Raw genomic sequence first — 62,935 nt, 5'->3', positions numbered from 1 at the left:
CTCCCAGCTTTTGAAAGCATCTCATCTCCTCATTGGTCATTTTGGTCAGGTGCCAGCGAGGTTACCTTTAGCTTCTTAACCCTTTACAGGTGAGAGGATTTTTCCTCTGGACAGGAGGGATTATAAAGGGGTTTACACTTCCCTTTATATTTATGACAACAGGTGAAAGTGTTTTGCCACTGGCCATGAGGGATTTTAGAGCTTCAGGGACAGAAAGGTGGTTCCCCTTCCCTTTATATTTATGACAAGTCCGTTCTTATGTTATTTTAAAAATATATAAAAGTGTCACGGCCACACTGTGACTGACAAATAGCTGCCTTTCTCATTTCCACTGTGTAATTATAAGATAACTCCACTGGGATATAAATATTGTTCTTACAGTTCAGTGGATAGTACATAGAGCTGCACAAACAAGTCATTGTGTCAGGAAATTTTAGCTCGTACTGACTTCACTAGTGCTTTTTATCTGGCCTGTAGTAAAATGAGGCAAACATCAAGATAAGCTGATGTATCACCGTGGAAGACCTGTGTGTACCCCTGGGGTACACGGACCCCTGGCTGAGAACCACTGGTCTCCACGAATACACAAGGAAATTGGCTTCAAGACACATTGGCATCACCTGATCAGCCAGTGTCACATGCAGGGTTGTGAAATCTCCCATCTCCGGTCCCACCAGGATGTCACGGGGCAGCCCCAGCCCATCCCTTAGGGGTAGGTATTTGCCAACCTTTCCGCAGAGAAGGACCTGGGGATTACAGTGGATGAGAAGCTGGCAATGAGTCAGCAGGGTGGCCTTGTTGCCAAGAAGGCCAACGGCATTTTGAGCTGCATCAGTAGGAGCGTTGCCAGCAGATGGAGGGAAGAGATTGTTCCCCTCTATTCGGCACTGGTGAGGCCACATCTGGAGTACTGGGTCCAGTTTTGGGCCCCCCACTACAGAAGGGATGTGGACAAATTGGAGAGAGTCCAGCGGAGGACAACGAAAATGATTAGGGGGCTGGAGCACGTGACTTAGGAGGGGAGGCTGAGGGAACTGGGCTTCTTTCGTCTGCAGAAGAGAAGAGTGAGGGGGAATTTGATAGCAGCCTTCAACTACCTGAGGGGGGTTCCAAAGAGGATGGAGCTCGGCAGTTCTCAGTGGTGGCAGATGACAGAACGAGGAGCAATGGTCTCCAGTTGCAGTTGGGGAGGTCTAGGTTGGAGGTCGAGGGGAGGGACGGCATCCACAGGACAGCAACCGGGACCCCAGGGCAGGTCACAGCGGTGAGAGCTCAGCTGCCCGGCCCTGGGGAGCAGCTGGCCGCACGCTGCATGGTGGACGTCTCTTTTTCTTCCATCGGTGGTGGTTGCTACTTCAGGCTGATGGTGGCCAGTGAGGAGCTGGGAAGGCTGGGCTGTGCAGGCCCTGGGGCCTGCCCGCCCCTTCTGTCTGCAGTCCCACCCCTGTTCTGCTCCTTCCCCAGTGGCCCTGCCCCGGTTCCCCCCACAGTCCTGTCCCAGTCCACCCACCCCCTTGCAGCCCCCCCGCTCACGGCCCCAAGACCAGGAAAGATCTGTCCCGCCGCCAACTGGGGGTGAGAGCTCTTCCAGTCCCCGGGCCACAGCCGCAGCTGGGATCCGGGCGCTGGGGCTTCCCCCGCCACCTGGCACTTCTGCCAGGCACCGGGCTTGGGGTGCAGGGGTGCCCATTTTCCAGGGGGCCCCCAATGGGCTGAGGCTGCTGGGCACAGGCCCTGACGGCCCATTGGCTAATCTGCCACCGCTGCACTGCGGGTAGGGGTGCAGGCTCCCCTGGCTGAGCTGCCCTGGCAGGGCAGGGCAGGTGGGGGCAGGGGGCAGGGGGCTCTGTGTGTGGACGGAGCGGGGTTTGGGTTTAAACACGGGTCAGAGCCATGTCCACAGGGAGAGGGGGAAGCCGGCTGGCTTTGAAACAGGGGAGCGTGGCTCCGAACTCGCTTGCAAAGCCACAGGGTGTGACAAGAGGCTCTGGCCCCATAGGGAGCCTGGGGCTGAGCTTTGCCTAGAGCTGGGCCAAGGGCATAGCCAGGTAAAGCGGGAACTGCCGGGAGGCTGCGGGGGCCTGGCCCACTGGAAATCCCGGCCCGGGTCTCCCTTTGTCCTAGTGCCTATGGGCCCTGAGAGCCAGGGCTGGAAAGAATCCGGGACAGGCGCTCACCTTCCCAGATCTGCCCGCTGATGGAAATGCACTGGCTGGCACGGCCCTCGCACTGCAGGGTCTCCGTGCTGGAAGAACTGCTCCGACCAGGGGCAATGCAGATCGGGCACCGGCCTCCCGTCTAGACGGTGTTGATGATCGGCCCTGCAAGACCCCCAAAGAGAGGGTCGGTGGGGGTTGACGGGCAGGGCTGAGGACAGGTGCCTTCTCTACTTTGTTACCACTTATTTCTAGCACTGCAATAACTGAGATCAGGGACCTCCTTGTGCCAAGAGCTGCACAGACTCCCCAGAGCAGGGGCCCTGATTGCACTGGGCACTGCATAGATCCCCCCCAGCCTGCTACTGGGGGCCCCCATTGTGCCAGGCACTGCACGCCTCCCTCCCCTGAGATCAGGGTCCCTCCTATGGCACCAGGTGCTACACGGGACCCCACCCTTCTCCAGAAAAGAACCTTTTCCAAACCAGTTTGACACTCAGTCGGAGCCTGGGCCACTGGGAAGAAGCAGGGAGGGATGCAGAGACGTACAGACAGGAGAGAACCGGGTATTGCAGCTGTTCGTACAGCAGGTCCGGGATTGAATCTTCACAAAGACCCCGTTCCCGAAGAAGAGGGAGATATTCCTGGGCGTGGCGGAGGATACACAGGAGAAGGAATAGCCTGCATTTTCCTTCGCTTCTGGTTAGAAGCAAAACAGTCACAAAAATTATTTACAGATGAAACCAGTGCCCGAGGGCTGGTGATTCCTGGGAGCCACCTCGCCCCTTTTCCTGGCGTCCCAAGCCAGAAGGGCCCATTCCCAGCATCTACTCTGACCTGCCGCACAGCCCAGGCTGGAGAAGTCCTCCCTACATTGTGCCCGATCACGTGTATTTGATGAAAGCATCTTCCAGGAGGGCAGCCAGCCTGGCCTGGGGGATGCCGATGGATGCTGCATCCACCACATCCCTAAGGAGCTTGTTAACCACCCTCCCCAGCATGTCTCGCTAAATACTTGTCTGGCACGCATCATCATGGTATCTGAACCCTGCGTCATCTTTAATGTATTATCCTCACAGCCACCTTGTGGGATGGGGCAGGGCAGTCACCCGCATTGAACAGATGGGGGAAAGTGAGGCACAGATCCTCAGCAGGACCTAACTCTTTGAAGCTCTGGGCCTAAGTGGTGTGTCCCAGGTCACACAGGGCGGCTGGCAGAGGGGGACCTGGAGCCCAGGTGTGCTAAGCCCTTGGCGCGCGTGTCCCGCCCACAGCCAGCAAACGGTCGGTGCGGAGAACGATGGTGGAAAGTCAGCGCCACCCACCCTTGACCAGTGCGTTTGCCTCCTAGACACCGAGGCAGGTGCTGTGACCAGCGGGGCAGGGCTGGGGCTGAGCACGACAGTTACTCACAGAATTTCTCCTACACTGGTAACAGGATCTGGTGAGGAGGGAAATAAAGCAGGATTTCCATTTTAATTTCTGGTGCCAGCGTCCCCCTTTTCTCGTCCGGTCCCCGAAGGCCTCGGGTTCGTGGAGGTGGCCTTGGCTGGGTTGATCTCACTCCCCCTGTTAAAGCCAGTGCCTGGGATCGGTGCTGGCAGGGGCAGGGTGCACCGGCTGGTGTCTGCAGCAGTTTGGGGCACAGAGGGATGCGACAAAGTGGGAATTGAGCTCCTATTTCTACGATGCCATGGAGTGCCTCAGTTTCCCTCTGTGCTTTGCAAGGCTGTGCAGGGCCGCCCCTCCATCCATCCCCGACACACCTGTGAGGAAGTGGAAGCGTTCTTAATGTTTCCTCTGAATAGTGTGGGGGTGCCTCAGTTTCCCCTAGGCAGTTCTTAAGTATCTAGGTGGGATAAGGATGTATGATCCTTGCAGAGCCCGAGAGGGCAGGTGTGTGCAGGGGTCTGGACACAGAGAATGGCCGACACCCTGTTTCCTGGCCACTGATGGCCTGGGCCCTTCCCCCCTGCAAGGTGAGAGCTAAAGGGTTGGAGAACAAAGGAATCAGGTGACCTCTTGGCCCGGGAAAGGGGAAAGCCCAGAGGAGGTGGGGCTGGAGGGAGTTTCAGTTTGGGGCTGGCTGGGGAGTGGAGTGAAGTGCAGATGGGGTTGTCTGGCTCACTGCCCCCCAAAATGGACCCGGCTGAGGGGTCCTGTTCTCTGCACCCACAAGCTCTGTTTTAGACCATGTTCCTGTTGTCTAATAAACCTCTGTTTTACTGGCTGGCTGAGAGTCCCGTCTGACTGTGGAGTTGGGGGACAGGACCCTCTGGCTTCCCCAGGACCCCGCCTGGGCAGACTCACTGTGAGAAGCGCATGGAATGGCAGAGGAGGCTGAATGCTCCGAGGTCAGACCCAGGAAGGTGGAAGCCGGGCGAGCTGTGTGTCCTGCAGACAGGCTGCTCCCAGAGAGGAGACTTCCCCAGAGTCCTGCCTGGCTTCGTAGGGAGCAGGTCCAGAGCATCGCCCGGGGACTCCCTGACAACACCCATCCTTCCGTCCGTCCATCCTCCTACACGTCCACCCTTCCCCCCACACACCCATCCATCCATTCCCCTACGAGGCTGTCTGTCCATCCATCCATCTGCCTTCACGCCTGTCCATCCGTTCCCCTACACACCTGTCAAGGTTCCTTCCCCACTCTGAACTCTAGGGTACCGATGTGGGGACCTGCATGAAAACCTCCTAAGCTTACTTTCATCAGCTTAGGTTAAAACTTCCCCAAGGTACAAATTAATTTCGTCCTTTGCCCCTAGATTTCTACTGCTACAACCAAACTTTAACTGGGTTTACTGGGAAACGTAGTTTGGACACGTCTTTCCCTCCCAAACCTCCCAACCCTTGCACGCGACTTCCTGGGGAAGGTTTGGTAAAAATCCTCACCAATTTGCATAGGTGACCACAGACCCAAACCCTTGCATCTTAGAACAATGAAAAAGCATTGAGTATCCTTAAAAAGAAGACTTTTAATAGAAGTAGAAAAGAATCACCTCTGTAAAATCAGGATGGCAAATACCTTACAGGGGAATTAGATTCAAAACAGAGAGAATCCCTCTAGGCAAAACCTTAAGTTACAAAAAGACACACAGACAGGAATATCCATTCTGTTCAGCACAGCTATTTTCTCAGCCATTTAAAGAAATCATAATCAAACACATAACTAGCTAGATTACTCACTAAATTCTAAGAGTCCATTCCTGTTCTGTCCCCGGCAAAAGCATCACACAGACAGACACAGACCCTTTGTTTTTCTCCCTCCTCCCAGCTTTTGAAAGCATCTTATCTCCTCATTGGTCATTTTGGTCAGGTGCCAGCGAGGTTACCTTTAGCTTCTTAACCCTTTACAGGTGAGAGGATTTTTCCTCTGGAGAGGAGGGATTATAAAGGAGTTTACCCTTCCCTTTCTATTTATGACAACAGGTGAAAGTGTTTTGCCACTGGCCATGGGGGATTTTATAGCACCGGGGACAGAAAAGTGGTTCCCCTTCCCTTTATATTTATGACACGTCCTTTCTTATGTTATTACCTAAGTGTTACGGCCACATTGTGACTGACAAATAGCTTCCTTTCTCAGTTTCCCCGGGTAATGATAAGATAACTCCACTGGGATATAAATATTGTTCTTACAGTTCAGTGGATAGTACACAGAGCTGCACAAACAAGTCATTGTGTCAGGAAATTTTAGCTCGTACTGACTTCACTAGTGCTTTATATCTGGCCTGTTGTAAAACGAGGCAAACATCAAGATAAGCTGATGTACCCCCTGAAGACCTGTGTGTACCCTGGAGTACACGGACCCCTGGCTGAGAACCACTGATCTCCACTAACGCACAAGGGAATTGGCCTCAAGACACATTGCATCACCTGATCAGCCAAAGTCACATGCAGGGTTGTGAAATCTCCCATCTCCGGGTCCACCAGGATGTCATGGGGCAGCCCCAGCCGATCCCCCAGGGGGCAGGTATTTGCCAACCTGCCGGATAAAACCACAGCCAGATGCTTCCTTGCTGTTCTGCTCACTGCAGCTAACATCCAGGCACCATGTGGGTGGCTCTGCCCCTCTGCCTGCTGTCCGCTCTCCTGGCCACAGGTGAGTCCCGTCCGTCCCCGGGCACAGGGAGCCGGGTGGTGGGGTCGGGAATTCACTTGGGGAACGTGCCGCTGTGGATGGCGGATTCTGGGGTCAGGATGGAATTTGTGGGTAAAACCAGCAAGAGGAAAACCCGGTGCCACGTCCCCCGGCTGACTCGGGGAGAGCAGGGATTGGAGCCTGGGATGCCCACAGCCCACGCTAGGGCCTGGCCAGCGGGTCTGAGTCCGTCTGTCCTTCCTTCTTCTCGTTCCTCCTCCATCTCTCGCCCGAGCTTGGGGTCATCCCGATGAGGAGCAGCACCCCCGTTCACATGTCGTCCTGCCTAGAAATGTTCCCCTGCCTGTCAGTGCTGAGATTCCTGCCAGGACTCCTGGCTTCATTCCCTGGGTTTGAAAGGGGAATGGGGGTGCAAAGGGGGGGGGCTGGGAGCCAGGACTTCTGGGCTCATTCCCCAGCTGTCGAAGCGGGCTGGGGTGTAGTGAGTTTGAGCAGAGATGGCTACAAATCAGGACTCCCGGGCTCTGTCCGTGGCTCTGAAAGAGGAGTGGGATCTCGTGGGTTAGAGTGGGCTGGGAGTCAGGAGTGAGGACTTCTCAGCTGTCTTCTTGGTTTTAACCCTGAATTGAACACATCTTTTTTCTACCTCAGTTTCCATATTTCTTTGATAGGGATAATATAACTTTGCAACCATCTAGGGGCATAGAAGGGGCGGGGAAGGTGTTCTGAGGTTTAATTGATGTTTCCACATGAAAGCTCTAAAAAAACCAAAGTGGGAAAATCTTCCTTTCTTTCTTTCTTAAAACTACCTTATGCTCACGTAATGAATTTAAAGGCCCCCATGCTCTGGAGAGGAAAGAGTTCATGCTCCTGGGATCGCTGGCTGGAGACGAACAGCCATCAATCCAAAGGCTTAACAAGCGTGAATTGTATTCTGAAGAAGAGAATTGGCAGGATCAGCGATGAAAAGTGGGCTGAAGTCGAGTGTGGCTGAGCTGATGTAACTCTGAGAGGCAGAGGCCTGGAGCAGAGAGTGACGGCGGGGTGTGTGTGTGTGTGAGAAAGGTTCACCACAAAGCCAGGCAGAAACCCCTCTTCAGAACAGCCGAATTCTTGTTTTTCTGTCTACACAGACGTGTGGGGTTTGTTCGCAGGCACAAGCTGCACCCCAGATAGCCACGTCAGCAGGTGAAAATGTATTCTAGCCACAGACACTCAGGCAGCAAACAGACTTGTCTGTGGTTTTGAGTAAGATACAAATGACCAGCTAGCAAGATGCCTTTCCCCATCCGGAGCGTTAAATGGAACTGGGTAGAACTGCTGAAAAAGCAGGTGGCATTTCTCCAAGATCTGCCTGCCCACACGTTCAGTGAGGAGGCATTGGTGGTAACAACTCCCACAGCGCCACCTCTTGGTTGCTGGTGGTATTTCGTCCACAGGCACTGCCTGGGGAGGAGTGGGGAGCTGGGGTTTGTACTGAGAAGGGATTTTTCCAACCTCCAGGGAGCGCTCTGCAATGCGAGGTGTGTGCGTCCAGAGAGCAATTGTGCTCCGGCCCCCTGCAGCCCTGCGCCCTCTCGGAAGCGACCTGCGTCACTGTCGTGGCAGAGATGAGGCTGGGTGAGTGAAAGAAGATTCCTACTAAGTGTAGACACCATTGTCCTCCTGAAGCCAGGGGTCGAACCCAGGAATCCTGGCTCCCAGCCCCTGCCCCTACTCTAACCAATAGTCTCCGCTCCTCTCCAGGAGCAGGGACTGCTCCGTCTGGAATGATAATGTCATAGACGGGGGATGGGATGAGATGGGAATTGCAGTGGGTGACTGTGGGGCCTGGATCAGAAGGAGAGAGGATTTTATCGGCGGTCGGAGGGGAGATGAGATTAGTTGGGGGTGGGGTGGATGGAACAAAATGGGAGGATGAAGAAGCTGGGGGTCCACTGGGGAGCTGAGAGGTGATGCTCTGTTTCCCTTCCACAGAGGGATCCTCCTTCTCCTACACGGGTAAATCGTGCCTGGAGCCCAAGAACTGTGAGCCCGGCCCCTTCTCGCTGACCTACCCACACAATGTCACCGTGCGGGCGAACATCGCCTGCTGTGACACCGACGGCTGCAACGCCGGGGCCATCCCAGGTGTGTGTCTGCTGCAAACCTAGAGCCCTGCTCCGGCCATACCTGCCTGGAGAGAACCCAGGAGTCCTGGCTCCCAGCCCAAAGCCCCCATTCCTAACCACTAGACCCCACTCCCTTCCCCGAGCTGGGATTGAGCCCAATGTGTGGTGACTCCCCACCCTTGGCTGACTGTGTGTGTCTGACTGTTCTCAGTGCCAACTGTGAGCTCCGTCCCCAACGGCCAGCAGTGCCAGTCATTCCTCAGAGTGGGGCCATATAACTGGAACGAGAAGGATGTCTTGGCCTGCACCGGCGCCGAGGACCATTGTGTTGTGGAATCTGGGAAATTAAGACTGGGTAAGTCCTCCAGATGCGGGCGGGGTCTGAACACAGAGTACGAGGTGGAGCCCAGGTGTCCTGGCTCAGTCCCAGCCCCCCTTGCTCTGACCCACTAGACTCCAGTCCCCTGGCAGAGTTGCAGAGAGAACCCAGGAGTCCTACTTGCCGAGATGCCAAAGGAGCACCCAAGGAGGATAAGGCCACTGCGGAGAAAGTAAATGAATTCTCTGCATCAGTCTTCACGGCTGAGGCTGGGAGGGAGATTCCCAAACCGGAGCCATTCTGCTTTGGTGACAAATCTGAGGAACTGTCCCAGATTGAGGAGTCATTACAGGAGTTTTTGCAAGAAATTGATAAATTAAACAGTAATAAGTCACCAGGACCAGATGGGTTTCACCCAAGAGTTCGGAAGGAACTCAAACGTCAAATTACAGAACTACTAACTGTGGTTTGTAACCTACCATTTAAATCAGCTTCTGTCTCAACTGGCTGGAGGATGGCTAATGACACACCTGTTTCGAAAAAGGGCTCCAGAGGTGATCCCGGCAACTACAGGCCAATAAGTTTGACTTCAGTACAGGGCAAAGTCATTGAAACTAGAGGAAAGAAGAGAACTGTCAGCCACATAGATGAACATAATTTGTTGTGGAAGGATCAACATGGTTTCGGTAAAGGGAAATCACGCCTCACCAGTGTACGAGAATTCTCTGAGGGGGTCAACAAGAGTGTGGACAAGGGGGATCCCATGGATATAGTGTACTTAGATTTTCAGAAAGCGTCCCTCACCAAAGGCTCTTAAGCAAAGTGAGCTGTCATGGGATAAAATCCTCTCATGGCTCAGTAACTGGTTAAAAGATAGGGAAAAAAGGGTAGAAAGAAATGGTCAGTTTTCAGAATGGAGAGAGGTAAATAGTGGGAGTCCCTCAGGGATCTGCACTGGGCCCAGTGCTTTTCACCATATTCCGAAATGTTCTGGAAAAAGGGGTAAATAGTGAGGTGGCAAAATTTGCAGAAGATACAAAGCTACTCAAGATAGTGAAGTCCAAAGCAGACTGTGAAGAGGTACTAAAGGGTCTCTCAGAACTGGGTGACTGGGCAACAAAATGGCAGAGGAAATTCAGTGTTGATAAATGCAAAGTAATGCACATGGGCAAACGTAATCCCAAGTAGACATACACAATAATGGGTCAAATTTACCACTCAAGAAAGATCTTGGAGTCACTGTGGAGAGTTCTCTGAAATCATCCACTCCATGTGCAGTGGCCGTCAAAAAAGCAAACAGAATGCTGGGAGTCATTCATAAAGGGACAGAGAATAGGACAGAGATCTAACCCCAAAGATCGTGTTGCCTCAATATAAATCCATGGGACGCCCACAGCTTGAACACTGCGGACGGATGTGGTCGCCCTGTCTCAAAAAAGATCTATTGGAATTGGAAAGGCTTCAGAAAATGCCAACCAAAATGATGAGGGGGATGGATTGGCTGCCATATGAGGAGAGATTAATAAGAGTGGTACTATTGAGCCTGGAAAAGAGACGGCTAAGGGGGGATATGATCGAGGTCTAAAGAAGGTTGAAGGGTGTGGAGGAAGGAAATAAGGAAGTGTTATTTACTCCTCCTAAAATAAGAACGAGGGGTCACCACAGGCAGCAGGTATAAAATAAACCAAAGGAAGTACTGCTTCACACAATGCACTAGAAACCTGTGGAACTTATTGCCGGGGAAAGTTGTGAAGGCGCAGACTATAACAGGGTTCAAACAGGAACTAGAGAAGTTGTTGGAGGACAGGTCCATCTGCGGCTATTAGCCAGGATGGGCAGGGAAGGTGGCCCTAGCCTCTGTTTGCCAGAAGCTGGGAATGGGCGACAGGGTATGGATCACTGGATGATTCCCTGTTCTGTTCATTCCCTCTGGGGCACCTGGCATTGGCCAGAGGATACTGGGCTAGATGGACCTTTGGGGTGACCCAGGAGGGCCATTCCTCTTCTGTTCTCATGTTGTTCCAGGCTCCCTGCTCTGAGCACTAGACCCCAGTCTGCCTGCAGAGCCGGGTGCAGTCCTGCTGGGAGGGGAGTGTGTGAGAGACCTCATGAGGGTCGCGGGGGTGGGGGGAATTGGGAACCCCCGATCACGTCTCTCCCCCTGTCCAGGTCACATCAAACTGAGGATGATTGCGGGTGGATGTGGCTCCCCTGGCGCCTGCGTGAAGAGAGCGTTGGTGAAGAAATACGCCCAGGGCGTGCCGGAGATCCTGAGCCAGGCCAAGTGCTACGCAGCTCCCAGGGCCGGTGGAGGCATCAGGGAGCCCTGAGCCCCGGCCTGGCATCCTCCCCTTCTGCTGCGTGCCGGGCTGCAGTGCACCTCCCTTCAGCAGCCTCCGGCTGGTGGTTCTCTTTGGGGGGATTGCGGGTTCCTTTTGTGCATTGGCTGAATAAAGCGAGTTCTGGGGAAAGCACCCCCCTTGCTCCTTGTCCCCTGACCGCCCCCTACCGGGCGCCTCCCGCCCCTATCTGTGCACGAGTGATGCTGGCAGGAAGAGAACCCGGGAGTCCTGACTCCCAGTACCACACCCTGTAACCCACCAGACCCCACTCCCTTCTGAAAGGCAGGGATAGAGCCCAGGAGTCCTGGCTCCCAAGCCCCCTGCTCTAACCATTGGACCCCTCTCCCCTTGCAGGGCCAGGGAATGGAACCCAGGAGTCCTGTCTGGACCCCCTCCCGGAAGGCAAGGCCCATTGCCGGGGAAAGGCACCGGCTGGCTGAGCTCCCCAGGGGAAGGAGGGCTGTGGGAAGGAGAGGCCGTGGCTCACCCAGCTGTCCAGGCGGGCGGGAACGCCCTGGAGGGGAGAAATGTCCTTCTAGGTTGATTTTGCAGGGCTCAGTTCGTCCCGCTCTCTGGAGCGGCTCCACTGGGAGTGCCGGGCTCAGAGAAGGTGTCAGGAAACAGGGCAGATCCCCCCAACCGGTGGTGCTCTGTGAGCAGATTTCACCCAGTGTGAACTCCTGGATTGCTGCCCCCGTCTGACCCCGGAGTCACAGCCAGTCCCCTCAGAGACTCTCAGACAAGCCGGACTTTGTGAGGAAAGGTCACGTACACCCCAAACCAGCCCACCCAGGTTGTTCCCAGCCCCAGGAGACCGGTCACTTACCCCAGAGCCACGGGACCCCAGATCCTCCACCAAAGGCAACGCTGGCAGCCAGGTCTGTAGGAAACTCGCTAAAGGGTCGTGAGCTAAGGAAAGGGAATGAGGGTCACAAGGGGTTAAAGCAGGTAAAATTCATGCCCGGGTGAGTCGCAGTCTGTAATTCCAAACGGTGGCAGTGATGGAAGAACCTGCCATTCTCCCAAGTCTTTTCAGGTGCCCCCAATCCGTCTCCAGGGATCCCCGCTTTGCATCCGGTTCCGGTCCCTGTAAGAGTCCAGCCAGCCCAGCGAGGCAGGATCCTTCCCTGAATCCATCCTTACAGCTTCTTCTCCCAGAGAACAAGCTGGCAGGGCCCCCACCCACGTGGGCTTTGCCTTCGATGCGGGGAGGGAGGAACGCGTTGGTCAGCACACACGATGGCCCCTGCCTTTGGACTCAGCACTTTCCTGGTGCTAAAGTTCCTGATTAGCATCCCTCCACCGTCTCTGCTGGGTCAGTGAGTCCCAGGGCTGTGCTCAGGGTGAATGGTTGTTACTCCGCTAAAACAGCAGACGGGGAAGGGAAAACCATACCACGGCCCACTGGTTTTCATGAAATCGAAACTCCAAACACACTGGTCTACCTTCGCCATGCCTTTGATCTAGGCCAGGGGCTCTCGACCTTTCCAGACCGCTGTACCCCTTGTGGCAGTCTGATGTGTCTTGCATAGCCCAAGTTTCCCCTCACTTAAAGCTACTTGCTTCCAAAACCAGACATGGAGTCTAAATTAGCTGTTCCCAGTCAAGAAAGAGATCTTGGAGTCACAGTGGATAGTTCACAGTACGCAGTGCATGTCAAAAAAGAGAACAGAATGTTGGGAATCATTAAGAAAGGGAGAGATAATGAGACAATAAATGTCATATTGCCCCTATATAAATCCATGCTACTCCCATTCTTGAAAACTGTGTGGAGATGTGGTCACCCCAGCGTATAAAAGAGATATCAGAATTGGAAAAGATTCAGGAAAGGGTCATAAAATTATTAGGGGGATGGAACAGCTTCCGTGAGGAGAGATTCATAAGAGTGGGACTTTTCAGCTTGGAAAAGAGACGGACAAGGGGGGATAGGAGAGAGGTCTAGAAAATCATGAGTGGTGTGGAGAAAGTAGATAAGGAAGTGTTATTTACTCCTTCTCATAACATAAGAACTAGGGGCCAGCAAATGAAATTAAGAGGCGGTAGGTTTAAAAAAACAAAGGGAAGTGTTTTTTCACATAATGCACCATCAACCTGTGGAACTCCTTGCCAGAGGAATGTGCGAAGTCCAAAAGTAAACTGGGTTCAAAAAAGAGCTAGATAAATTCATGGAGGATAGGGCGATCAATGGCTATTAGCCAGGCTGGGTAGGGATGGTGTCCTTAGCCTCTGTTTGCCAGAAGCTGGGAATGGATGACAGGGGATGGAACACTTGATGTTTGATTACCTGTTCTGTTCATTCCCTCTGGGCAGCTGGCATTGGCCACTGTCGGAAGACAGGATACTGGGTTAGATGGACCTTTGGTCTGACCCAGTGTGGCCCTGTCAGGGTTCCTTCCCCACTCTGAACTCGAGGGTACAGATGTGGGGACCCGCAGGAAAGACCCCCTCAGCTTATTCTTACCAGCTTAGGTTAAAAACTTCCCCAAGGTACAAACTTTGCCTTGTCCTTGAACCGTACGCTGCCACCACCAAGCGTCTTACACAAAGACCAGGGAAAGAGCCCACTTGGAGACGTCTTCCCCCAAAATATCACCCCAAGTCCTACACCCCCTTTCCTGGGGAAGGCTTGATAAGAATCCTCCCCAATTTGTACAAGTGAACACAGACCCAAACCCTTGGATCTTCAGAACAATGAAAAAGCAAACAGGTTCTTAAAAGAAGAATTTGAATGAAAGAAAAGGTGAAAGAATCACCCCTGTAAAATCAGGATGGTAAATACCTTCCAGGGTAATCAAATTCAAAACATAGAGAATCCTCTTGGCAAAACCTTAAGTTACAAAAAGACACCAAACCAGGAATATTCATTCCCTCCAGCACAGCTTATTTTACCAGCCATTGAACAAAAGGAAATCTAACGCATTTCTAGCTAGATTACTTACTAACTAACAGAAGTTCTGAGACTCCATTCCTGAGCTGTTCCAAGCAAAAGATCACAGAGACAAGCAGTCCCTTTGTTTCCCTCACTCCCGATTTGAAAGTATCTTGTCTCCTCATTGGTCATTTTGGGTCAGGTGCCAGCAAGGTTGCCTTAGCTTCTTAACCCTTTACAGGTGAAAGTGTTTTGCCTCTGGCCACGAGGGATTTTACAGCACCGGGGACAGAAAGGTGGTTCCCCTTCCCTTTATATTTATGACAGGTCCTTTCTTATGTTATTCTAAAAATACATAAGTGTCACGGCCACATCGTGACTGACAAATAGCTTCCTTTCTCAGTTCCACTGTGTAATTATAAAATAACTCCACTGGGATATAAATATTGCACTTACATTTCAGTGGACAGTACATAGAGCTGCACAAACAAGTCATTGTGTCAGGAAATTTTAGCTCGCGTTGACTTCACTAGTGCTTTATATCTGGCCTGTTGTAAAATGAGGCAAACATCAAGATAAGCTGATGTACCCCCCGGAAGACCTGTGTGTACCCCTGGAGTACACGGACCCCTGGCTGAGAACCACTGATCTCCACTAATGCACAAGGGAATTGGCATCAGTACACATTGGCATCACCTGATCAGCCAGTGTCACATGCAAGGCTGTGAAATCTCCCATCTCCGGGTCCACCAGGATGTCATGGGGCAGCCCCAGCCGATCGCCCAGGGGGCAGGTATTTGCCATCCTGCCGGATAAAACCACAGCCAGATCCTTCCTCGCTGTTCTGCTCACTGCAGCAAACACCCGGGCACCATGTGGGTGGCTCTGCCCCTCTGCCTGCTGTCCGCTCTCCTGGCCACAGGTGAGTCCCGTCCGTCCCCGGGCACAGGGAGCCGGGTGGGGGGGTCGGGAATTTACTTGGGGAACGTACCGCTGTCGATAGCGGATTCTGGGGTCAGGATGGAATTTGTGGGTAAAAGCAGTGAGAGGAAAACCCGGGGCCACGTCCCCCGGCTGACTCGGGGAGAGCAGGGATTGGAGCTTGGGACTCCCACAGCCAACGCTAGGGGTCTGGCCAGCGGGTCTGAGTCCGTCTGTCCTTCCTTCTTCTCATTCCTCCTCCAGCTCTCGCCCAGGCTTGGGGTCATCCTGATGAGGAGCACCACCCCCGTCCACTTGTAATCCTGCTTGGAAATGTTCCCCTGCCCACCAGCACTGAGATTCCTGCCAGGACTCCTGGGTTCATTCCCCAGCTGTGGAAGAGGGCTGGGGTGTAGTGAGTTTGAGCAGAGATGGCTGCAAATCAGGACTCCCAGGTTCTGTCCGTGGCTCGGAAAGAGGAGTGGGGTCTCGTGGGTTAGAGTGGGCTGGGTGTCAGGAGTGAGGACTTCTCGGCTGTTATCTTTCTTCTAACCCTGAATTGAACACATCTTTTTTCTACCTGAGTTTCCCTATTTCTTAGATGGGGATAAGATCACTTTGCTACCATCTAGGGACATAGAAGGGGCAGGGGAAGGCGTTCTGAGGTTTAATTGATGCTTCCACATGAAAACTCGAAAAAAACCAAAGTGGGAAAATTTTTCTCTCTCTCTCTCTTTCTCTCTTTCTCTCTTTCTCTCTTTCTTTCTTTCTCTCTTTCTCTCTTTCTTTCTTTCTTTCTTTCTTTCTTTCTTTCTTTCTTTCTTTCTTTCTTTCTTAAAAAGCCTTATGCTCACATTATGAATTCTAAGGCCCCCACTCTCTGGAGAGGAAAGAGTTGATGCTCCTGGGATCACTTGCTGGAGGCACACAGCCATCTATCCAGAGTCTTAACAAGCGTCAATCATATTCTGAAGAAGAGAATTGGCAGGATTAGCGATGAAAAGTGGGCTGAAGTCGAGTGTGGCTGAGCTGACGTAACTCTGAGAGGCAGAGGCCTGGAGCAGAGAGTGACGGCGGGGTGTGTGTGTGTGAAAAGTTCACCGCAAAGCCAGGCAGAAACCCCTCTTCAGAGCAGCTGAATTCTTGTTTTTCTGCCTACACAGACGTGTGGGGTTTGTTCGCAGGCACAAGCTGCACCCCAGATAGCCACGTCAGAAGATGAAAATGAATTCTAGCCACAGACACTCAGGCAGCAAACAGACTTGTCTGCAGTGTTGAGTAAGATACAAATGACCAGCTAGCAAGATGCCTTTCCCCATCCGGAGCGTTAAATGGAACTGGGCAGAACTGCTGAAAAAGCAGGTGGCATTTCTCCAAGATCTGCCTGCCCACACGTTCAGTGAGGAGGCATTGGTGGTAACAACTCCCACAGCGCCACCTCTTGGTTCTTGGTGGTATTTCGCCCACGGGCACTGCCTGGGGAGGGGTGGGGAGCCGGGGTTTGTACTGAGAAGGGATTTTCCCAACCTCCAGGGTGCGCTCTGCAATGCGAGGTGTGTGCGTCCAGAGAGCAATCGTGCTCCGGCCCCCTGCAGCCCTGCGCCCCCTCGGAAGGGACCTGCATCACTGTCATGGCAGAGATCAGGCTGGGTGAGTGAAAGAAGATTCCTACTAAGTGTAGACACCATTGTCCTCCTGAAGCCAGGGGTGGAACCCAGGAGTCCTGGCTCCCAGCCCCTCCCCCTACTCTAACCAATAGACTCTGCTCCTCTCCAGGAGCAGGGACTGCCCAGTCTGGAAAGGTAATGTCATAGACGGGGGATGGGATGAGATGGGGAATTGCAGTGGGTGGCTGTGGGGCCTGGATCAGACAGAAGAGAGGATTTTATCGGGGGTCGGAGGGAAGATGAGATTAGTTGGGGGTGGGGTGGATGGAACAAAAGGGGAGGATGGAGTAGCTGGGGGTCCATTGGGGAGCTCAGAGGTGATGCTCTGTTTCCCTTCCACAGAGGGAAACTCCTTCTCTTACACGGGTAAGTCGTGCCTGGAGCCCAAGAACTGTGAGCCCGGCCCCTTCTCGCTGACCTACCCGCACAATGTCACTGTGCGGGCGAACATCGCCTGCTGTGACACCGACGGCTGCAACGCCGGGGCCATCCCAGGTGTGTGTCTGCTGCAAGCCTAGAGCCCTGCTCTGGCCACACCTGCCTGGAGAGAACCCAGGAGTCCTGGGTGCCAGCCCAAAGCCCCCATCCCTAACCACTAGACCCCACTCGCTTCCCTGAGCTGGGATTGAGCCCAGGGTGTGGTGACTCCCCACCCCTGGCTGACTGTGTGTGTCTGACTGTTCTCAGTGCCAACTGTGAGCTCCGTCCCCAACGGCCGGCAGTGCCTGTCATTCTTCAAATCGGGGGCAGATCACTGGCAGAAGAAGAAGGAGCTCTTGGCCTGCACCGGCGCCGAGGACCATTGTGTTGAGGATTATGGGGTGTTAACACTGGGTAAGTCCTCCAGATGGGGGCGGGGTCTGAACACAGAGTACGAGGTGGAGCCCAGGTGTCCTGGCTCAGTCCCAGCCCCCCTTGCTCTGACCCACTAGACTCCACTCCCCTGGCAGAGTTGCAGAGAGAACCCTGGAGTCCTACTTGCTGAGATGCCAAAGGAGCACCCAAGGAGGATAAGGCCACTGCGGAGAAAGTAAATGAATTCTCTGCATCAGTCTTCACGGCTGAGGCTGGGAGGGAGATTCCCAAACCGGAGCCATTCTGTTTTGGTGACAAATCTGAGGAACTGTCCCAGATTGAGGAGTCATTACAGGAGTTTTTGCAAGAAATTGATAAATTAAACAGTAATAAGTCACCAGGACCAGATGGGATTTGCCCAAGAGTTCGGAAGGAACTCAAACGTCAAATTACAGAACTACTAACTGTGGTTTGTAACCTACCATTTAAATCAGCTTCTGTTCCAACTGGCTGGAGGATGGCTAATGAGACGCCAATTTCTAAAATGGGCTCCAGAGGTGATCCCAGCTACAACAGGCCAATAAGTCTGACTTCGGTACTGGGCAAACTCATTGAAACTATAGGAAAGAAGAGAACTGACAGCCACATAGATGAACATAATTTGCTGGGGAAGGGTCAACATGGTTTCGGTAAAGGGAAATCACGCCTCACCAATGTACTAGAATTCTCTGCGGGGGTCAACAAGCGTGTGGACAAGGGGGATCCCGTGGATATAGTGTACTTAGATTTTCAGAAAGCGTCCCTCACCAAAGGCTCTTAAGCAAAGTGAGCTGTCATGGGATAAAATCCTCTCATGGCTCAGTAACTGGTTAAAAGATAGGGAAAAAAGGGTAGGAAGAAATGGTCAGTTTTCAGAAGGGAGAGAGGTAAATAGTGGGAGTCCCCCAGGGATCTGCACTGGGCCCAGTCCTATTCACCATATTCCGAAATGTTCTGGAAAAAAGGGTAAATAGTGAGGTGGGAAAATTTGCAGAAGATACAAAGCTACTCAAGATAGTGAAGTCCAAAGCAGACTATGAAGAGGTACGAAAGGGTCTCTCATAACTGGGTTACTGGGCAACAAAATGGCAGATGAAATTCAATGTTGATAAATGCAAAGTAATGCACATGGGCAAACGTTATCCCAAGTAGACATATACAATGATGGGTCAAATTTTACCACTCAAGAAAGATCTTGCAGTCATTGTGGAGAGTTCTCTGAAATCATCCACTCCATTTGTAGCAGCCGTGAAAGAAGTGAACAGAATGCTGGGAATCATTCATAAAGGGACAGAGAATAGGACAGAAAAGAGCGTGTTGCCTCAATATAAATCCATGGGATGCCCACAAGTAGAACACTGAATGCGGATGTGGTCGCCCCCTCTCAGAAGAGAGATAAGGGAATTGGAAAAGCTTCAGAAAAGCCCAACGAAAATGATGAGGGGGATGGAACGGCTGCCATATGAGGAGAGATTAATAAGAGTGGTACTATTGAGCCTGGAAAAGAGACGGCTAAGGGGGATATGATCGAGGTCTAGAGAAGGTTGAAGGGTGTGGAGGAAGGAAATAAGGAAGTGTTATTTACTCCTCCTAACATAAGAACGAGGGGTCACCACAGGCAGCACGTTTTTAACAAACAAAAGGAAGTACTGCTTCACACAACGCACAGTCAACCTGTGGAACTCATTGCCGGGGGATGTTGTGAAGGCGAAGACTATAACAGGGTTCAAACAGGAACGAGAGAAGTTCCTGGAGGACAGGTCCATCTGTGGCTATAGGGCAGGGATGGTGGCCCTAGCCTCTGTTTGCCAGAAGCTGGGAATGGGCGACAGGGGATGGATCACTGTGCTGGATTTGTGCTGGAAATGGCCCAACTTGATGATCACTTTAGATAAGCTATTACCAGCAGGACAGTGGGGTGGGAGGAGGTGTTGTTTCATGATCTCTGTGTGTATATAATATCTGCTGCAGTTTCCACAGTATGCATCCGATGAAGTGAGCTGTAGCTCACGAAAGCTTATGCTCAAATAAATTGGTTAGTCTCTAAGGTGCCACAAATCCTCCTTTTCTTTTTGCGAATACAGACTAACACGGCTGTTACTCTGAAACCTGTTACTAAGTTCTAAGAGTCCATTCCTGTTCTGTCCCCAGCAAAAGCATCACACAGACAGACACAGACCCTTTGTTTTTCTCCCTCCTCCCAGCTTTTGAAAGTATCTTATCTCCTCATTGGTCATTTTGGTCAGGTGCCAGTGAGGTTAGTAGTATAATGGCCCTACAGTCAATCAAACCCTAACTCCGCCCCTTGACCACTTAGCCCTTGACCTCTGGCTCCCACCGGAAGTCCCACCCCAATGGGGTATTGCTTCCGGGGTCAAGGCTGCCACAAGACCGGAAGCAAGGTATGTCATGTGACCCCTCTAACAAGTTCTCCCACTGCCCTCTACCAACCAGGAGAGGTTTCGCCCCAGTAGGACTTCCCCCAATAGGAGATTTGACCAATCAGGGCGAGTTTCAGGGCAGTATGTCCTCCCCGGAAGTGGGTCTTGTGACCCCTCTAACAACTCCTCCTCCCACCCTCTACCAATCAGGAGGGGTTTTGTCCCTATAGGACCAAGAGGAGATCTGACCAATCAGGATGAGTTCCGGGGGCAGGGTGACCCATCTGGAAATGATTAGTGTGACCCCTCTAACAACTCCTCCTCCCACCAACGGCTGCCAATCAGGCCGCCCCGAGAGCAGATTTGACCAAAATAGGGCAGGTTCTGGGATGGGGTGAACCGCCCAGAAGAGGGGCATATGACCCCCTCTGCCAATCAGAACGCAGCACCATCACCCCATAAGTCCCAGCGTCGGGCAGAAGAGGCTGTCTTTTACCAAGAGCACGTGTTTTAGAAATCGTGGAAACATGGACTCCTTCACCACCCCTGTGGGAACTTTGGACTTTGTTTTAGCCCCAAGGGCCTTCGACAAACCGCAGAGAAAGCGTTACATCAGCAAGAGTTCCAAGGAGGAGACGGGGGCAACTGAGGGGAGCCCTTTGGCCCAACCGTTGATGCACACACGGGACCCCGAAACCCGGCTGCTTGTGAGGCACCGTGATGAGCGTGATGGCCTCTTGTTGTCCACCCCCCGAGAGGTGGAAGGTGATCATGGCTTGGGGGAGTTACGGGCAGACAAGGTGACTGCAAAGGATGTGGCTCAGGTAAATGAATGTTTAAGAGGTGACGGTCGGGGTGGGGGTGTGTAATGGGGGGCTAGGAACCAGGGATTGTGTAAATCAAAAACCAAGCAGTGGGGTGCTTACGCTGTTCCTTTTTTGAAAAAAATCTCTCGACAGCTCGATGATGCCGTTCTAGAGGACCCGGAGACCCTGGACAGCGTTGCACCAAGCGGCAAGGATGAACTGGGCCCCCCTTGTTTTTGCTCAACGCCGATACAAAATGTTGAAGAGGACTCCGAGGATGACGGCTAGGAGGAGTTTAGGAGGAGGCTTGGCATGGAACTGACTGAGCCAGTGTCACGTCGTGAGCGTAAAAAAGTCATGCGGACTATTGTACGCGTTGCTGTTTATGCTGTTCTTAATCACTGTCTCAGGGAAAAGCTTTTTGAAGATTTTGAGGGCTGTGTCATAGACGTGCCAGGCCAGCGGCACCATGACTGTGTGACTTGGACTTCAGTGGATATAAACTGCCAGCTCCGGGGCCTGTGTGCTGAGCTGGGTTTGGAAAGCTTATTAACCACTGTGGTTGCCATAGGTTATGCTACGCACTGTCTGTGTCTAACCCAAGAACATTTAGCGCAAGGGGTGACCTTGATAAATGCTGTGCAATTCAGTGGAGACCCTGGCTGTGTTTTAAAGAAAATGGCCAAACCGGAAGATGCCTGCTTAGAGAGTTATATTGACCAGCTGGTCCGCACAAAAAGTTACAGAACCCTGCTTAAGAAAATGGCTATTTGTAAGAAATCTATAAGGATTAAGTTAGAAAATGGCGAGGGGCCAAACATGCGATATAAAACTTGGTAGCTGTAAATTCAAAAAAAAAATCTATTGAAAAGGGCTTTGTGACTCTCTGTATTTCTGTTAAAACGGCTCTGGCCCTTAAGGGAGTTTAAAGGTTTTCTTTCTTTCTTTCTTTCTTTTTTTTTTTAATGGAGTATTGTGGTTTGTTTTAAAGGAGCTGTATGTCTTTTAAATAAAAAATTGTTTGTGAGCACCTCGTTCTTGTGTCTTTTGTGTAAGAGAAAGACCCACTGACAGCAAAAAAAAAAAAAAAAAAAAAAAGCTGAAATGTATGTTGTGGAAGGGGAAAAAATATCCTAAAAACGTGTTTACAATAAAACAAACAGGGATTGTTCAGACATGTGGTTGAGGACAATAGAGCTGACTTATCCTGTTGAACTGAATGGGTTTAACCACCCCCCTCACTGAATAGCCAGAGTGACTGTGATTACTCACCCTTGTGGCCATAGGGTTAATTTTGATGCGGGGGGGGGGGGTGCACCCATCGTCAGGGAGATGGGTGGGTGAGGATGGTGAGTTCTGATTAATATGAAATGAAATAAAACCTCAGGAGTTCGCAGATGCTATTGGACAGTTTAAATATAACCCCTGGAGTTGGCAGAACGCTATAGGCCAGTTTAAATATGACCCAGGAGTGGGGTGAAGGCCATGGGGCACTTTTTCTAGAAAGCACCCCACCCCACCCAACTTTAAGCATGAAAGACACATGTTTAAAAAAAACAACAACAACAAAAAACACAAGCCCCAAGACATTCATTGATATCTGCAAAGGGTCTCTCACTTGAAACGGTTATTGTAAGAAGGCCCTACAGGGGTGGGGGAAAAATATGTATTTGAACTTAAAAAAGAAAAGCAGGCCAATTGTGCAGAAAACTTATTCCCCCCAGATCACAAAAGGGAATGCTAGGGAGGGGTGATCCAATCAACCTGCTAACTATTTTGAAACAAAAGAGTTAGGATGGTCTAAAAACCTCAGATAGCTTGGAGACTTTCTCTTTCAACAGAAACTCTCTTGAATTGCTGCTGGACTGCAAGAGGAGGTATGTTCCCTGTTTTTAACTCTGAAAAAAATATATATTTATTAGATAATGCCATGCTTTGGCCATGCTGTCTTAGTAAATAATGGTGCCTATCTTTATTGCAGTGTGATCTGTTTAGCATGGAGCCAGTAACTTTAAGTTGCAGTTCATCACCAGGCCAAGGTAAAAAAAGAACATTTTAACTGTAGTTTTGCTTAATAACTTCAGGTATTACATAGGATGAATAGGGATTTGGGGGCTAATACTAACTAACATTTTGGCTTGTTTTTTAACCCAAAGGCTCCAAGCACACATGGCTGGGGCGGGGGACAGAACAACCAGGGGTCTCTTTAAAAGCATGTGGTTTTATTGAAAAGTATTTTGTTGCAAACAGGGTTTTAAACTGCTCTGTGTGTGTGTGTGTATGTGTAAAACATAGGTGGTTTTTAAAAAGTATATGTCTACAAAGTGATGGTGATGGTGTGTTTCCAATTAACAGGGTTTTTACTTTGCAAAATGAGATGTATTTTAAAATGTATTATATATATATATATATTTGTGGGGGTTGTTTTTAAAGTGGTAGAAATAAACTCAAAACCTGTGTTGCTTGTACACCCTGAAATGGATTATTTTGTTTTAAAGCTATGACTTTTTTAAATAGAAAAAACACCCTAATGAATATTTTTTGATTTTAAAGTTTACTAGATAGTTTCATGTGTCTTATTAGAATGTTGTTTGCTTTACAGTACGGTCAAAACGTGAGGGGGTAAACAACCTCAAAAGAAAAAGGAAAGAGACAACTGAAAAGAAAAATTCATCAGTATCAGTGACGGATGGATGGATGAAGCTGGGTAAATATATTTTGCTTATTAGTCTGTGTCATAAATATAAAGGGAAGGGTAAACCCCTTTGAAATCCCTCCTGGCCAGGGGAAAGCTCCTCTCACCTGTAAAGGGTTAAGAAGCTAAAGGTAACCTCGCTGGCACCTGACCAAAATGACCAATGAGGAGACAAGATACTTTCAAAAGCTGGGAGGAGGGAGAGAAACACAGGGTCTGTGTCTGTCTGTATGCTGGTTTCTGCCAGGGATAGACCAGGAATGGAGCCTTAGAACTTTTAGTAAGTAATCTAGCTAGGTATGTGTTAGATTATGATTTCTTTAAATGGCTGAGAAAAGAATTGTGCTGAATAGAATAACTATTTCTGTCTGTGTATCTTTTTTGTAACTTAAGGTTTTGCCTAGAGGGGTTCTCTATGTTTTTGAATCTAATTACCCTGTAAGATATCTACCATCCTGATTTTACAGGGGGGATTTCTTTATTTCTATTTACTTCTATTTTTTATTAAAAGTCTTCTTGTAAAAAACTGAATGCTTTTTCATTGTTCTCAGATCCAAGGGTTTGGGTCTGTGGTCACCTATGCAAATTGGTGAGGCTTTTTATCCAACATTTCCCAGGAAAGGGGGGGTGCAAGTGTTGGGAGGATTGTTCATTGTTCTTAAGATCCAAGGGTCTGGGTCTGTAGTCACCTAGGCAAATTGGTGAGGCTTTTTACCAAACCTTGTCCAGGAAGTGGGGTGCAGGGTTTTGGGAAGTATTTTGGGGGGAAGGACGCGTCCAAACAGCTCTTCCCCAGTAACCAGTATTAGTTTGGTGGTGGTAGCGGCCAGTCCAAGGACAACGGGTGGAATATTTTGTACCTTGGGGAAGTTTTGACCTAAGCTGGTAAGGATAAGCTTAGGAGGTTTTTCATGCAGGTCCCCACATCTGTACCCTAGAGTTCAGAGTGGGGGAGGAACCTTGACAGTCTGGTTAATTTATGAGGTTTTGTATTTTAAGTAAATACATAGGTGTGGGTGAGAAAGCTGGCAAAGTTACGTTTTTGTACAAAATGCATTTTTCCCCCCGTCCCAATCAGTCAGGTGCAGCCCTTCTGACAAGGCTGTAGTGGGAGCTACCAGGACACAACCCCGAGAACCACCAAAGAACCAGGAATCTGCTTTGAGACCTTTAACAAGGCAAAACAGCACAAGAGAGCAGACGAAGCATCAGGCCAGTCCAAACCTCATTTACGTCAAAGCCAAGGACAAAACACTCTGGTAAAAAACACCCATGCAAACACAACTCCAGTTCCTCAGCGGCCACCGCCACACCGAGCCCTGAGAAAACTGTGAGCGAAAACGCCCACGTTCACAAACCCAGAGCGCGCACGCTAGGGGCTCTGAATGTGCCCAGAAACACACACATTCCAAACCCGGAGCAGGCGCTCTCGGGGTTGTGAACAAAAAACCAAGGATTGATAAGCCATTCTCCCAAAACCATAAGCTTGTCACAGATCCCCCATATTCTCGTATTTTGGAAGAGTTTGATGCTTCATTCAGAAAACTGATGGACGCTGTATCCTCGGGGGGTCTAAAACAACAGCATTCTCAAAAGATTTGGAAAAAATACGATGCTTTGTTCAGAAAACTGATGGATGCTGAATCCTCAGGGGGCCTAAAAGAAAGGGGGTCTGGAAAGGGTGGCTCTGATCAGGCATGACTAGGTGTGGAAAGGGGTACCCTGAAGGGTGCACGTCAGCTCATGTGTAAACAAAAGGGCGGACAGCGCTTGGGGGATAAACAGATGGCTGCCAAAAAGATCCAGGCCAGGGTCGCTGTAAAAATTTTAAGAAGGGCTAAAGAGGTAATGAGGAAAAAAACCCAAAAAGATGAGAGCCTCCGGTAGGGGGCATCAACTGGCATGTCTGAAAATGGGGAGGCGAAATCAGACTCTGGTTTAGAAAATTCCCCAGAGGGCTCTCTAGACGGGGGCCCCATCTACTCCCAATGACCCTCACAGAGGCGTCTCAGAGTCTGACTCTCAATTAGTATGGGATGTAGAAGATGCCACTGATGGTTCTGTAGAGAAACCCCCAAGTAACCCTGAAAATGCAGAGATCTATATGGAGAGAGTGAGAAGTTGGCAACGTGAATTACCTAGATTTGGGGGGTCAGTGTATTGTGAGGAGTTTTGTTTTGTCAATCTTGAGGAAATAAATTCAGCTGAAGCTGAAGAGGTTGTTGAAGCCATACACAGAGGGATACAGCTAGTTCTCGATGACATTAATGGTAGGGTAGGCCCTGATGATTATGTACAGTTATGTTTAGAGAGCTGTCATTGAACTGACCCTTTGTTTTCAGTCAGAAGAAATAGGGATGAGCTGTCCGCTGAGGATTTCTTAAACCAGACCTCAAAGCTGCTACAGAGCGATAGAGAATTGCATGTCGATGGGACATTGCGCCTCATTGTGACAGTTGTAAAAAATAGGGGTGGGGGCGCTCGAAGAGTTTTAAATTCTATCCTTAGTAGTCAAATTATTCCAAAAAAGAGACAATGTTTAGTAGAGCTGACTTACACTGGTACCAATTTCTATGTTTTGCGGGTGGGCTCTTGTCCGTCATGGCCGGTCATAAACCTACGGATGCGGAATTGTTAGCAGAGGCTAGAAAGTTGCATGAGAAACTGGGGTGGTCAGATCCAGAGAAGGTTCTGCTCAGTGACGTAGCAAAGTTTGAACAGCATTTAGGAGGTGGTGCTGTATGCAGTGAAAGGTGGCTGGGGTTTTACCCTAAGACTTATTTCATCCTGTTGCATGATGAACATTACTATGGGGTTCTGGCGTGGGGGTGCTCCTGAGGTGTCCTAGCTGTAGACTGTTTTGTCGGCCCAAAGAGTGTTTAGACAGACGTGTCAACTGTGCATCAAAAAAAACCAGTTGAATGCCTGTCTAAAACTTTGTGTGATCAGTGTCCGTCGTACGTGGACAAGCGGCACCGGTGTAAAGGGAGGCGCTGTAAGCAGGGTCAGGGTTTGGTCGTTGGAGATATAGACAGTCACCTCTGTTTTATGGACAGCCTTAGGAAGCCCGAATCCTCAGAAAAGTATATTTTTTATGATTTTCAATGTACGCAGGAGACTGGGTTGCATGTGCCCAATTACATTTTTGCGATGTCCCTAAAGCCAGAAAAATCCTGGGAATTTAAGGGTGACGAATGTCTTTCAATATTTGTTAAGACCTTTATTGGCAAAGAGTTCCGGGACTACACGTTCCTAGCGCACAGTTCCAAAGGTGATGATGCGTATGTAACCCTTCTGCCAGGCCAAGTTGATAGCAGCAAGGGCCGGGTTCAGTACACAGTGGTTCCCTCTCATCAAAGCAAATGGAAAACTGGCTCGAGCCCCCACACAGTGACCTGGGAAAATCTTACACACCCCCTGGACACCTCAAAGAGGCGATACTTCCCCTCTTGCAAGCACAGAGTCTCGGTGTAGCAGAGAATCTTTAATAACATGAGGTAAACGACATCAGCATTAAATTGGGAAAACACCACAACTAGTGTTCATTAACCAAACCATGAGCAAAGACCCACCCCAGCAAATTGGGCCACATCCTTTCCCTCGGGTTCTTGAGTCCCAGAACCCAAACGTCTTGAGTCCAGCAATCCACAAATCACCCAAAGTCCAAAAAGTCCAGCCCCAGAGTTCAAAAGTTCATCTGCAGAGTGTTACTCCCCAGTCTGGCTAAAAATGTGCCTGTGTGTGGGGGAAGAGGTAAGGGGCACCTTACGTGACCTGAAGTTGACTGCCCCACAGGGCTCCGCTCCACTCCACCATCTCACGAACGGCTCCGCTCCGCCACGATCGGCTCTGCTCTGCACAGCTCGCCGTCTCACGAACAGCTCCGCTCCGCACAGCTCGCCTCGCTGTCTCACAAACGGCTCCGCCAGCCTGTCCACGATCAGCACCGCTGCACTCTAGATCTTCCGGCTCCCCACTACTTGACACAGCGCTCAGTGATTCCAGCTCAAAGTAGTGGGAGCCTTAGTGCTGGTGCACCATAAGGCCAAAGTGAATTCAGCACAGTACCTGTAGCAAGACTCTTAATAGACCCAAAATTAGCTCTGACATTCCACAGTGGAGAGAGACAGACAGAGGTGCAACTGGTGTTTCAGGCCCTCACAAAGGGGCCCACACCACCAGGTACTAATACCTGTCTCAAGCCTCTCTCCAGTCACAGAGTTTTGGCACCCATGTCCCTTCCCTAGCGACTGCTACTTTGTTGATGGTGAGTCCCTCCATCATAACAAATGGCCAAGTACAGTTCCAAGCACAGTTCCCATAATCAGGGTAATAGCAAGTTATTCTTCCTGCCCCAATAACAGAGACACTGGGGATCCCACAACAGCCAAAGTGACCATTTGGGCAGCTATGGCCTCATTCTAGGCGGGGTGGATGTGCCTATGCAAATGAGATCGGCCCCTGAAGTTCTTTTCCACAACTTGCCACACCTCACCACCAGATGTCAGGGTGGAGCTCATCCTGGCTCTGCTTACATCCTCCCCCCAGCCGAGAATTTGTCGTCCCGACAAATCACACTCCCTTTATACCAACTCATTGGTTTCCTCCAAAGGGCCTCAGGAAGCCCACTTGAGCTTCCACAATCCTGTGTGCTAAATGTATTGGCTCCTCACTAGTCACCCCAGGTGCATCATAAGTTAACCATTTTACTGGTCTTATCACCTTGTCTCGTCTATTGAGAATCTCTGTTGCCGAGGTAGGGGGAACATCCTCTTGAGTGATGGATGGAGAGGCTTCCTTTGAGGGTCCCTTGGCTACTGGCATAGGCCCCTGCACTCCTAGTTCTAACGCTGGAGGGTCCAAGGTGCCCAGGACATCCTCTACCTGTGTGTCCACTGTCCAATAACCTGTGTGTGTCATCAGCAGCACAGGGGTGTCGGAAATGGGCCTAAATAATTCCGCTATGGGGTTTAGGGCGGAAGAGGGAGAACTTTCATTTCGTTCAGCTGATCGAGACTGAAATCTTGTCTCCATCCCAGGATACACCAGGGTTGTGTCTTCCTCCTCAGACTCACTCTCAGATGTGCAGAATAGGGGTAAGTTAGCTGCCCGGGTCCCGCTGTCTGTGTTGGATGGCAGCTTTGGTCTAGCTCTTCTGTTCTGGCCGACTGCCCTGTCATGGCCCATCTCATAAGGGGTGCTTACCAATTCCCCCACAGGGAGCAAAAGGTTTCTATGCACTGTCTTTATTTGCCCTGGACCGTCTTCAGGTTTGATCTTGTAGACTGGCAGATCTCCCAGCTTTTCCATCACCAGGTAAGGTATTGCCTTTCATCCGTCAGCTATCTTGTGTTTGCCGGCAATACCCAAATTTCGCAGCAGGACTCTGTCCCCCGGCTGGAGTTCCTGGGAACGCACTCTAGCATCATATCGATGTTTGTTGCGGTCTGCGTTCTTCTGAGTCGTTTCTGAGGGGGTGGAATCTCCATCCTTTGAAGTGTTTAAGGCCCAGCTTGACACAGCTCTGGCTGGGATGAATTAGTTGGGGTTGGTCCTGCTTTGAGCAGGGTTTGGACTAGATGACCTCCTGAGCTCTCTTCCAACCCTGATCTTCTATGGTTCTCTGATTCTCTGAACCTGCCTGCCTGCCTGCTCTGGTCACTGCAGAAAATGCCCGGCCACCATGTGGGCGCCCCAACCCCTCTGCCTGCTGTCTGCTCAGCTGGTCACAGGGGAGTCCCATCCGCCCCTAGGCACATGGAGCCGGGCACCGATGAGGAGCAGGAAACGTTTGGAAATCACAGACAATTCTCAGGAGCCAGGAAAACCGTCCCCCACCCTTGTCATCCTGCTTGGAAATGTTCCCCTGCCCCCTGCACTGAGATTCCTGCCAGGACTCCTGGGATCATTCCCAGGCTCTGGGAGGGAGTGGGGGGGTCTCTTCTGGGGTGTATGTACCCCACGCTGGCCCAAGGAGTGCAGGGAGAAAAGGGCTGAGCAGCAGAGAGGGTTTTGCAGATTCCTGGGCACAGGGACTAGCGTGAGGGCCGCGCTGAGCTGGGTGAGCCGGGACCGCGCCCTGCTTGGCCAGGAGGGGACACTGTTGCACCATCGCACTGACTCACATGGTCTGATTTCTGGGAGCCAGGACTCCTGGGTTCTATCCCCAGGTCAGGGAGGGGGTGGGTCTAGAATAGGCTGGAAGCCAGCAGCAATTAGGACTCCTTGCTTAAAAGAACAGGAGTACTTGTGGTAACTTAGAGACTAACAAAGTCATATAAATTGGTTCGTCTCTAAGGTGCCACAAGTACTCCCGTCCTTTCTGGGGATACAGACTAACACGGCTGCTACTCTGAAATCTGACTCCTTGGCTGTATTCGTGGCTCTGAGTCTGACACCGCCTCTTTCTGCCTCAGTTTCCCTGTTTATAAGATTGGGGATAATGTTCCCTTCCTCCCACCTGGGACCCTGGCAAAAGCGGGGGAAGGCATTTGGAGGTTGAAGTGATGTTTCCAGAGGAAAGCTCTGGAAAAAACCAAAGTGCATGAATTGGTTTTCTTTCTCTCCTCCTTCAATTAAAAACTTATGTTCACTGACTGAACTGTAACTCTCCCAAGCTCTAGACAGGAAAGAGTTAACGATCATGGGATCTCTTCAGCCAGTCCAGAGTTTTTGCATGCATGATGGAGGTGTGAAGGCATCAGTGGCAAGGGTGAACTTGGCCAATCAAATTCGGAAGAAGAGAGTTGACAGGACAGGATGGTCCCCGGCTTTGGAGTGGACACTTTTCTGGTGCTAAAGTTCTTCATTAGCATCGCCGGGCGTCTTTGCTGGGTCAGTGAGTCCCAGGGCTGTGCTCAGGGTGAATGGTTGTTATTCCATTAAACAGGAGACAGGGAAAGGAAATCCATACGATGGTCCATTGGTTTTCATGAAATCGAAACTCCAAACACAGTGTTCTACCTTTGCCATGCCTTTGATCTAGGCCAGTGACACTCGACCTTTCCAGACAGCTGTACCCCTTGCAGCAGTCTGATGTGTCTTGGGTACCCCAAGTTTCCCCTCACCTAAAAACGACTTGCTCACAAAACCATCCATAAAAATGGACAATGTCACGGCCACACTGCTGCTGACAAATTGCTTCCTTTCTCATTTCCACCATTACAAAATAACTCGGCTGGAATGCAGTATGTCAAGTTTCCTTCCCCTCTCTGAACTCTAGGGTACAGATGTGGGGACATGCATGAAAACCTCCTAAGCTTACTTTCACCAGCTTAGGTTAAAACTTCCCCAAGGTACAAATTAATTTTATCCTTTGCCCCTGGATTTCCACTGCCACCACCAAACTTTAACTGGGTTTACTGGGAAACGTAGTTTGGACATGTCTTTCCCCCCAAAATCCTCCCAACCTTTGCACCCCACTTCCTGGGGAAGGTTTGGTAAAAATCCTCACCAATTGCATAGGTGACCACAGACCCACACCCTTGGATCTTAGAACGATGAAAAAGCATTCAGTTTCCTTACAAGAAGACCTTTAATAGAAGTAAAGGAATCACCTCTGGAAAATCAGGATGGTAGATACTTTACAGGGTAATTAGAATAATAGAATCATAGAATATCAGGGTTGGAAGGGACCTCAGGAGGTCATCTAGTCCAACCCCCTGCTCAAAGCAGGACCAATCCCCAATTAAATCATCCCAGCCAGGGCTTTCTCAAGCCTGACCTTAAAAACTTCTGAGGAAGGAGATTCTACCACCTCCCTAGATAACACATTCCAGTGTTTCACCACCCTCCTAGTGAAAAAGTTTTTCCTAATATCCAACCTAAACCTCCCCCACTGCAACTTGAGACCATTACTCCTTGTCCTGTCCTCTTCCACCACTGAGAATAGTCTAGAACCATCCACTCTGGAACCACCTCTCAGGAAGTTGAAAGCAGCTATCAAATCCCCCTTAATTCTTCTCTTCTGCAGACTAAACAATCCCAGGCAGAGGCCTGGAGCAGAGAGTGACAGCGGGGTGTGTGTGTGTGAATGTGTGTGTGTGTGAAAGGTTCACCGCAAAGGTTCACAGGCAGAAACCTCTTCAGAGCAGCCAAATTCTTTTTTTTCTGTTTGCACAGACGTGTGGGGTTTGTTCGCAGGCACAACCTGCACCCCAGATAGCCACGTCAGCAGCTGAAAATGTATTCTAGCCACAGACACTCAGGCAGGAAACAGACTTGTCTGTGGTTTTGAGTAAGATACAAATGACCAGCTAGCAAGATGCCTTTCCCCATCCGGAGAGTTAAATGGAACTGGGCAGAACTGCTGCAAAAGCAGGTGGCATTTCTCCAAGATCTGCCTGCCCACACGTTCAGTGAGGAGGCATTGATGGTAACAACTTCCACAGTTGGTTGGTGGTGGTATTTCGCCCACGGGCACTGCCTGGGGAGGGGTGGGGAGCCATGGTTTGTACTGAGAAGGGATTTTTCCAACCTCCAGGGAGCACCCTGCAATGCGAGGTGTGTGCGTCCGAAGAGCAATCATGCTCCGGCCCCCTGCAGCCCTGCGCCCCCTCGGAAGGGACCTGCGTCACTGTCGTGGCTGAGTTCAGGCTGGGTGAGTGAAAGAAGATTCCTACTAAGTGTAGACACCATTGTCCTCCTGAAGCCAGGAGTCGAACCCAGGAGTCCTGGCTCCCAGCCCCTCCCCCTACTCTAAACAATAGACTGTGCTCCTCTCCAGGAGCAGGGACTGCTCCGTCTGGAAAGGTAATGTCATAGACAGGGGATGGGATGAGAAGGGAATTGCAGTGGGTGACTGTGGGCCCAGGATCAGACAGAAGAGAGGATTTTATCGGGGATGGGGGGGGAAGATGAGATTAGTTGGGGGTGGGGTGGATGGAACAAAAGGGGAGGATGGAGCAGCTGGGGGTCCATTGGGGAGCTCAGAGGTGATGCTCTGTTTCCCTTCCACAGAGAGAAACTCCTTCTCCTACACGGGTAAATCGTGCCTGGAGCCCAAGAACTGTGAGCCCGGCCCCTTCTCGCTGACCTACGCACACAATGTCACCGTGCGGGTGAACATCGCCTGCTGTGACACCGACGGCTGCAACGCCGGGGCCATCCCAGGTGTGTGTCTGCTGCAAACCTAGAGCCGTGCTCTGGCCATACCTGCCTGGAGAGTACCCAGGAGTCCTGGCTCCCAGCCCCCCTGCTCTAACTACTAGACCCCACTCCCTTCCCGTAGCTGGGATCGAGCCCAGCGTGTGGTGACTCCCCACCCCTGGCTGACTGTGTGTGTCTGACTGTTGTCAGTGCCAAGTGTGAGCTCTGTCCCCAACGGCCGGCAGTGCCCGTCATTCTTCAAAATGGGGGCAGATGGCTGGCAGGAGAAGGAGAAGGAGCTCTTGGTCTGCACCGGCGCCGAGGACCATTATGTTGAGGAATCTGGGATATTAACACTGGATAAGTTCTCCAGATGGGGGCGGGGTCTGAACACAGGGTACAAGGTGGAGCCCAAGTGTCCTGGCTCAGTCCCAGCCCCCCTTGCTCTGACCCACTAGACTCGACTCCCCTGGCAGAGTTGCAGAGAGAACCCTGGAGTCCTACTTGCTGAGATGCCAAAGGAGCACCCAAGGAGGATAAGGCCACTGCAGAGAAAGTAAATGTATTCTGTGCATCGGTCTTCACGGCTGAGGCTGGGAGGGAGATTCCCATACCTGAGCCATTCCGTTTTGGTGACAAATCTGAGGAACTGTCCCAGATTGAGGAGTCATTACAGGAGTTTTTGCAACAAATTGATAAATTAAACAGTAATAAGTCACCAGGACCAGATGGGATTCGCCCAAGAGTTCGGAAGGAACTCAAACGTCAAATTACAGAACAACGAACTGTGGTTTGTAACCTACCATTTAAATCAGCTTCTGTCTCAACTGGCTGGAGGATGGCTAATGACACTCCAATTTTCTAAAAAGGGCTCCAGAGGTGATCCCGGCAACTTCAGGCCAATAAGTCTGACTTCGGTACTGGGCAAACTCATTGAAACTATAGGAAAAAAGAGAACTGTCAGCCACATAGATGAACATAATTTGTTGGGGAAGGGTCAACATGGTTTTGGTAAAGGGAAATCACGCTTCACCAATGTACAAGAATTCTCTGAGGGGGTCAACAAGCGTGTGGACAAGGGGCATCCCGTGGATATAGTGTACTTAGATTTTCAGAAAGCATGCCTCACCAAAGGCTCTTAAACAAAGTGAGCTGTCATGCGATAAAATCCTCTCATGTCTCAGTAACTTCACCTTGAAATGAAACGGCTAAGGGGGCATACGATCGAGGTTGAAGCGTGTGGAGGAAGTAGAGAAGGAGTGTTATTTACTCCTCCTAACATAAGAACGAGGGGTCACCACAGGCAGCAGGTATAAAACAAACCAAAGGAAGTACTGCTTCACACAACGCACAAGAAACCTGTGGAACTCATTGCCGGGGGAAGTTGTGAAGGTGCAGACTATAACAGGGTTCAAACAGGAACTAGAGAAGTTCCTGGAGGACAGGTCCATCTGTGGCTATTAGCCAGGATGGGCAGGGAAGGTGGCCCTAGCCTCTGTTTGCCAGGAGCTGGGAATGGGCGACAGGGGATGGATCACTGGATGATTCCCTGCTCTGTTCATTCCCTCTGGGGCACCTGGCATTGGCCAGAGGATACTGGGCTAGATGGATCTTTGGGGTGGCCCAGGAGGGCCGTTCCTCTGTTATGTTCTCACGTTGTTCCAGGCTCCCTGCTCTGAGCACTAGACCCCAGTCTGCCTGCAGAGCCGGGTGCAGTCCTGCTGGGAGGGGAGTGTGTGAGAGACCTCATGAGGGTCGGGGGGGAGAATTGGGAGCCCCCGATCACGTCTCTCCCCTGTCCAGGTGACATCAAACTGAGGATGACTGCGGCTGGATGTGGCTCCCCTGGCGCCTGCGTGAAGAGGGCGTTGGTGAAGAAATACGCCCAGGGCGTGCCGGAGATCCTGAGCCAGGCCAAGTGCTACCCAGTTCCCAGGGCCGGTGGAGGCATCGGGGAGCCCTGAGCCCCGGCCTGGCATCCTCCCCTTCTGCTCCGTGCCGGGCTGCAGTGCACCTCCCTTCAGCAGCCACGGGCTGCTGCTTCTCTTTGGGGGAGATTGCGGATTCCTTTTGTGCATTGGCTGAATAAAGCGAGTTGTGGGGAAAGTACCCCCCTAGCTCCTTATCCCCTGACCGTCCTGTACCGCCCCCCCACCCCTATCTGTGCACAAGTGATGCTGGCAGGAAGAGAACCCGGGAGTCCTGACTCCCAGTACCCCTCCCTGTAACCCACCAGACCCCACTCCCTTCTGAAAGCCAGGGATAGAGCCCAGGAGTCCTGGCTCCCAAGCCCCCTGCTCTAACCACTGGACCCCTCTCCCCTTGCAGGGCCAGGGAATGGAACCCAGGAGTCCTACCTAGACCCCCTCCCCAAAGGCAAGGCCCGTGGCCTGTGGAAAGGCACCGGCTGGCTGAGCTCCCCTGGGGAAGGAGGGCTGTGGGAAGGAGAGGCCGTGGCTCACCCAGCTGTCCAGGCGGGTGGGAACGCCCTGGAGGGGAGAAATGTCCTTCTAGGTTGATTTTGCAGGGCTCAGTTCGTCCCGCTCTCTCTGGAGCGGCTCCACTGGGTGTGCCGGGCTCAGGGAAGGTGTCAGGAAACAGGGCAGATCCCCCCAACCGGTGGTGCTCTCATAGAATCATAGAATATCAGGGTTGGAAGGGACCCCAGAAGGTCATCTAGTCCAACCCCCTGCTCAAAGCAGGACCAATTCCCAGTTAAATCATCCCAGCCAGGGCTTTGTCAAGCCTGACCTTAAAAACCTCTAAGGAAGGAGATTCTACCACCTCCCTAGGTAACGCATTCCAGTGTTTCACCACCCTCTTAGTGAAAAAGTTTTTCCTAATATCCAATCTAAACCTCTGTGAACTCCTGGATCGCTGCCCCCGTCTTTTCAGGTGTCCCCAGACGGTCCCCAGGGATCCCAGCTTTGCATTCGGTTCCGGTCCGTGTAACGGTCTAGCCAGCCCAGAGAGGCAGGGTTTCCTCAATCCATCCATACAGCTTCTTCTCCCAGAGAACAAGGTGGCAGGGCCCCCACCCACGTGGGCTGTGCCTTCGATTGGGGGAGGGAGGAACGCGGCGGTCAGCACACGCGATGGCCCCTGCCTTTGGGGTCAGCACTTTTCTGGTGCTAAAGTTCTTCGTTAGCATCCCTACGCCATTCTCAAGGTTCCTTCTCCACTCTGAACTCTAGGGTACAGATGTGGGGACCTGCATGAAAACCTCCTAAGCTTACCTTCACCAGCTTAGGTTAAAACTTCCCCAAGGTACAAATTAATTTTACCCTTTCCCTTGGATTTCTACTGCCACCACCAAACTTTATCTGTGTTTACTGGGAAACGTAGTTTGGTCACATCTTTCCCCAAAAACCTCCCAACCCTTGCACCCCACTTCCTGGGGAAGGTTTGGTAAAAATCCTCACCAGTTTGCATAGGTGACCACAGACCCAAACCCTTGGATCTTAGAAAGATGAAAAAGCATTAAGTTTTCTTACAAGAAGACTTTTAATAGAAGTAAAGGAATCACCTCTGTAAAATCAGGATGGTAGATACCTTACAGAGTAATTACATTCAAAACATAGAGATTCCCTCTAGGCAAAACCTTAAGTTACAAAAAAGACACACAGACGGGAATAGTCATTCTATTCATCACAGTTCTTTTGTCAGCCAATTAAAGAAATCATAATCTAACATATACCTAGCTAGATTACTTACTAAAAGTACGAAGACTCCATTCCTTTTCTATCCCCGGCAAAAGCAGCATACAGACAGAGCCAGACCCTTTGTTTTTCTCCCTCCTCCTAGCTTTTGAAAGTATCTTGTCTCCTCATTGGTCGTTTTGGTCAGATGCCAGCGAGGTTACCGTTAGCTTCTTAACCCTTTACAGGTGAGAGGATTTTTCCTCTGGCCAGGAGGGGTTTTAAAGGGGTTTACCCTTCCCTTTATATTTATGACACGTCCCCCAAATCTCAGCTAGGGTGAAATGGTGGCTAGGATTTCTTCCTGGAGCTCTAGGAAAAACAGAGTTAATAAGACACATGCACCTCTAAATATACTACCAAGTACATAAAGACTAACAATCTTTTCCACATCTCAAGGACGGTTTTAACCAGTTGATTGTGGGAAACTTTCACGGGAGAGTGCATCAGCCACTTTGTGAGAAGCTCCTGAGATGTGTTGGATGTCGAAATCAAAATCTTGGAGAGCTAAACTCCACCGAAGAAGTGTTTTGTTATTTCCCGTAGCAGTATGAAGCCACTGTAGTGCAGCATGGTCGGTTTGCAGGTGGAAACGCCGTCCCCAAACGTATGGGCGTAGCTTTTCCAGGACGTAGACAATGGCGAAACATTCTTTTTCACTGACTGACCAGTTGTTTTCCCTCTCAGACAGTTTTTTGCTGAGAAACACTACAGGGTGGAATTCTTGATCCGGTCCTTTCTGTATTAAAACTGCTCCCACACCACGCTCGGACGCATCTGTGGTTACGAGGAACGGTTTGTCAAAGTCTGGGGCCCTTAGTACAGGGTCAGACATGAGTGTCGCTTTAAGCTGGTGAAAGGTCTCCTGACACTTTTTGGTCCACTGAACAGCATTTGGCGGTTTCTTTTTGGTTAGGTCTCTCAGTGGGGCGGCGATTTGGTACAAATCGTCTGTAATAACCAGCCAAGCCTAAGAAGGATTGAACCTGTTTCTTTGACTTTGGGACAGGCCACTTTTGGATCGCATCCACTTTGGCTTGTAGGGCGCTGACAGTTCCTTGACCCACCTGGTGTCCAAGGTAAGTCACTCTGTTTAGGCCTATTTGACACTTCTTGACCTTAACAGTTAGTCCTGCCTCCCTTATGCGCTCAAGGACTTTTTGTAGATGTTCCAGGTGTTCTGCCCAGGAATCTGAAAATATGGCCACATCGTCAAGGTAGGCGACTGCATATTCTCCTAATCCCGCTAGGAGACCATCTACAAGTCTTTGGAAGGTGGCGGGTGCATTCCGCAGCCCGAAAGGGAGGACATTAAATTCATACAGCCCGAGATGTGCGATGAAGGCTGACCTTTCCTTGGTGGATTCATCTAGCGGTACCTGCCAGTACCCCTTGGTTAAGTCCAAGGTAGAGATGAATTGGGCCCGCCCCAGTTCATCTGTGCGTGGCATTGGATAGTTTTCTGGGTGAGTTACAGCATTCAGTTTATGGTAGTCCACACAAAAACGTATCTTCCCATCTGGTTTGGGAACTAGAACCACTGGAGATGCCCATGCACTCTGTAACATATCCTGGATCTCCCGGTCTTTAGCAGTTTTAGCTTGAGGAGACACCCGGTAAGGTTGGACTTTAATTGGGTGAGCATTACCTGTGTCAATGGAGTGGTATGCCCGTTCAGTCAGTCCTGGGGTGGATGAGATCGTCGGCGCATAGCTTGTGCACAGCTCCTTGGTCTGCTGTCACTGCATACGCCCAAGGGTCATGGAGAGGTTCACCTCTTCCACACAACCAACAGTTTTCCCTTTGTAATAGACACCTTCAGGCCACTCAGCGTCGTCTCCTCCCTGGGCTGGAAACTGACAAACCTTTAATTCTCTGGAAAAAAGGGCTTTAAAGAATTAATATGGTACACCTTAGGCTTTTGGTTGGAGGTGGGGAATGCTATGAGGTAATTAACAGCTCCCAGGAGCTCCTGGACCATGAATGGCCCTTCCCACGATGCTTCCATTTTATGGGCCTGGAGCGCCTTTAAGACCATGAGCTGGTCCCCTACTTTGAAGGAACGCTCTCTGGCATGTTTATCATACCAGGCTTTTTGCTCTTTTTGAGCATCCTGTAACTTTTCTTAAGCAAGGGCTAAAGAGGTTCGGAGGGTGTTTTGTAGGTTGGTTACAAAGTCCAGAATGTTAGTTCCTGGAGAAGGTGTAAATCCCTCCCATTGCTGCTTCACCGACTGTAATGGCCCCTTAACCTCACAGCCATATACAAGTTCAAATGGGGAAAACCCTAAACTGGGATGTGGTACAGCTCTGTAGGCAAACAGCAACTGCTGCAACACTAGGTCCCGATCGTTGGAGTGCTCATTTACGAATTTACGTATCATGGCCCCCAAAGACCCATTAAACTTCTCCACCATGCCGTTTGTTTGATGGTGGTAAGGAGTGGCAACCAAATGATTTACCCCATGAGCTTCCAAGAGGTTTTCCATAGTTCCTGCCAGGAAATTAGTCCCTGCACCTGTGAGGATGTCGGAGGGCCAACCTACCGTGGCAAAAATGTCTGCTAGTGCCTGGCACACACTTTTAGCCCTGGGGTTGCTTAGAGCTCCTGCTTCCGGCCATCGGGTGGCAAAATCCATGAAAGTCAGTCAGTACTGCTTCCCTCTGGATCTCAGAAAAGGACCCAGAATATCCACAGCTACTCACTGAAATGGAACTTCAATGATGGGGAGTGGTTGGAGAGGGGCTTTGACCTGGTCTTGGGGTTTTCCCACTCTTTGGCATCCTTCACAAGACCGGACATAGGTAGAAACATCCTTGCCCATTCCCTCCCAGTGGAATGGCCCCCCAAAAACGGTCTTTGGTCCTGTTCAGCCCAGCATGGCCACTAGGGTGATCGTGGGCTAAGCTGAAGAGCTTGGCCCGGTATTTAGTTGGAACTACCAACTGTCTCTGAGGATGCCAGTCTTCCTGGTGTCCACCAGAAGAGTTTCTTGGTATAAAAGTCCTCTTTCTACAACAAACCTGGATCGATTAGAAGAGCTGAGAGGCGATGCGTTGCTCCGTGCCACTGTCCAAGCTCTCTGGAGGCTTTCATCCGCTTCCTGTTCGGTCTTGAACTGTTCCCTTGATGCTGGAGACATCAGTTCCTCATTGGATTGTGGACCTATGCTTGGTCCCTCTGGAAGCAATGTAGGGGATGGGGCTGTTTCCGTTGACTGTGAACCGCTCTCCGCTGGGACACTATGTTGGGGTTCAGGCTCTGGCTGAGCCTCTTGTGTAGCGTTATGGGCTGCTGCTGGTTCAGGTTCGGTGGGGCCCTCTGGTGTTGAGGTTGCAAGTACTGGATTCAGTGCTGGCAATGGGTCTGGTGCTGGTTGTTCCTCTGGTTCTGGTTCTGGGACTGGTTCCGTCTGGGTCTCTGGGACTGGATCCACTAGTGCTGTTGCAGACATTGGCCTGGGGTCCAGGTCCATCACCTCTGACCGGCTCCTGATAGAAGTTTCCTGAACAGAGCTATGCCTCACGGCTCGTTTAGCCTGGCTGCGGGTGACCATTCCCACCCTCTTGGCCCACTTCAGATGATTGGCCAAGTCTTCCCCCAACAGCATGGGGATGGGATATTCATCATAGACTGCAAATGTCCACATTCCTGACCAGCCCTGGTACTAGACAGGCAATTTGGCTGTAGGCAAATTGAAAGAGTGGGACTTGAAAGGTTGAATTGTCACTTGGATCTCTGGGTTGATTAAATTGGGGTCCACCAATTAAGCATGGATAGCTGACACTTGTGCTCTGGTGTCCCTCCACTCGGCGACCTTCTTTCCGCCCACATTCACAGTTTTCCTCCACTCCAAGGGTATCTGGGCCTGTGGATCTTTGGTTTGATTCCGGTGCAATGAACTGTAATCTGTTGGGGTTCTTGGGGCAGTTGGCCTTTACATGCCCCAGCTCGTTACATTTAAAACATCGTCCAGCTGACGGGTCACTGGGGTGAGGTGGGTTGCGGGAGAACGGGGTGGTGGGATGATAAGGTGTCTGGAGGGTTCTTTGGGAGGCAGTTGGGGCCTTGGGCGGCCCCTGGCAATAGGGTGTGGTCTGGGGTTGTCCCTTCTGGTCTCCGCTCCAACTGCGACCAGTTTTCTTCTTCTCTGCCACCTCTACCCATCTGTTTCTAATCTCTCCTGCCTCGATTACAGTTTTGGGCTTCCCATCTAGGATGTATCTTTCTACTTCCTCAGGAACACCCTCTAAGAATTGTTCCATTTGCATTAGGAAGGGCAAATTTACTGGAGATTCAACACTTGCTCCTGATATCCAGGCATCCCAGTGTTTCACAATGTGGTAGGCATGTCGGGTAAATGACACGTCTGGTTATCACCTTAGGGCTCTGAACCTCCGACGAGAATGCTTGGGTGTTATCCCCATTCTGACTATCGCCTTGGATTTAAACAGTTCATACTCGTTCATGTGTTCTTTAGGCATTTCAGCCGCCACCTCAGCTAATTGTCCACTGAGCTGCGGCCTCAGCTCTACCATGTATTGGTCTGTAGGGATGCTGTACCCAAGGCAGGCCCTTTTGAAGTTTTCTAAGAAGGCCTCGGTATCATCGCCTGCCTTGTAGGTGGGGAACTTTCTGGGATGGGAAGTGCTACCTGGAGAAGGATTGCTAGGGTTTGTTGGTATATTCTGCTGAGTCTTTACCTGCTCCATCTCCAGTTCATGCTTCCTCTCTTTTTCCTTCTCCTCCTCCACATGCTTCCTTGCCTCCATTTCCCTCCTGTGGGCAGCCTCCTGTACCTCCTTCTCCAGCCGCATGAGTTCTATCTGTCTTTCATGTTCCTTTTGTTTTTCCTCAGCCTGAAATCTGGCTAATTCCAGCGTTTCTTGAGCCGTGGATTCTGTCATCCGAACCTCTCTGTTTTTACCTAACTTTACAGCCGAGGTTTGGAAATAAACAAACAAACAAAACTTGGCTGTAAAATTTTGCTGTGCTGGAATAGGATACCTATTCTCTGATAGTGATTGTCAGCCTACAGAAAAAGACAATTCCCTTTGTCTCTGCTCTGGCCCCAAATCAAAGCAAAAAACCTCCAACTACTTGGAAACCTGCTTATCAGCAGCCCCAAAGGAAAAAAAAATGTGTTCAAATCTGTGCTCCTTCGAAAAAAAAATGAAAATCCTAAAAAAAAAAACCCTATTCACAAAGATAATCCCCTTTTGTCTCTGCTCTGGCCCCAAAGCGGAGAAAAAACTAGTTGCTTTCAGGTTTCAGAGTAACAGTCGTGTTAGTCTGTATTCGCAAAAAGAAAAGGAGGACTTGTGTGCTCTAATAAATTGGTTAGTCTCTAAGGTGCCACAAGTCCTCCTTTTCTAGTTGCTTTCAGTTGGACCTCCTTTCCAGCAGCCCCAAAGGAAAAAAAATTTCCTTTTTAAAATCCGTTTTGCTGGTTCAAAGAAATCTCAAATTGATCTCAAAATGATTTCAGGTTAATCCCACCACTCTGCCACCATGTCAAGGTTGCTTCCCCACTCTGAACTCTAGGGTACAGATGTGGGGACCTGCATGAAAATCTCCTAAGCTTACTTTCCCCAAGGTACAAATTAATTTTGTCCTTTGCCCCTAGATTTCTACTGCCACCACCAAACTTTAGCTGGGTTTACTGGGAAACATAGTTTGGACACGTCTTTCCCCCCAAATCCTCCCAATCCTTGCCCCCCACTTCCTGGGGAAGGTTTGGTAAAAATCCTCACCAATTTGCATAGGTGACCACAGACCCAAACCCTGGGATCTTAGAACAATGAAAAAGCATTGAGTTTCCTTACAAGAAGACTTTTAATAGAAGTAGAAAAGAATCACCTCTGTAAAATTAGGATGGCAAATACTTTACAGGGGAATTAGATTCAAAACAGAGAGAATCCCTCCAGGCAAAACCTTAAGTTACAAAAAGACACACAGACAGGAATATCCATTCTATTCAGCACAGCTATTTTCTCAGCCATTTAAAGAAATCATAATCTAACACATACCTAGCTAGATTACTTACTAAGTTCTAAGAGTCCATTCCTGTTCTGTCCCCAGCAAAAGCATCACACAGACAGACACAGACCCTTTGTTTTTTCTCTTTCCTCCCAGCCTTTGAAAGTATCTTATCTCCTCATTGGTCATTTTGGTCAGGTGCCAGCGAGGTTACCTTTAGCTTCTTAACCCTTTACAGGTGAGAGGATTTTTTCCTCTGGAGAGGAGGGATTATAAAGGAGTTTACCCTTCCCTTTCTATTTATGACAGCTCCTTTCTTATGTTATTCTAAAAATACATAAGTGTTACGGCCACATTGTGACTGACAAATAGCTTCCTTTCTCAGTTCCACCATGTAATTATAAAATAACTCCACTGGGATATAAATATTGCTCTTACAGTTCAGTGGATAGTACATAGAGCTGCACAAACAAGTCATTGTGTCAGGAAATTTTAGCTCGTACTGACTTCACTAGTGCTTTATATCTGGCCTGTTGTAAAATGAGGCAAACATCAAGATAAGCTGATGTACCCCCTGGAAGACCTGTGTGTACCCCTGGAGTACAAGGACCCCTGGCTGAGAACCACAGATCTCCACTAACGCACAAGGGAATTGGCCTCAAGACACATTGCATCACCTGATCAGCCAAAGTCACATGCAGGGTTGTGAAATCTCCCATCTCCGGGTCCACCAGGATGTCATGGGGCAGCCCCAGCCGATCGCCCAGGGGGCAGGTATTTGCCATCCTGCCGGACAAAAACCACAGCCAGATGCTTCCTCGCTGTTCCCCTGCCTGTCAGCGCTGAGATTCGTGCCAGGACTCCTGGGTTCATTCCCCGGGTTTGAAAGGGGAATGGGGGTGCAACAGGTGGGGGCTGGGAGCCAGGACTTCTGGGCTCATTCCCCAGCTGTAGAAGCGGGCTGGGGTGTAGTGAGTTTGAGCAGAGATGGCTGCAAATCAGTACTCCCAAGTTCTGTCCGTGGCTGTGAAAGAGGAGTGGGATCTCGTGGGTTAGAGTGGGCTGGGAGTCAGGAGTGAGGAGTTCTCAGCTGTCTTCTTGGTTCTAACCCTGAATTGAACACATCTTTTTTCTACCTCAGTTTCCATATTTCTTTGATAGGGATAATATAACTTTGCAACCATCTAGGGACATAAAAGGGCAGGGGAAGGTGTTCTGAGGTTTAATTGATGTTTCCACATGAAAGCTCTAAAAAAACCAAAGTGGAAAAATCTCTTTCTTTCTTTCTTAAAACTACCTTATGCTCACGTAATGAATTAAAGGCCCCCACGCTCTGGAGAGGAAAGAGTTGATGCTCCTGGGATCGCTGGCTGGAGACGAACAGCTATCAATCCAAAGGCTTAACAAGCATTAATCGTATTCTGAAGAAGAGAATTGGCAGGATCAGCGATGAAAAGTGGGCTGAAGTCGAGTGTGGCTGAGCTGACGTAACTCTGAGAGGCAGAGGCCTGGAGCAGAGAGTGACGGCGGGGTGTGTGTGTGTGTGTGTGAAAGGTTCACTGCAAAGCCAGGCAGAAAATCCTCTTCGGAGCAGCCGAAGTCTTGTTTTTCTGTCTACACAGATGTGTGGGGTTTGTTCGCAGGCACAAGCTGCACCCCAGATAGCCACGTCAGCAGCTGAAAATGTATTCTAGCCACAGACACTCAGGCAGCAAACAGACTTGTCTGCGGTTTTGAGTAAGATACAAATGACCAGCTAGCAAGATGCCTTTCCCCATCCGGAGAGTTAAATGGAACTGGGCAGAACTGCTGCAAAAGCAGGTGGAATTTCTCCAAGATCTGCTTGCCCACACGTTCAGTGAGGAGGCATTGGTGGTAACAACTCCCACAGTTGGTTGGTGGTGGTATTTCGCCCACAGGCACTGCCTGGGGAGGGTTGGGGAGCCGCGGTTTGTACTGAGAAGGGATTTTTCCAACCTCCAGGGAGCGCTCTGCAATGCGAGGTGTGTGCGTCCAGAGAGCAATCGTGCTCCGGCCCCCTGCAGCCCTGTGCCCCCTCGGAAGGGACCTGCGTCACCGTCGTGGCAGAGATGAGGCTGGGTGAGTGAAAGAAGATTTCTACTTAGTGTAGACACCATTGTCCACCTGAAGCCAGGGGTCAAACCCAGGAGTCCTGGCTCCCAGCCCCTCCCCCTACTCTAACCAATAGTCTCCGCTCCTCTCCAGGAGCAGGGACTGCTCAGTCTGGAAAGGTAATGTCATAGACGAGGGATGGGATGAGATGGGGATTTGCATTGGGTGGCTGTGGGGCCTGGATCAGACAGAAGAGAGGATTTTATCAGGGGTGGGGAGATGAGATTAGTTGGGGGTGGGGTGGATGGAACAAAAGGGGAGGATGGAGCACCTGGGGGTCCATTGGGGACCTCAGAGGTGATCATAGAATATCAGGGTTGGAAGGGACCCCAGAAGGTCATCTAGTCCAACCCCCTGCTCGAAGCAGGACCAATTCCCAGTGTAATCATCCCAGCCAGGGCTTTGTCAAGCCTGACCTTAAAAACCTCTAAGGAAGGAGATACTACCACCTCCCTAGGTAACGCATTCCAGTGTTTCACCACCCTCTTAGTGAAAAAGTTTTTCCTAATATCCAATCTAAACCTCCCCCACTGCAACTTGAGACCATTACTCCTCGTTTTGTCATCTGCTACCATTGAGAACTGTCTAGAGCCATCCTCTTTGGAACCCCCTTTCAGGTAGTTGAAAGCAGCTATCAAATCCCCCCTCATTCTTCTCTTCTGCAGGCTAAACAATCCCAGCTCCCTCAGCCTCTCCTCATAACTCATGTGTTCCAGTCCCCTAATCATTTTTGTTGCCCTTCGCTGGACTCTCTCCAATTTATCCACATCCTTCTTGAAGTGTGGGGCCCAAAACTGGACACAGTACTCCAGATGAGGCCTCACCAATGTCGAATAGAGGGGAACGATCATGTCCCTCGATCTGCTTGGTATGCCCCTACTTATACATCCCGAAATGCCATTGGCCTTCTTGGCAACAAGGGCACACTGCTGACTCATCTCCAGCATCTCATCCACTGTAACCCCTAGGTCCTTTTCCGCAGAACTGTTGCCTAGCCATTCGGTCCCTAGTCTGTAGCTGTGCATTGGGTTCTTCCGTCCTAAGTGCAGGACCCTGCACTTATCCTTATTGAACCTCATCAGATTTCTTTTGGCCCAATCCTCCAATTTCTCTAGGTCCTTCTGTATCCTATCCCTCCCCTCCAGCGTATCTACCACTCGTCCCAGTTTAGTATCATCCGCAAATTTGCTGAGAGTGCAATCCACACCATCCTCCAGATCATTTATGATGATATTGAACAAAACTGGCCCCAGGACCGACCCTTGGGGTACTCCACTTGATACCGGCTGCCAAGTAGATGTGGAGCCATTGATCACTACCCGTTGAGCCCGACAATCTAGCCAGCTTTCTACCCACCTTATAGTGCATTCATCCAGCCCATACTTCCTTAACTTGCTGACAAGAATACTGTGGGAGACCGTGTCAAAAGTTTTGCTAAAGTCAAGAAACAATACATCCACTGCTTTCCCTTCATCCACAGGCCCCATGCTGAGCCCCGGCCTGGCATCCTCCCCTGCTGCTGCGTGCCGGGCTGCAGTGCACCTCCCTTCAGTAGCCACGGGCTGCTGCTCCTCTTTGGGGGAGATTGCGGGTTAATTTTGTGCATTGGCTGAATAAAGCGAGTTGTGGGGAAAGTACCCCCCTAGCTCCTTGTCCCCTGACCGTCCTGTACCGCCCCCCCACCCCTATCTGTGCACAAGTGATGCTGGCAGGAAGAGAACCCGGGAGTCCTGACTCCCAGTACCAGACCCTGTAACCCACCAGACCATACTCCCTTCTGAAAGCCAGGGATAGAGCCCAGGAGTCCTGGCTCCAAAGACCCCTGCTCTAACCACTGGACCCCTCTCCCCTTGCAGGGCCAGGGAATGGAACCCAGGAGTCCTGCCTGGACCCCCTCCCGGAAGGCAAGGCCCATGGCTGGGGGAAAGGCACCGGCTGGTTGAGCTCCCCTGGGGAAGGAGGGCTGTGGGAAGGAGAGGCCGTGGCTCACCCAGCTGTCCAGGCGGGCGGGAAAGCCCTGGAGGGGAGAAATGTCCTTCTAGGTTGATTTTGCAGGGCTCAGTTCGTCCCGCTCTCTGGAGCGGCTCCACTGGGAGTGCCAGGCTCAGGGAAGGTGTCAGGAAACAGGGCAGATCCCCCCAACCGGTGGTGCTCTGTGAGCAGATTTCACCCAGTGTGAACTCCTGGATCGCTGCCCCCGTCTGACCCCGGAGTCACAGCCAGTCCCCTCAGATACTCTCAGACAAGCCGGACTTTGTGAGGAAAGGTCACGTACACCCCAAACCAGCCCACCCAGGTTGTCCCCTGCCCAAGGAGACCGGTCACTTACCCCAGAGCCCCGGGACCCCAGATCCTCCACCAAAGGCAACGCTGGCAGCCAGGTCTGTAGGAATCTCGTGAAAGGTTCGTGAGCTAAGGAAAGGGAATGAGGGTCACAAGGGGTTAAAGCAGGTAAAATTCATGCCCAGGTGAGTCGCAGTCTGTAATTCCAAACGGTGGCGGTGAAGGAAGAAACTGCCATTTTCCAAAGTCTTTTCAGGTGCCCCCAGACGGTCTCCAGGGATCCCCGCTTTGCATCCGGTTCCGGTCCCTGTAAGCGTCCAGCCAGCCCAGCGAGGCAGGGTTCCCTCAATCCATCCTTACAGCTTCTTCTCCCAGAGAAGAAGGTGGCAGGGCCCCCACCCACGTGGGCTTTGCCTTCGATGGGGGGAGGGAGGAACGCGGTGGTCTGCACACGCGATGCCCCTGCCTTTGTGGTCAGCACTTTTCTGCTGCTAAAGCTCTTCGTTAGCATCCCTACGGCATTGTCAAGGTTCCTTCCCCACTCTGAACTCTAGGGTACAGATGTGGGGACCTGCATGAAAACCTCCTAAGCTTACTTTTACCAGCTTAGGTTAAAACTTCCCCAAAGTACAAGCTATTTTACCCTTTCCCTTGGATTTCCACTGCCACCACCAAACTTTATCTGGGTTTCTGAGAAAACGTAGTTTGGAAACGTCTTTCCCCCCAAAATCCTCCCAACTCTTGCACCCCACTTCCTGGGGAAGGTTTTGGTAGAAATCCTCTCCAATTTGCATAGGTGACCACAGACCCAAACCCTTGGATCTTAGAACAAAGAAAAAGCATTGAGTTTCCTTACAAGAAGACTTTTAATAGAAGTAGAAAAGAATCACCTTTGTAAAATCAGGATGGCAAATACCTTACAGGGGAATTAGATTCAAAACATAGAGAATCCCTCTAGGCAAAACCTTAACTTACAAAAAAGACACACAGACAAGAATAGTCATTCGATTCAGCACAGCTATTTTCTCAGTCATTTAAAGAAATCATAATCTAAGACATACGTAGCTAGATTACTTACTAACTTCTAAGAGTCCATTCCTGTTCTGTCCCCGGCAAAAGCATCACACAGACAAACACAGATCCTTTGTTTTTATCCCTCCTCCCTGCTTTTGAAAGCATCTCATCTCCTCATTGGTCATGTTGTCAGGTGCCAGCGAGGTTACCTTTAGCTTCTTAACCCTTTACAGGTGAGAGGATATTTCCTCTGGACAGGAGGGATTATAAAGGGGTTTACACTTCCCTTTATATTTATGACAACAGGTGAAAGTGTTTTGCCACTGGCCATGAGGGATTTTAGAGCTCCAGGGACAGAAAGGTGGTTCCCCTTCCCTTTATATTTATGACAGGTCCTTTCTTATTTTATTCTAAAAATATATAAAAGCGTCACGGCCACACTGTGACTGACAAATAGCTGCCTTTCTCATTTCCACTGTGTAATTATAAGATAACTCCACTGGGATATAAATATTGCACTGACAGTTCAGTGGATAGTACATAGAGCTGCACAAACAAGTCATTGTGTCAGGAAATTTTAGCTCGTACTGACTTCACTAGTGCTTTATATCTGGCCTGTTGTAAAATGAGGCAAACATCAAGATGAGCTGATGTACCACCCTGGAAGACCTGTGTGTACCCCTGGAGTACACGGACCGCTGGCTGAGAACCACTGATCTCCGTGATGCACAAGGAAATTGGCCTCAAGACACATTGCATCACCTGATCAGCCAGTGTCACATGCAGGGTTGTGAAATCTCCCATCTCCTGGCCCACCAGGATGTCACGGGGCAGCCCCAGCCGATCCCGCAGGGGGCAGGTATTTGCCAACCTTTCCGCAGAGAAGGACCTGGGGATTACAGTGGATGAGAAGCTGGCTATGAGACAGCAGGGTGGCCTTGTTGCCAAGAAGGCCAAAGGCATTTTGAGCTGCATCAGCAGGAGCGTTGCCAGCAGATGGAGGGAAGTGATTGTTCCCCTCTATTCGGCACTGGTGAGGCCACATCTGGAGTACTGGGTCCAGTTTTGGGCCCCCCACTACAGAAGGGATGTGGACAAATTGGAGAGAGTCCAGCGGAGGGCAACGAAAATGATTAGGGGGCTGGAGCACGTGACTTAGGAGGGGAGGCTGAGGGAACTGGGCTTCTTTCGTCTGCAGAAGAGAAGAGTGAGGAGGAATTTGATAGCAGCCTTCAACTACCTGAGGGGGGTTCAAAAGAGGATGGAGCTCGGCAGTTCTCAGTGGTGGCAGATGACAGAACGAGGAGCAATGGTCTCCAGTTGCAGTGGGGGAGGTCTAGGTTGGAGGTCGAGGGGAGGGACGGCATCCACAGGACAGCAACCGGGACCCCAGGGCAGGTCACAGTGGTGAGAGCTCAGCTGCCCGGTCCTGGGGAGCAGCTGGCCGCACGCTGCATGGTGGACGTCTCTTTTTCTTCCATCGGTGGCGGTTGCTACTTCAGGCTCATGGTGGCCAGCGAGAAGCCGGGAAGGCTGGGCTGTGCAGGCCCTGCGGCCCGCCCGCCCCTTCTGTCTGCAGTCCCACCCCTGTTCTGCTCCCTCCCCCGTGGCCCTGCCCCGGTTCCCCCCACAGTCCTGTCCCAGTCCACCCACCCCCTTGCAGCCCTCCCGCCCACGGCCCCAAGACCAGGAAAGATCTGTCCCGCCGCCAACTGGGGGTGAGAGCTCTTCCAGTCCCCAGTCCCCAGGCCACAGCCGCAGCTGGGATCCGGGTGCTGGGCCTTCCCCCGCCACCTGGCACTTCTGCCAGGCACCGGGCTTGGGGTGCAGGGGTGCCCATTTTCCAGGGGGCCCCCAATGGGCTGAGGCTGCTGGGCACTGGCCTTGACGGCCCATTGGCTAATCCGCCACCGCTGCACTGCGGGTAGGGGTGCAGGCTCCCCTGGCTGAGCTGGCCTGTCAGGGCGGGGCAGGTGGGGGTAGGGGGCAGGGGGCTCTGTGTGTGGACGGAGCGGGGTTTGGGTTTAAACACGGGTCAGAGCCATGTCCACAGGGAGAGGGGGAAGCCGGCTGGCCTTGGAACAGGGGAGCGTGGCTCCGAACTCGCTTGCAAAGCCACAGGGTGTGACAAGAGGCTCTGGCCCCATAGGGAGCCTGGGGCTGAGCTTTGCCTAGAGCTGGGCCAAGGGCATAGCTAGGTAAAGCGGGAACTGCCGGGAGGCTGCGGGGGCCTGGCCCACTGGAAATCCCGGCCCTGGGCCTCCCTTTGTCCTAGTGCCGATGGGCCCAGGGAGCCGGGGCTGGAAGGAATCCGGGACAGGCGCTCACCTTCCCAGATCTGCCCGCTGATGGAAATGCACTGGCTGGCACGGCCCTCGCACTGCAGGGTCTCCGTGCTGGAACAGCTGCTCCGACCCGGGGCAATGCAGATCGGGCACCGGCCTCCCGTCTAGACGGTGTTGATGATCGGCCCTGCAAGACCCCCAAAGAGAGGGTCGGTGGGGGTTGACGGGCTGGGCTGAGGACAGGTGCCTTCTCTACTTTGTTACCACTTGTTTCTAGCACCACAAGAAGTGAGATCAGGGACCCTCTTGTGCCAAGAGCTGCACAGACTCCCCAGAGCAGGGGCCCTGATTGCACTGGGCACTGCATAGATCCCCCCAGCCTGCTACTGGGGGCCCCCATTGTGCCAGGCACTGCACGCCTCCCTCCCCTGAGATCAGGGTCCCTCCTATGGCACCAGGTGCTACACGGGACCCCACCCTTCTCCAGAAAAGAACCTTTTCCGAACCAGTTTGACACTCAGTCGGAGCCTGGGCCACTGGGAACGAGCAGGGAGGGACGCAGAGACGTACAGACAGGAGAGAACCGGGTATTGCAGCTGTTCGTAGAGCGGGTCCGGGATTGAATCTTCACAAAGACCCCATTCCCGAAGAAGAGGGAGATGTTCCTGGGCGTGGCGGAGGATACACAGGACAAGGAATAGCCTGCATTTTCCTTCGCTTCTGGTTAGAAGCAAAACAGTCACAAAAATTATTTACAGATGAAACCTGCGCCCCGAGGGCTGGTGATTCCTGGGAGCCACCTCACCCCTTTTCCTGGCGTCCCAGGCCAGAAGGGCCCATTCCCAGCATCTACTCTGACCTGCCGCATAGCCCAGGCTGGAGAAGTCCTCCCTACATTGTGCCCGATCATGTGTATTTGATGAAAGCATCTTCCAGGAGGGCAGCCAGCCTGGCCTGGGGGATGCCGAGGGACGGCGCATCCACCGCATCCCTAAGGAGCTTGTTAACCATCCTCCCCAGCATGTCTAGCTAAATACTTGTCTGGCACGCATCATCATGGTATCTGAACCCTGCGTCATCTTTAATGTATTATCCTCACAGCCACCTTGTGGGATGGGGCAGGGCTGTCACCCGCATTGAACAGATGGGGGAAACTGAGGCACAGACCCTCAGCACGACCTAACTCTTTGAAGCTCTGGGCCTAAGTGGTGTGTCCCAGGTTACACAGGGCGGCTGGCAGAGGGGGGCCTGGAGCCCAGGTGTGCTAAGCCCTTGGCATGCGTGTCCCGCCCACAGCCAGCAAACGGTCGGTGCGGAGACCGATGGTGGAAAGTCAGTGCCACCCACCTTTGACCAGTGCGTTTGCCTCCCAGACACCGAGGCAGGTGCTGTGACCAGCGGGGCAGGGCTGGGGCTGAGCACGACAGTTGCTCACAGAATTTCTCCTACACTGGTAACAGGATCTGGTGAGGAGGGAAATAAAGCAGGATTTCCATTTTAATTTCTGGTGCCAGCGTCCCCCCTTTTCTCGTACGGTCCCCGAAGGCCTCGGGTTCATGGAGGTGGCCTTGGCTGGGTTGATCTCACTCCCGCCGTTAAAGCCAGTGCCTGGGATCGGTGCTGGCAGTGGCAGGGTGCACAGGCCGGTGTCTGCAGCAGTTTGGGGCACAGAGGGATGCGACAAAGTGGGAATTGAGCTCCTATTTCTACGATGCCATGGAGTGCCTCAGTTTCCCTCTGTGCTTTGCAAGGCTGTGCAGGGCCGCCCCTCCATCCATCCCCGACACACCTGTGAGGAAGTGGAAGCGTTCTTAATGTTTCCTCTCAATAGTGTGAGGGTGCCTCAGTTTCCCCTAGGCAGTTCTTAAGTATCTAGGTGGGATAAGGGTGTATGATCCTTGCAGAGCCCGAGAGGGCAGGTGTGTGCAGGGGTCTGGAGACAGAGAATGGCCGACACCCTGTTTCCTGGCCACTGATGGCCTGGGCCCTTCCCCCCTGCAAGGTGAGAGCTAAAGGGTTGGAGAACAAAGGAATCAGGAGCCCTCCTGGCCCGGGAAAGGGACAAAGCCCAGAGGAATAGGGGTTGGAGGGAGTTTCAGTTTGGGGCTGGCTGGGGAGTGGAGTGAAGTGCAGACGGGGTTGTCTGGCTCACTGCCCCCCAAAATGGACCGGGCTGAGGGGTCCTGTTCTCTGCACCCACAAGCTCTGTTTTAGACCATGTTCCTGTTGTCTAATAAACCTTCTGTTTAATTGGCTAGCGGAGAGTCCCGTCTGACTGTGGAGTTGGGGGACAGGACCCTCTGGCTTCCCCAGGACCCCGCCTGGGCGGACTCACTGTGGGAAGCGCATGGAATGGCAGAGGAGGCTGAATGCTCCGAGGTCAGACCCAGGAAGGTGGAAGCCGGGCGAGCTGTGTGTCCTGCAGACAGGCTGCTCCCAGAGAGGAGACTTCCCCAGAGTCCTGCCTGGCTTCGTAGGGAGCAGGTCCAGAGCATAGCCCGGGGACTCCCTGACAACACCCATCCTTCCGTCCGTCCATCCTCCTACACGTCCACCCTTCCCCCCACATACCCATCCATCCATTCCCCTACGAGACTGTCTGTCCATCTATCCATCTGCCTTCACGCCTGTCCATCCATTCCCCTACACACCTGTCAAGGTTCCTTCCCCACTCTGAACTCTAGGGTACCGATGTGGGGACCTGCATGAAAACCTCCTAAGCTTACTTTTACCAGCTTAGGTGAAAACTTCCCCAAGGTACAAATTAATTTTACGCGTTGCCCTTGGATTTCCATTGCCACCACCAAACTTTATCTGGGTTTACTGGGGAACGTAGTTTGGACACATCTTTCCCCCAAAATCCTCCCAACCCTTGCACTCCACTTCCTGGGGAAGGTTTGGTAAAAATCCTCACCAATTTGCACAGGTGACCACAGACCCAAACCCTTGGATCTTAGAATGATGAAAAAGCATTCAGTTTTCTTACAAGAAAACTTTTAATAGAAGTAAAGGAATCACCTCTGGAAAATCAGGATGGTAGATACCCGACAAGGTAATTAGATTAAAAACATAGAGAATCCCTCTAGGCAAAACCTTAAGTTACAAAAAAGACACACAGACAAGAATAGTCATTCGATTCAGCACAGCTCTTTTCTCAGACATTTAAAGAAATCATAAACTAACACATAGCTAGCTAGATTACTTACTAAAAGTTCAAGGACTCCATTCCTGTTCTGTCCCCAGCAAAAGCAGCATACAGAGAGACCCAGACCCTTTGTTTTTCTCCCTCCTCCCAGCTTTGGAAAGTATTTTGTCTCCTCATAGGTCATTTTGGTCAGGTGCCAGTGAGGTTACCTTTAGCTTCTTAACCCTTTACAGGTGAGAGAATTTTTCCTCTGGCTGGGAGGGATTTTAAAGGGGTTTACCCTTCCCTTTATATTTATGACAAAGGCCAATGTCATATTGGGCTGCATTAGTTGGAGTGATGCCAGAAGATCGAGGGAAGTGATTATTCCCCTCTATTCGGCATTGGTGAGGCCACTTCTGGAGTACTGGGTCCAGTTTTGGGCCCCCCACTACAGAAGGGATGTGGAGAAATTGGAGAGAGGCCAGCAGAGGGCAAGGAAAATGATTAGGGGGCTGGGGCACGTGACTTTGGATGGGAGGCTGAGGGAACTGGGCTTCTTTTGTCTGCAGAAGAGCAGAGTGAGGGGGGATTTGATAGCAGTCTTCAACTACCTTAGGGGGGCTCCAAAGAGGGTGGTGCTTGGCTGTTCTCAGTGGTAGTAAATGAGACAACGAGGAGCAATGGTCTCCAGTTGCAGTGGGGGAGGTCTAGGCTGGAGTTCAGGAAACACTATTTCAATAGGAGGGTGGTGATGCGCTGCTTTGGGTTCTCTAGGGAAGGGGTGGAATCTCCATCCTTTGAGGTGTTTAAGGCCCAGCTTGACACAGCCCTGGCTGGGATGAATTAGTTGGGGTTGGTCCTGCTTTGAGCAGGGTTTGGACTAGATGACCTCCTGAGCTCTCTTCCAACCATGATCTTCTATGGTTCTCTGATTCTCTGAACCTGCCTGCCATACCCACAGCCAGCTGCTTCATCGCTGCTCTGGTCACTGCAGAAAATGCCCGGCCACCATGTGGGCGCCCCAACCCCTCTGCCTGTTGTCTGCTCACCTGGTCACAGGGGAGTCCCATCCGCCCCTAGGCACAGGGAGCCGAGCACCGATGAGGAGCAGGAAACGTTTGGAAATCACAGACAATTCTCAGGAGGCAGGAAAACCATCCCCCACCCTTGTCATCCTACTTGTAAATGTTCCCCTGCCCCCTGCGCTGAGATTCCTGCCAGGACTCCTGGGATCATTCCCAGGCTCTGGGAGGGAGTGGGGGGTCTCTTCTGGGGTGTATGTACCCCACGCTGGCCCAAGGAGTGCAGGGAGCTGGGTGAGCCGGGACCGCGCCCTGCTTGGCCAGGAGGGGCATTGTTGCACCATCGCACTGACTCACATGGTCTGTTTTCTGGGAGCCAGGACTCCTGGGTTCTATCCCCAAGTCAGGGAGGGGGTGGGTCTAGAATAGGCTGGAAGCCAGCAGCAATTAGGACTCCTTGCTTAAAAGAACAGGAGTACTTGTAGCAACTTAGAGACTAACAAAGTCATATAAATTGGTTCGTCTCTAAGGTGCCACAAGTACTCCCGTTCTTTCTGGGGATACAGACTAACACGGCTGCTACTCTGAAATCTAACTCCTTGGCTGTATTCGTGGCTCTGAGTCTGACACCGCCTCTTTCTGCCTCAGTTTCCCTGTTTATAAGATTGGGGATAATGTTCCCTTCCTCCCACCTGGGACCCTGGCAAAAGCGGGAGAAGGCATTTGGAGGTTGAAGTGATGTTTCCAGAGGAAAGCTCTGGAAAAAAACAAAGTGGATGAAGTGGTTTTCTTTCTCTCCTCCTTCAATTAAAAACTTATGTTCACTGACTGAACTGTAACTCTCCCAAGCTCTAGACAGGAAAGAGTTAACGATCATGGGATCTCTTCAGCCAGTCCAGAATTTTTGCATGCATGATGGAGGTGTGAAGGCATCAGTGGCAAGGGTGAACGATCACCAATCAAATTCGGAAGAAGGGAGTTTACAGGACAGGATGGTCCCCGGCTTTGGAGTCGACACTTTTCTGGTGCTAAAGTTCTTCATTAGCATCGCCGGGCGTCTTTGCTGGGTCAGTGAGTCCCAGGGCTGTGCTCAGGGTGAATGGTTGTTATTCTATTAAACAGGAGACAGGGAAAGGAAATCCATACGATGGTCCATTGGTTTTCATGAAATCGAAACTCCAAACACAGTGTTCTACCTTTGCCATGCCTTTGATCTAGGCCAGTGACACTCGACCTTTCCAGACAGCTGTACCCCTTGCAGCAGTCTGATGTGTCTTGGGTACCCCAAGTTTCCCCTCACTTAAAAACGACTTGCTCACAAAAACATCCATAAAAATGGACAATGTCACGGCCACACTGCTGCTGACAAATTGCTTCCTTTCTCATTTCCACCATTACAAAATAACTCGGCTGGAATGCAGTATGTCAAGGTTCCTTCCCCACTCTGAACTCTAGGGTACAGATGCGGGGACCTGCATGAAAACCTCCTAAGCTTACTTTCACCAGCTTAGGTTAAAACTTCCCCAAGGTACAAATTAATTTTATCCTTTGCCCCTGGATTTCCACTGCCACCACCAAACTTTAACTGGGTTTACTGGGAAACGTAGTTTGGACATGTCTTTCCCCCCAAAATCCTCCCAACCTTTGCACCCCACTTCCTGGGGAAGGTTTGGTAAAAAGCCTCACCAATTGCATAGGTGACCACAGACCCAAACCCTTGGATCTTAGAATGATGAAAAAGCATTCAGTTTCCTTACAAGAAGACCTTTAATAGAAGTAAAGGAATCACCTCTGGAAAATCAGGATGGTAGATACCTTACAGGGTAATTAGAATCATAGAATATCAGGGTTGGAAGGGACCTCAGGAGGTCATCTAGTCCAACCCCCTGCTCAAAGCAGGACCAATCCCCAATTAAATCATCCCAGCCAGGTCTTTCTCAAGCCCGACCTTAAAAACTTCTGAGGAAGGAGATTCAACCACCTCCCTAGGTAACACATTCCAGTGTTTCACCACCCTCCTAGTGAAAAAGTTTTTCCTAATATACAACCTAAACCTCCCCCACTGCAACTTGAGACCATTACTCCTTGTCCTGTCCTCTTCCACCACTGAGAATTGTCTAGAACCATTCACTCTGGAACCACCTCTCAGGAAGTTGAAAGCAGCTATCAAATCCCCCCTCATTCTTCTCTTCTGCAGACGAAACAATCCCAGTTCCCTCAGCCTCTCCTCATAAGTCATGTGTTCCAGACCCCTAATCATTTTTGTTGCCCTTCGCTGGACTCTCTCCAATTTATCCACATCCTTCTTGTAGTGTGGGGCCCAAAACTGGACACTGTACTCCAGATGAGGCCTCACCAATGTCGAATAGAGGGGGACGATCACGTCCCTCAATCTGCTCGCTATGCCCCTACTTATACATCCCAAAATGCCATTGGCCTTCTTGGCAACAAGGGCACACTGCTGACTCATATCCAGCTTCTCGTCCACTGTCACCCCTAGGTCCTTTCCCGCAGAACTGCTGCCTAGCCATTCAGTCCCTAGTCTGTAGCGGTGCATTGGGTTCTTCCGTCCTAAGTGCAGGACCCTGCACTTATCCTTATTGAACCTGATCAGATTTCTTTTGGCCCAATCCTCCAATTTGTCTAGGTCCCTCTGTATCCTATCCCTGCCCTCCAGAGTATCTACCACTCCTCCTAGTTTAGTATCATCCGCAAATTTGCTGAGGGTGCAATCCACACCATCCTCCAGATCATTTATGAAGATATTGAACAAAACCGGCCCCAGGACCGACCCCTGGGGCACTCCACTTGATACCGGCTGCCAACTAGACATGGAGCCATTGATCACTGCCCGTTGAGCCCGACAATCTAGCCAACTTTCTACCCACCTTATAGTGCATTCATCCAGCCCTTACTTCTTTAACTTGCTGACAAGAATACTGTGGGAGACGGTGTCAAAAGCTTTGCTAAAGTCAAGAAACAATACATCCACTGCTTTCCCTTCATCCACAGAACCAGTAGTCTCATCATAGAAGGCTATTAGATTAGTCAGGCATGACCTTCCCTTGGTGAATCCGTGCTGACTGTTCCTGATCACTTTCCTCTCATGTAAGTGCTTCAGGATTGATTCTTTGAGGACCTGCTCCATGATTTTTCCAGGGACTGAGTTGAGGCTGACTGGCCTGTAGTGCCCAGGATCCTCCTTCTTCCCTTTTTTAAAGATTGGCACTACATTAGCCTTTTTCCAGTCATCCGGGACTTCCCCCGTTCGCCACGAGTTTTCAAAGATAATGGCCAATGGCTCTGCAATCACAGACGCCAATTCCTTCAGCACTCTCGGATGCAACTCGTCCGGCCCCATGGACTTGCAGAAGGCCAGCTTTTGTAAATAGTCCCTAACCACCTCTTTCTCCACCGAGGGCTGGCCATCTACTCCCCATGTTGTGATGCCCAGCGCAGCAGTCTGGGAGCTGACCTTGTTCGTGAAGACAGAGGCAAAAAAAGCATTGAGTACATTAGCTTTTTCCACATCCTCTGTCACTAGGTTGCCTCCCTCATTCAGTAAGGGGCCCTCACTTTCCTTGGCTTTCTTCTTGTTGCCAACATACCTGAAGAAACCCTTCTTGTTACTCTTGACATCTCTTGCTAGCTGCAGCTCCAGGTGCGATTTGGCCCTCCTGATTTCATTCCTACATGCCCGAGCAATATTTTTATACTCATCCCTGGTCATATGTCCAACCTTCCACTTCTTGTAAGCTTCTTTTTTATGTTTAAGATCCACTAGGATTTCACCGTTAAGCCAAGCTGGTTGCCTGCCATATTTACTATTCTTTCGACACATCGGGATGGTTTGTCCCTGTAACCTCAACAGGGATTCCTTGAAATACAGCCAGCTCTCCTGGACTCCTTTCTCCTTCATGTTAGTCCCCCAGGGGATCCTGGCCATCCGTTCCCTGAGGGAGTCGAAGTCTGCTTTCCTGAAGTCCAGGGTCCGTATCCTGCTGCTTACCTTTCTTCTCTGCGTCAGGATCCTGAACTCAACCAACTCATGGTCACTGCCCCCCAGATTCCCATCCACTTTTGCTTCCCCCACTAATTCTTCCCGGTTTGTGAGCAGCAGGTCAAGAAAAGCTTCCCCCCTAGTTGGCTCCTCTAGCACTTGCACCAGGAAATTGTCCCCTATGCTTTCCAAAAACTTCCTGGATTGTCTGTGCACCGCTGTATTGCTCTCCCAGCAGATATCAGGAAAATTAAAGTCACCCATGAGAACCAGGGCGTGCGATCTAGTAGCTTCTGCGAGTTGCCGGAAGAAAGCCTCGTCCACCTCCTCCCCCTGGTCCGGCGGTCTATAGCAGACTCCCACCACTACATCACTCCTGTTGCTCACACTTCTAAACTTAATCCAGAGACACTCAGGTTTTTCCTGCAGTTTCATGCTGGAGCTCTGAGGATTCATACTGCTCCCTTACATACAGTGCGACTCCCCCACCTTTTCTGCCCTGCCTGTCTTTCAAAACATTAGATTCAAAACATAGAGAAAAGGAGGACTTGTGGCACCTTAGAGACTAACCAATTTATTTGAGCATGAGCTCAAGTTGGGCCATTTCCAGCACAAATCCAGGTTCTCTCACCCCCTCACCCCCTCCCAAAAACCACACACACAAACTCACTATCCTGCTGGTAATAGCTCATCCAAACTGACCACTCTCCAAGTTTAAATCCAAGTTAAACCAGAACATCTGGGGGGGGGGAGGGGGAAGAAAAAACAAGGGGAAATAGGCTACCTTGCATAATGACTTAGCCACTCCCAGTCTCTATTTAAGCCTAAATTAATAGTATCCAATTTGCAAATGAATTCCAATTCAGCAGTTTCTCGCTGGAGTCTGGATTTGAAGTTTTTTTTGTTTTAAGATAGCGACCTTCATGTCTGTGATTGCGTGACCAGAGAGATTGAAGTGTTCTCCGACTGGTTTATGAATCTTATAATTCTTGACATCTGATTTGTGTCCATTTATTCTTTTACGTAGAGACTGTCCAGTTTGACCAATGTAAATGGCAGAGGGGCATTGCTGGCACATGATGGCATATATCACATTGGTGGATGTGCAGGTGAACGAGCCTCTGATAGTGTGGCTGATGTTATTAGGCCCTGTGATGGTGTCCCCTGAATAGATATGTGGGCAGAGTTGGCAACGGGCTTTGTTGCAAGGATAAGTTCCTGGGTTAGTGGTTCTGTTGTGTGGTATGTGGTTGTTGGTGAGTATTTGCTTCAGGTTGCGGGGCTGTCTGTTGGCAAGGACTGGCCTGTCTCCCAAGATTTGTGAGAGTGTTGGGTCATCCTTTAGGATAGGTTGCAGATCCTTAATAATGCGTTGGAGGGGTTTTAGTTGGGGGCTGAAGGTGACGGCTAGTGGCGTTCTGTTATTTTCTTTGTTAGGCCTGTCCTGTACTAGGTAACTTCTGGGAACTCTTCTGGCTCTATCAATCTGTTTCTTTACTTCCGCAGGTGGGTATTGTAGTTGTAAGAAAGCTTGACAGAGATCTTGAAGGTGTTTGTCTCTGTCTGAGGGGTTGGAGCAAATGTGGTTGTATCGCAGAGCTTGGCTGTAGACGATGGTTCGTGCGGTGTGGTCAGGGTGAAAGCTGGAGGCATGCAGGTAGGAATAGCGATCAGTAGGCTTCCGGTATAGGGTGGTGTTTATGTGACCATTGTTTATGAGCACTGTAGTGTCCAGGAAGTGGATCTCTTGTGTGGACTGGACCAGGCTGAGGTTGATGGTGGGATGGAAATTGTTGAAATCATGGCGGAATTCCTCAAGGGCTTCTTTTCCATGGGTCCAGATGATGAAGATGTCATCAATATAGCGCAAGTAGAGTAGGGGCTTTAGGGGACGAGAGCTGAGGAAGCGTTGTTCTAAATCAGCCATAAAAATGTTGGCATACTGTGGGGCCATGCGGGTACCCATAGCAGTGCCGCTGATCTGAAGGTATACATTGTCTGATACAATGATACGTCGGCGCGTAGCTAGTACACAGCTCCTGGATCTTCTGTCGCTGCATAAGCCCAAGGGTCATGGAGAGGTTCACCTCTTCCACACCAGCACTTTTCCCTTCGTAGTAGACACCTTCAGGCCACTCAGCGTCGTCTCCTCCCTGGGCTGTAAACTGACAAACCTTTAATTCTCTGGAAAAAAAGGGCTTTAGAGAATTAATATGGTACACCTTAGGCTTTTGGTTGGAGGTGGGGAATGCTATGAGGTAATTAACAGCTCCCAGGAGCTCCTGGACCGTGAATGGCCCTTCCCACGATGCTTCCATTTTATGGGCCAGGAGCGCCTTAAGACCATGACCTGGTCCCCTACTTTGAAGGAACGCTCTCTGGCATGTTTATCATACCAGGCTTTTTGCTCTTTTTGAGCATCCTGTAAGTTTTCTTAAGCAAGGGCTAAAGAGGTTCGGAGGGTGTTTTGTAGGTTGGTTACAAAGTCTAGAATGTTAGTTCCTGGAGAAGGTGTAAATCCCTCCCATTGCTGCTTCACCAACTGTAATGGCCCCTTAACCTCACGGCCATATACAAGTTCAAATTGGGAAAACCCTAAACTGGGATGTGGTACAGCTCTGTAGGCAAAGAGCAACTGCTGCAACACTAGGTCCCAATCATTGGAGTGCTCATTTACGAATTTACGTATCATGGTCCCCAAAGTCCCATTAAACTTCTCCACCATGCCGTTTGTTTGATGGTGGTAAGGAGTGGCAATCAAGTGATTTACCCCATGAGCTTCCCAGAGGTTTTCCATAGTTCCTGCCAGGAAATTAGTCCCTGCACCTGTGAGGATGTCGGAGGGCCAACCTACCCTGGCAAAAATGTCTGCTAGTGCCTGGCACACACTTTTAGCCCTGGGGTTTCTTAGAGTTACTGCTTCCGGCCATCGGGTGGCAAAACCATGAAAGTCAGTCTGTACTGCTTCCCTCTGGGTGTCTTTTTCGGAAAAGGACCCAGAATATCCACAGCTACTCACTGAAATGGAACTTCAATGATGGGGAGTGGTTGGAGAATGGCTTTGACCTGGTCTTGGGGTTTTCCCACTCTTTGGCATACTTCACAAGACCGGACATATGTAGAAACATCCTTGCCCATTCCCTCCCAGTGGAATGGCCCCCCAAAAACGGTCTTCGGTCCTGTTCACCCCAGCATGGCCACTAGGGTGATCATGGGCTAAGCTCAAGAACTTGGCCTGGTATTTAGTTGGAACTACCAACTGTCTCTGAGGATGCCAGTCTTCCTGGTGTCCACCAGAAAGAGTTTCCTTGTATAAAAGTCCTCTTTCTACAACAAACCTGGATCGATTAGAAGAGCTGAGAGGCGGTGCATTGCTCCGTGCTGCCGTCCAAGCTCTCTGGAGGCTTTCATCCGCTTCCTGTTCGTCTGGAACTGTTCCCTTGATGCTGGAGACATCAGTTCCTCATTGGATTGTGGACCTATGCTTGGTCCCTCTGGAGCAATGTAGGGGATGGGGCTGTTTCCGTTGACTGTGAACCGCTCTCCGCTGGGACACTATATTGGGGTTCAGGCTCTGGCTGAGCCTCTTGTGTAGGGTTATGGGCTGCTGCTAGTTCAGATTCGGTGGGGCCCTCTGGTGTTGAGGTTGCAAGTACTGGATTCAGTGCTGGCAATGGGTCTGGTGCTGGTTGTTCCTCTGGTTCTGGTTCTGGGACTGGTTCCGTCTGGGTCTCTGGGACTGGATCCACTAGTGCTGTTGCAGACATTGGGCTGGGGTCCGGGTCCATCACCTCTGACCGGCTCCTGAGAGAAGTTTCCTGAACAGAGCTAGGCCTCACGGCTGTTTAGCCTGGCTGCGGGTGACCATTCCCACCCTCTTGGCCCACTTCAGATGATTGACCAAGTCTTCCCCCAACAGCATGGGGATGGGATAATCATCATCGACTGCAAAAGTCCACGTTCCTGACCAGCCCCGGTACTGGACAGGCAATTTGGCTGTAGGCAAATGGAAAGAGTGGGACTTGAAGGGTTGAATCGTCACTTGGATCTCTGGGTTGATTAAATTGCGGTCCACTAAGGAAGCATGGATAGCTGACACTTGTGCTCCGGTGTCCCTCCACGCGGTGACCTTCTTCCCACCCACACGCACAGTTTCCCTCCACTCCAAGGGTATCTGGGAGGTATCTGGGCCTGCGGATCTTTGGTGTGATTCCGGTGCAATGAACTGTAATCTGTTGGGGTTCTTGGGGCAGTTGGCCTTTACTTGCCCCAGCCCATTACATTTAAAACATCGTCCAGCTGACGGGTCACTGGGGCGAGGTGGGTTGCTGGAGAACGGGGTGGTGGGACGATAAGGTGTCTGGAGGGTTCTTTGGGAGGTAGGTGGGGCCTTGGGTGACCCCCGGTAATAGGGTGTGGTCTGGGGTTGTCCCTTCTGGTCTCTGCTCCAACTGCGACAAGTTTTCTTCTTCTCTGCCACCTGCACCCATCTGGCTCCGATCTCTCCTGCCTCGATTACAGTTTTGGGCTTCCCATCTAGGATGTATCTTTCTATTTCCTCAGGAACACCCTCTAAGAATTGTTCCATTTGCATTAGGAAGGGCAAATTTACTGGAGATTCAACACTTGCTCCTGATATCCAGGCATCCCAGTGATTTACAATGTGGTAGGCATGTCGGGTAAATGACACGTCTGGTTTCCACCTTAGGGCTCTGAAGCTCCGACGAGAATGCTTGGGTGTTATCCCCATTCTGACTCTCACCTTGGATTTAAACAGTTCATACTTGTTCATGTGTTCTTTAGCCATTTCAGCCGCCACCTCAGCTAATTGTCCACTGAGCTGCGGCCTCAGCTCTACCATGTATTGGTCTGTAGGGATGCTGTACCCAAGGCAGGCCCTTTTGAAGTTTTCTAAGAAGGCCTCGGTATCATCGCCTGCCTTGTAGGTGGGGAACTTTCTGGGATGGGAAGTGCTACCTGGAGAAGGATTGCTAGGGTTTGTTGGTATATTCTGCTGAGTCTTTACCTGCTCCATCTCCAGTTCATGCTTCCTCTCTTTTTCCTTCTCCTCCTCCACATGCTTCCTTGCCTCCATTTCCCTCCTGTGGGC

At 50.9% G+C, this 62,935-nt stretch overlaps 1 protein-coding gene and 1 pseudogene across 1 annotated transcript; both read left to right on the top strand.

Annotated features, from left to right (window-relative positions):
* Window positions 1-6,158: 6,158 nt before the first annotated feature.
* Window positions 6,159-11,012, top strand: LOC140902739 (phospholipase A2 inhibitor and Ly6/PLAUR domain-containing protein-like; annotated as a pseudogene).
* A 1,251-nt stretch (window positions 11,013-12,263) lies between these two features.
* Window positions 12,264-34,248, top strand: LOC140902981 (phospholipase A2 inhibitor and Ly6/PLAUR domain-containing protein-like). Its single transcript, XM_073323562.1, has 6 exons — window positions 12,264-12,343; window positions 14,718-14,815; window positions 16,348-16,464; window positions 16,824-16,976; window positions 17,169-17,315; window positions 34,088-34,248. Exons 1-6 carry the CDS (start codon window positions 12,264-12,266, stop codon window positions 34,246-34,248), a joined length of 756 nt encoding a protein of 251 aa, XP_073179663.1.
* Window positions 34,249-62,935: the final 28,687 nt, after the last annotated feature.

Source organism: Lepidochelys kempii, chromosome 24, assembly GCF_965140265.1.
Source record: "Lepidochelys kempii isolate rLepKem1 chromosome 24, rLepKem1.hap2, whole genome shotgun sequence".
NCBI lineage: Eukaryota > Metazoa > Chordata > Testudines > Cheloniidae > Lepidochelys > Lepidochelys kempii.
The sequence above is the reverse complement of the archived record's forward strand: the minus strand, read 5'-3'. Positions and strand labels throughout refer to the sequence as shown.

Bases quoted from the DNA above. Each gene is read 5' to 3' on its own strand.
- LOC140902981 (XM_073323562.1), top strand. From the start codon at position 12,264: ATGGCCCCTGCCTTTGGACTCAGCACTTTCCTGGTGCTAAAGTTCCTG. The intron at 12,344-14,717 runs GTGAGTCCCAGG...ATAAAACCACAG, and splicing joins CCACCGTCTCTGCTGGGTCA to CCAGATCCTTCCTCGCTGTT. The intron at 14,816-16,347 runs GTGAGTCCCGTC...CCCAACCTCCAG, and splicing joins GTCCGCTCTCCTGGCCACAG to GGTGCGCTCTGCAATGCGAG.